This window comes from Macrotis lagotis, chromosome 7, assembly GCF_037893015.1.
Source record: "Macrotis lagotis isolate mMagLag1 chromosome 7, bilby.v1.9.chrom.fasta, whole genome shotgun sequence".
NCBI lineage: Eukaryota > Metazoa > Chordata > Mammalia > Peramelemorphia > Peramelidae > Macrotis > Macrotis lagotis.
The window spans coordinates 41,287,343-41,353,206 of NC_133664.1; the positions used below are offsets into that span (position 1 = coordinate 41,287,343).

Consider the following 65,864-nt stretch of genomic DNA (forward strand, 5'->3'; position numbering starts at 1 on the left):
TCTCAAAATTTATAAAGAAAAGAATATTAAAAAGAATGTCTTTTAAAATAGAAATAAAATACTGATAATAGGAAAATTAATTAGGAAGGAGACTGGATATTATGAGAAGATAGAATCAAAACATGTGAAACATGAATGAAATATGGGAGTATGTATATTTTGATGGATTCGTGATTTCATTGGTATGGGCATGCTTTCTACCTGTGCATATTACAATCCATTCATGTCTTCTTATCCTTTGTTAACTCCTTCAGAGAAGAGACTTCTCTGCCTCTGAAGAGACATTCATTGGAAGTCTTCCTCTTATTCTTTTGACTCTTTTGGGGATTCCAGAGCAACTCGACTGGATGACTCCCTCTCCAGTCTCCCTCTTGCCTAGCCACTATCTTTTCTGATGAGATTTATCCTTTATGATCTTTTACCCCACTTCTCATATCCAAGTCATGCTGTTAAATGCTACCCCAGAATTCCACTTATCCATTATACTTTGGATCATCTACAATTTTGACTCTTCTTAAATTGTGATCTGTGATTTATAGCCCTTGAGGATTACTAGAAGAATTTGATGTTAAAAAAATAAAAAGATTGATTTTTTACATCAAGAAGTCACTTTAGATCACTGAAAATATTGTTCACTTTCCCCAAAACAGCCCTACTCAGCTCCCCCCCTTCTTTTTCTGGAAGTTTTTTTAAAATTAGTCCTCTTAAAGGTCTATAACTTACTCTTTCAGATTGCTCCAAGTATTCTGATGAATGGTGAAGTTGAAAGTATGAAGTTATGAAATTAGTTGTAAAACTATGAAAGGTATACTGTTCCTTGTTAGGTATTAAGAGTTCAGATATAATGTAAAAAATGTAAAAAGTGAGGGGGCAGAGCCAAGATGGTGACAAGAAAGGATCCAGTCTTAGGAGCTCTCTGATAAAACTCATCAGCTAAGGAGTCTAAGTAAACTTTTGAGAGACAGAACCCACAAAGGGACCCAGTGAGGCAGTTCTCCTACTCAAGGTAACCTGGAAAAGAGCAGAAAGGCTCTGCTCCCTGGGGTCAGAGGGGTGGCCTGCCAGAGCGAAAGAACTTCAGCCTCCTGGAGGCAGCCCCAGGGCGCTGGGAGCTGCAGCTCACAGCAGCGGGGGAGTTGCCTGGGCTGCACCCTGAGGAGCACTGGGCACAAAGTGGGGGAACAGCGAGGGACCTCTGCCAGAGCGAGCACGTGGAGCCCAGCCGTCAGGGCAAACAGGGAGCAGCTTGGTCTTTCTGCAGCCCAGAGCTGGAAACAGAAGCAGGAGCCCCCAGGGCATGAGCCCATTGAGCTGAGGGAGGGGAGTGAAGAGAGAGAGACTGCAGAGCTCTGTCCTCTGCCCCTGGATGCCGGGTTTTTATTTACAACGCCGGCTTCTTTATGCTAGTCCGTCCTCTTACTCACCAGTCCAACACGTGATGAGTCTTCGGGGTACCTCCGGCCCCCACTCTTTGATGGGGGAAGAACCAGACAGAGCGCCTGAGGTGGATAATGAGTCTTTATTCTTCTGTGATCACATTCCCGCCCCCCCAACCTCTCAGCAGACACTTTTATCCCCTCTGTCCTCCCTCCCATGAACTCTTACTCAATGAGGGGCCGAGTTCTGTAACATTCCCTTATAAGGTGATTATGTTTCCCCCCTTAAGCGACCGCCAAGCCTCTTCCCCCCGCCCCCAACATCTCCCCCTTTCTGTTTTACAAGGTTATCACTTGGTGTGACCTTAAGCGGTGCTGAGGTTAGCCTTAAGCGGTGTCATTTCTACTGGCCTCTGATAGCCGGGGGCGAGGAACCCTGTCTTAGGTCATCTCCTTCAACCCAGGACCTTGCCCGTCCTAGGCGCCCGACACCCTCAGGGCCTGTCTTAGGTGGCTGGGTTAGGAGAGGTTGCCCGTCTTGGGGTTTACCTCGTCTTACCCCTAGGTGTCACATGTCATGCATGGCGGCTAGCCAGACTTGGGGATCCTCCCCCGTCTCCATGGCCATGAAGGCTTTCTGAGTAAGAAGCATATAGCCCCTCTGTCGCCTAGCTAGGCGGCAGAAACAGACAACAAGTAGGGTGATTCCCAGAATCAGCGTCCTTGTTCACCCTCAAGGGGGTATCCTCCCGCCATCTGGCAATCCCTCCATGGTATGGGATCCTCGATGTCTTCCCCTGTGGCCACACATGAGGGGCCCCACCGAGGAATCGTGAAGTCCCGTTGAGTTTGATTCACCAGGGGTCGCCAACCCAGAAGGCCTCGGAGCTGGGTCCCCTTTTTTGTCCCTTCTGGGCTGAGCCCCATCGATGTATTGGTCACTAGCAGGCGAGGGTAGATTGGGGAGTTCCGTGCTACCGGAAGGGGAGAGGGAATAACTCGGAGTATTCCCCATGTCGGATTTCCTTCAGATGGAGCACCTCCAAGGATCCCTACGATGATCAGAAGGCCTGAAAAAGGAAGAAATTCCTCTCACCCCGTAGGGTTGGGCATTAATCAAGGTCTCTTATCTTGTAAACAGGGAGCCATCTTTCTGGCTCTTCTATCTTATCCTCGGGATGAAATGACAGGTGGCCCTGTCTTCTGCTCTTTACCGTTACAGGGCCATGCCAACCTCCCTCTTCATCTCTCCACATGACTTTAGAGCCTGGTAGGGCCTTGGTGGGAGAGGGCAGGAGTGTTGGTTCTTTCTTAGCATGTCCTTTTGGGGAGAAAAATCTCTGGGCGGCTGTAGTGCCGTCATCCCTGACTTGTAGGAAATTCATGGTAAATAGTACCTGAGACAGGTCTGAATGGGTCAGTGACCTGCCAACTCCCCCTTTCTGTTTAAAGAGCGTAGTTTTGAGTGTGCGATTTGCTCTTTCTACCAAAGCTTGGCCAGTGGGATTGTAAGGGATCCCGGTGGAATGGGAAATGGAAAATTCTTTGCAAAAGGAAGCAAAGGCTCTCGAGGTGTAGGCGGGCCCATTATCGGTTTTGATAGCCGAGGGGACGCCTAAGACAGCCATCTGGGCATATAGATGTGAGAGAACGTGTTTAACCGCTTCTCCTGGCTGTAGAGAGGCGAAGGTGAAGGAGGAGAAGGTGTCCACCGAGACATGGATGTACTTACGACCCAGGTGAGTAATGTCCATCTGCCAAAGAGCATTGGGGCCGTCCCCACGTGGGTTAGACCCCTCTGCGGGGAGGGCTTGTCTAAAGGGAGCACAAGAAGTGCAGGAGCGCACAATTTGGCGAGCCTCCTTCCGGGGAATGCTGTATAGGCGCCGGAGCGACCTGGATGACAAGTGATACTTACCATGTGCCAGCTGGGCAGGTGTGGACAGGTTTAACAAGAGAGCCCTATCTGCCTCCGCATTGCCCTGGAATATGGGGCCGGTGGAAGAAACGTGAGAGCGCACGTGAAGAACAAACAGGGGGTGGTTTCTATCACGGAGGGAGGATTGTAGCTGTATAAGGAGTGGGCTAATGGAAGAAGTCGAGGAAATGAAGGCATCTTCTAAACGAGGGATTAGCATGGCACAATACATACTGTCAGTAATAAGATTAAAAGGGGTGTCTCTGTAGAGACGGAAAGCCTGAAGTATAGCATATAGTTCATTCTTCTGAGTGGAGTCAAAGTGGGTATCAAAAATCCAGGTGGCGGGTCTAGCAGGGTCATGGACCACAGCACGGCCCAACCTGGTAGCGTCAGTGAAGACATTAGGGCCGGTCACTGGTTCTGGGGACACTAGAGGGCGCGGGCGGGAAAGGTGCAGTTCAGCGAACACTCTAACCACGGGAGGTGGCGTGAGTCTGGTCTGAGAGAGGGTAGTCAGGACAGTGGCCCAAGCGATAGATCTATCAACTAGCGAGTGGGTCACCTCCTCTGGGAGGGTAAAGTTGAGGACAGGCAAGAGGCCAAAGAGACGCTGGCATCGCTCTGAGGCCTGAAGGCAAAATAAGGCCAGGGCCTCCCACCGGTCCCGGATGATGCTCTTAGTGGTCCGGGGGTATAGCCATTCAAGGCATCCATGTCTCTGGAATAAACATCCCCAGCCCAGGGAACTGTCCCCCAGTGTGTGGAAGAGGACAGGCGACTCCGGGTCGTATTGAACCAAGAAGGAAGAGGTTCTGCGGAAAATTTCCGAGAGCGCCTGTCTTGCCTGGGGGGTCCAACTTCTAGGGGATGACAGATGGGAGTCGCCTTTAAGGACATCATATAGAGGTTGCATTAAGGAGTCTGGGAGGGGCATAGCGGGACGCAGCCACTGTATGGCGCCAACAAGCCTCTGAAAATCATTAAGAGTAGTGTATCCCTCGACGTTGATCGGAGGAAGTGCCCTACTAATCTTTCCCGGAAAAATCCTATGCCCCAAGTAATCATAGGGGAAATCCATCTGTACCTTTTCCGGGGCTATGTGAAGCCCCTTCTTGCGGAGGACATGGGTGGTGCGTTGCAAGGAAGCCCGAGCCCCCGTCACAGAAGGTGCTGCAATCAAGATATCATCCATGTAATGTATGAGCATGCAATTCGGGAATTCTTTTCTGATAGGATGTAGCAGAGTATCCATGTAAAGCTGGCACAGGGTGGGGCTATTGGCCATTCCCTGCGGTAGGACGGTGAACTGATAACGTTTACTGGGGGCTTGGAAATTGATCGCGGGGAGGGAAAAGGCAAATTTTTCTTTGTCCTCCGGGTGGAGGGGAATGCTATAGAAGCAGTCTTTAACATCAATCACTATAATAGTCCACCCTTGCGGGACTGCAGTGGGCATAGGGAGACCAGGTTGGAGGGTCCCCATGGGTACCATGTTGGCATTTACTGCCCGAAGATCAATCAACATTCTCCAACTCCCCCCTTTCTTTTTTATGACAAAGACGGGGGAGTTATACGGGCTAAGGGACAGTTCCACTTTGTTCTCGCGCAGGAGGGTCATTACTATGTCTGTGAGGGCGATGAGCTTTTCTTTTGTCAGGGGCCACTGCTCAACCCAAATAGGTTTCTTATTAATCCATGTTATTCTGGGGGAAAAGCTCATCTCTAGAGTGGCCCCAATTAATTTCCCCGCAGGCTATCAGGGGTGGCAAGTGTCAGGTTAAGCTGGCTCAAGATATCTCTACCCCATAATGCATAAGGGAGGTCGGGTAGGCACAGTGGGGCGAAGAGTCCAGATTCTTCCAAAGCTGACCACCGTAAGGCGTGTGCTGCTTTCATGGCAGATCTATTGCCCCCCACCCCCGTCACTGCTTGAGGGCTCTGTAGGAGTGGCCACTCGCGCCTCCACTGTCCCCTATTTATGACAGAGCAATCGGCTCCAGTGTCAATTATCCCTTCGGGCTTCTGATTTTCCACCGTGACGGTTAACAGTGGTCGCCCAGAGCTGACCGGGTGGACCCAGTTCACATGAGCGGGAGGGGCCCGCAAGGGCAGCGCCTTTCCCACCTCTTGGCCCTGTTTTACCAAGGTGGGAAAGGGGTGGGGGTTTGTGACCCTTACGGATGTGGGACTTCTGGGACCAAAAATGACCTGGGTATGGGTGACTAAGTCCACACATCTCTCAGCCCCTGTGATGAGCGCTGGGAAAATATTTAGCTCGATGGGAATCATCGAGGTTTCCCAAGGCCCGATCTCTCTCTGCTGTGTCCCTTCTCTATAGTCAACCCTCACGGGGATAGTCACAGTAATGGGGCCGCTGTCTTCGAGCACGGGGGGGGGGGGGGGGGGGGGGCCCGCGGCCGGGCCCCTCCCTTTCCCTTTTCCCGACTTCCCTTTGGATCGGCAGAACCTGGCTATGTGACCTGGCTTTCCACAGGAATAACAGGTCGGAACTGAAGTGGAGGGGGGCCGCTGCCTGCACTGTGCTTTGAGGTGCCCTGGCTTTCCGCACCCAAAACAGGTGGGTCTCACCTGCATACCGTGAAGGGCGGTCAGGAGGCTATCCTCCCGGTTCTCCATGGCAGTCACTAAGGCTTGAATTGAATCCTCGCTGGGCATGTCCAGCAATTTGTCAACAATTTCTTCTAATGAAGCGTCGGGGGGAAGGCTGCTAATGGCTGCGATCCCTTTGGGGTGAAGACCCTCTTTAATCAATTGTCTCATAAGTAGATCAGATCCCGGGGTGTCTCCCATTATACGAGTCACTGTCTCTTTAACCTCATTCACAAATGAGAGGGGTGTCTGATCTGCTCTCTGCTTCAGCCCAACCAACTTCTGTGTGGCTCTCCCCCCTTTCATGGCTCCAATCTTATCCCAAGCTGCAACATGTGTTTCTTTAACAGTCTCTAGCTCAAACTGGCCATACCGGGCCTGAACAGCAGGGTCAGTATAGGCTCCAGTTCCACACAGGAGGTCAATGGCTAAATCCAGGGGAGTATAACCCCGGGATTTTGCCAGCTTAGAGGCCTCTCTGCGGGCCTGAGCCTTAAAAGCTAAATATGAGGAGGCATCCAGGCACGCGGCTGCAATTTCGTCAAAGTCAGCAGGGGTCCAAGGGTGCGTAGCAAAGAGGTTTTGCATCAGTCTTTTTACATAAGGGGAGCTTGGGCCGTATTTAGTCACGGCCTCCTTAAGTTCCTTAAGCATCTTAAAAGGGACAGGGCGGTAGTCTCGGGCTCCGGTAAGGGGGTCCGTAAATACCGGGTAGAGGCCCCAGTCATCCCAGTCCACCTCCTCCCCTTTCTCTATTGCTATGGAGGCACTGGTGGCAAGTAGGCCGGATGGGCGGAGCCCTTGAGGGGATCTCTGAAGGGCGGACAAGGAACACGGGGGATTTTTTGCCTCTGTTTCCTGGCTGGGCCGCCAAGTCTGGGGCGCGGCAGCTGTCCAATCAGCGCGGACTTCTCCCTCCTCGTCAGCAGCCTCCCGGTCCCACCTACTCACGCTCCTCTTCCTGCCACCCCTGAGGACTGTTTGCACCCCTCCCTTCCCGCGCTCGGAAACTTCCGGCCCTGAATCTCTAAGTGTGCCACATTCATCGCCCTCCCCCTTTTCTTTCTGTCTCGGTAAGGAGGGGCATGCGGCATTTTCTTCTCCCTGGGGGCCCCTTGTTCCCCCATTGTTTCTTCTAAGTTCCTCCCATGGATACAGGGGAGGGGGTGGCCTTCCCTCTTCCTCTGAGCTCTCTGAATCCGATCCCGCCAACGAGCTACCCACCTGAGTGCTGATTGGTCGTGCCAAAGTCACCTTCTGGGGATGCAGGGCTGCATCCACTATCTTATACACTGTAAAATCCTCAGGGGTTAGTTTTCCCGGGCAGGTGTCATCATAGGAGGCCATCTGCTGCCCTACCACCTTCCATTTACCTGGTTGGATTCCATTATGTTGCACCCAAGGGCAGATGTTCCAGATATTCTCAACAAAAGCACGGCACGTCTTGATAGGTAATTTACAGCCATGCTTAGCGCAGAGTTTATAAAGCTGCGCTGCAACGACCCCTTTCTCCTCCAGCTGAAAGGCGGGAATACTATTCCGGCCCCCCATGCTGTCTACTAGCCGAGGCTGCAATCCTAACAGGTGGCAGAACTGGAAAGTTCCCGTTCGGCAAAAGAGAAGGAGGCAGCAGGGCACAATCAGACAGGCCAGCACGGCAAGGAGCGTGATTAGAGCAGAAGGAGAAAGGGAAGAGAAAGGAAGCATAGTCAACACAATAGGGATATGTCCTTCAGGCAATATCTGAGAGTAAACGCCCTCTCCTTCCTCCCGGTCGGAAACAACCGAGGCTGTCTGGAGAATCCGACCAGCGGATTCAGACGTTCCCTAGCAAAATCAGGTCCCTGTTCCGGGTGCCACTTGCCGGGTTTTTATTTACAACGCCGGCTTCTTTATGCTAGTCCGTCCTCTTACTCACCAGTCCAACACGTGATGAGTCTTCGGGGTACCTCCGGCCCCCACTCTTTGATGGGGGAAGAACCAGACAGAGCGCCTGAGGTGGATAATGAGTCTTTATTCTTCTGTGATCACATTCCCGCCCCCCCAACCTCTCAGCAGACACTTTTATCCCCTCTGTCCTCCCTCCCATGAACTCTTACTCAATGAGGGGCCGAGTTCTGTAACATTCCCTTATAAGGTGATTATGTTTCCCCCCTTAAGCGACCGCCAAGCCTCTTCCCCCCGCCCCCAACACCTGGAGCAGGACTCTGGGGCTCTGACAACATTCAGATCCTGATTGCAGTCTAGGCACCCCCCCCCATAGAACAGCAGGGCCCCCCCACCTCAGCCTTGTGGCAGAGGGAGGTGCTTATGGTTATTCACAGACCAGGAGGGAGGACAGAGCCTCACACACTGAGACCCTTGTGGGAGTGTCCCAAAAGCTCAGGAAGCACCCCTAAACCAGGCCCAGGCTGGGAAAATGAGCAAACAGAGAAACAAAAGGAAGACTATTGAGAAATATTTTGCAAATGAGCCCAAGAAGGATCAAAATACTCAGTCTGAAGATGAGGAAGCACAAGCTCCTGCATCTAAAGACTCCAAGAAAAACAGAAATTGGGCTCAGGCTATGATAGAGCTCAAAAAAGACTTTGAAAATCAAATGAGGGAGTTAGAAGAAAAACTTGGAAAAGAAAGGAGAGAGATGCAGGGAAAAACATGAAAATGAAGTCAACAGCTTAGTCAAGGAAATCCAAAAAAATGCTGAAGAAAATAGCATGCTAAAAACCAGCTTGGGTCAAATGGATAAAACAGTTCAAAAAGTTACTGAGGAGAAGAATGCTTTAAAAAGCAAAATTGGTCAGATGGAAAAAGAGAGAAGAAAACTCTCTGAGGAGAACAAATCCTTCAGACAAAGAATAGAATTCAGGGAGATTGATGAATTTACAAGAAATCAGGAATCAATACTTCAAAACAAAAAAAATGAAAAATTAGAAGAAAATGTGAAATAACTCATTGAAAAAACAGCTGATATGGAAAACAGACTTAGGAAAAATAATTTAAAAATTATTGGAATACCTGAAAGTCATGATCAGGAAAAGAGCCTTGACATCATTTTCAAAGAATTACTACAGGAAAATTGCCCTGATATTCTAGAAGCAGAGGGCAAAATAGAAATAGAGAGAATCCACCAATCCCCCCGCCCAAGAAAGAGATCCCAAAAAACCAACCCTTAGGAATATTATAGCCAAGTTCCAGAACTCCCAAGTCAAAGAGAAAATATTACAAGCAGCCAGAAGGACACAGTTCAAATATCATGGAGCTGCAGTCAGGATCACACAGGACTTAGCAGCAACTACATTGGAAGCTCGTAGGGCTTGGAATACAATAATACCAGAAGGCAAAAGAGCTTAGAATGCAGCCAAAAATGAACTACCCAGCAAGGCTGAATGTCCTCTTCCAGGGAAAAAGATGGACTTTCAATGAACCAGGGGAATTTCAAATGTTCCTTTTGGAATGGCCAGAGCTGAACAGAAGGTTTGATCTTCAGATACAGGACTCAGGTGAAGCATGGAGATTGGAGGAGAGGGGGGAAATATGAAGGACTTAATGAGGATGAACTGCATGTATTCCTGCATAGAAAAATGACACTGATAATACTCATACGAACCTTCTCAGTTAATAGAGCAGGTAGAGAGAGCTTTTATAGTTGAAGCACAGGAGAAAGCTGAATTCGAAGATAAAACATGGTGTAAAAATGGAGTCAATAGAAAAAAAGGGAAATGGAATGGGAGAAAGAAAAAGGAGAGGGGGAATAGTCCAAGATATTTCACATAAGTTTTTTTTATTACAATGAGCTATTGCAATGATATGGAAGGGGGAGGCAAGGGGGAATGAGGGAACCTTTGCTCTCATCGGAGATGGCTAGGAGAGGAAACAGCATATATACTCAATGGGGTATAGACATCTGGAGTAAGAAGGAGGAGGGGGGAACAGGGGAAAGGGGTGGGGATGTGAATAAAGGAGGAGAGGATGGACCATGGGGGGAGAGTGGTCAGATATAACACATTTTCTTTCTTACTTCTTGCAAGGGGCTGGGATTGGAAGGCTTGTCCAGGACCATAGGGCCAGGTGGATTCTGGGCCTAAGGGGTAGTATGGGGGCTCAGGGCTTCTTGGCCCCAGGACCAAGGATCTGTCTGCTGATCCAGTCAACGACCCTACAGCAGAGTCAGAGTGAAAGGAGAGAGAAAATAGAGTACATGGTAGTGGAGAAATGAAAAAGGAGTGAGTTGCGATCAGCAATGGCAATGGTGGAAAAATATGGAAGTAACTTTTGTGATGTACTTATCATAAAGAATGAGATCCACCCATGACAGAGCTATTGGTGTTGGAACAAAGACTCAAGCACATTTTTTGTTATTATTATTTGGGGGAGGGTGCAGGGAAAGTGGGGCTGGATGGCCTGCCTGGGGCCACATAGCAGGGTGATCTTTGGGTGTCTGGGGCCAGATTTGGACCCAGGTGCACCTGGCTCAAGGGCCAATGTTCTATCTGCCACCCAGTCACCCTTACTATTATTACTATTTTATTTTATTTTGGGTCTTTTTTTTTTCCTTCTTTTTGGTTTTTGCAGGGCAGTGGGGATCAGGTGGCTTGCATGTCACACGGCTGGGTGATTGTTGGGTTTATGAGGCTGGATATGGGCTCTGGTGCTCGTGGCTCCAGGGCTGGTGCTTTGTCCATTGAGCCACCTGGCCATGCCTGCAATTATTACTATTATTTTTTTAATTTTAATTTTTTCTCTCCCCTTTACTTTTTTCGCCCAAGCAAGTCTATCTATATTCATGGGGGAGGAGGGGTATTTTGTTTACTTGTAAACAAGAATATTTTATTAATGTAAAAAAACATTTGTACAAAATGAGAATAAAAAAATAAATTAAAAAAATGTAAAAAGTAAAATATATAACACTGAATATTCACAGAAAAATAGATGATTAATCCAAATATTCTGTAAAAAAATCTTAAATTCCTCTTCCTATGTGGAAAGTTATATGCATATAAATTATTTTGTGCAATGGTTTTCCTTTAGTTCTTTCCTTTGGTCATTGAAAAATATTATCTTTGTTTTAAAAGATAGCCAAACCTTCAGCTTCTCTTGTTTCCAAGTCTTCAAAATGAAAAAAAAAGATTTCTGTTAACCAAAAGAGGAGAAAACAACCTCTTAACAAATCAGAAGTACTCTAGAATATATTCCCTAATAATTCCCCTTACCTTAAGTTCAAACAGATTTGCAAAAGGAAAGTAGTAAGAAAGGCCAATGCTGACTGCGTGTATGTGTGTGTTTGTGTGTGTGTGTGTGTGTGTGTGTGTGTGTGTGTGTTTGTGTTTGTGTATGTGTGATAGAGAGGCAGAGACAGAGAGACAAAGAATACCTCTTTTTTTCTAATGAAGAGGCTTTTATTTTTTCAATTTAAATATTTTTTATTTATTTGTTTTTTCCAAAACATGCAACAGTAGTTTTTACCAATCATTTTTTTGCAAGGTTTTGAGTTTACATTTTTCTCTCTGCCTTCCTACCCCTATAGAAAGAAATCTAATATAGGCATTACATGTGTAATTATGCTAAACATAGATCCATATTAATCATATTGTGAAAGAAGAATAAAATCTAAATGGAAGAAAAGAATATAAGAGAAAAATCGACTTAATACATAACACATCTTTGAAAAATTTAAGAGAGTAAGCTTTGGTCTGCATTTAAACCCCCATAATTCCATCTTGGATATGGATGGTAGTTTCCATCATGTCTTTTAGAATTGTCTTTGATTATTGTGCTGCTTAAGTGAACAAGTCCATCATAGTTGATCATCACCCATTGTTGTTGTTAGGGTGTACAATGTTTCTTCTGGTTCTGCTCATCTCGCTCTGCATCAGTTCATGTAAATCCCTCCAGGCTTCCCTGAATTCCTATCCCTCCTGGTTTCTAATAGAATAATAGTGTTCCATCACATACATATATCACAATTTGTTCAGCTATTTCCCCAATGGATGGGCACCCCCCCATTTCCAATTCTTTGCCACTATGAAAAGAACTGCTATGAATATTTTTGTACATGTGAGTTTTTCAATCACTTTTTAGTATTGGTATTCCTGCATTAAAAAGTAAGCACAGTTTTATTGACCTTTGGGCATAGTTCCATATTGTTCTCCAGAAAGCTTAGTTCAGTTCATAATTCCACCAACAATGCATCAGTGTCCCAGTTTTCCCACATTCCCTCCAACCTTGATCATTTTTCTTTTTAGTTATATTGATCAATCTGATAAGTGTGTAAAGTGGAACCTCAGCATTGTTTTAATTTGCATTTTCCTAATCAATAATGATTTAGAACAATTTTTCATATGATTATAGGTAGCTTTTATTTCTTCATCTAAGAATTGCCTTTCCATATCCTTTGACCATTTATAAATTAGGGAATGACTTATTCTCTTATAAATTTGAATCAATTCTTTATGTATTTTAGAAATGAGTCCTTTGTCAGAAATAATAGTTGTGAAAATTGTTTCCCAATTTACTGCATTCCCTTTTGATCTTGGTTGCATTACTTTTGTTTGTTCAAAAACTTTTAAATTTAATGTAATCAAATTTATCCATTTTTTCTTTTACAGTATTCTCTATCTTGTCTTTGGTCATAAACCACTGCTCTTTCCCTAGATCAGACAGGTACACTATTCCTTGAAGAACACCTCTTTTAAATTTCAAGTGTCAAGGTTTGATCTCATAGCATTGTCTTATATGTTCTCTATGTTCTTGTCATATGGACTGGACTGGATCAGGGTTTTTTCCCACTTGATCAAACTAGGAGTTTGACATTTTTCTTTCCCATCTTTTAACTAACACAGAACATAGTAATATTGATATAAACTATCTGTTAAGACTGTGACATACCCTGGACTTTGATAAATAAAATATAAGAATGCTCTAACCAACCAAAATTTAGATTTATCATTTTTGCCTTCTGATGTTAGGATAAAGATTATCTGATGACTAGTTTGCTAAGCTTTTCCCTTGTCTTTGTGTCATTAAAAAAATAAAGCAAGTTCAGCATTTCTTTGAAAGCTTAAAGTTCTTAACTATTTCTAAGTAAAAACTAAATGTTGCAAAATTTGAAAAGTAATAAATCAGTCCTTAATGCTTTAATCCTTCAACCCAAACTCCTATTGCCCAGAAATTTCCTAATAGCTCACATTTACAGTTTCCATGATTGCTATATAAAAGATCCTTATGAATTTCAAGGACCTTTATCCCTCCAATTAGCTTTTGAATCTTAATCTTCCCTAATATTCAAGACCTGAATAAGGGTCTTTAATCTAGGGTCTGTTAATATCCAAGTGCTTGGATAGATTTCACAGGTCCATGAAATTATTTTTAGATATTTTGATAACATTATTTTAGTATAATTGATCTCTTTTGTATTTCTATATATTTTGTTCTATCAACAAATCTTGCCAAAGGGATCAATGACATATTAAAAATAGTCCAGAACCTTCTTTAGGCAATCAGTTATTTTTTGCTTACCTTATTCTTTCTCTTGTATAGTTATACTGAAGAGTTATTTATTTCAATTGTTTTTTGATTGACTATGTCTTGTTTTCTCAATTAGATAGTAAAACCTTTGAAAGGTGGGACTATGTCTCATAATTCTTCATATCTTTTTTGGTACTAAGAGGAGAAGAGAGTCAATATTTTTGATAATCTGATTTTTAGGTGACAAACCCAAAACTCTAAGATTACCCTCCACCATTAGTTTTATTGTGCATTGTTAGAAATTTGATTTTATTGATTTGAAAATGTCTAGTTCAGAGCATAGAAGAGTTGCTTCTTAAAAGTTTATAGAAAATATGAGTAAATAGATCATTTCAATTACTGTGGTTTTAAACTTTTTAAAAGAATCTGATCATGAGGACTTATTTTTTATGACTTGTTTTAAATCCTCTATGTAAGTAATTCTTTAACTCTAAAAAAATACACACAGTGATAATTCTACTTCACAGACCAGTAGAAATGTCCTGCTCCCCTGTGGCTCTGCTATATGTTGAGTTCACTGGGTCAAGTGTCTCACCATGGAAAATGGAGCATTGTTTGCAGAGATGGGGGACAATATATTTGCAGAAAAAAGCAGAAAGATTTTGCCTAAACTTTTCCCCAACAAAGGCATAGATCACCGGGTTGATACAGCAATGAGTCATTGCAAGTGTCTCTGTTATTTGCATAGCTCGATCCAACCTTTTGGAGCTCTCACAATCGTTCGGACCGAATGTGTGCAAGAGAAGCACAATGTTATAGGGAGTCCAGAAGAGAAAATAAATGATCATAATCACAAAGATTAACCTCACTGCCTTATGTTTCTTCTTCTCATTCCGGCACCTCAGCAATATTTTTATGATTTCTGAGTAGCAGAAAAGCATAACAATGAGGGGTAACACCAAACCCAAAAGATGCATCTCTAAAGCTTGGAAATTCTTCCAGAGATAAAACTGATGCCAAGGGTATTGTGGACTGCAGGTGTGTTGATTAGCTTCCTTTTGAGATTTGGTGAAGATGATGGCTGGGAGAGAAGCAAAACCGGCCACCCCCCAGGTAGCAACACTCGTCAAAATCCCAGAGGTGACTGTCCTGGCTTTTAGAGAAATCACAGCATGGACTATGGCCAGATACCGATCAATGGTCAGAAGGATGATGAAGAAGACTCCTCCAAAGAAACCCAGGTGATAGAATCCTGTCAGCACCTTACACAGACCATTTCCAAAGACCCATTGGTCTGCAGCATGGTGAGCCCAAAATGGAAGGGTGATAACAAAAAGTAAATCAGAGATGGCCAGATTGAGAAGATAGATGTCAGTCATGCTTTTCAGCTTTTTACATTTTATCAGTACTAGAAAAACGAGAGCATTGCCTATAAAGCCAAAAATGAACACGAAGGAGTAGAGCGGGGGGAGTAACTGTGATGCTGTTTGCTTCACATCAAGTTTCTGGCAGGGTGGTTTATAGGGTGAAGAGGTTGTCTCATTATACATCTTATTTTGTCCTATGAATTAAAGAAGAGATGTTCCTTTTAGAAACAGAGTCTACTTCATGTGTCCCCTTAAATAACAACTACCCTCCATACTAAAGTTACAGTTAAATTATATACATAGACACATATTCATATTTGAAATCTTCTTTCTATGTGTTTTACATATAGGAATTCATATAGCTCTGTACAGAGTGCTTTCTCCAAATACAAATCCAGGTCCTTGAAAGAAGGGACTCTCTTTGCTCCATGGAGTGATTGATTATTACTTCCTAAATGTATGATTGAAAAAACAAGTGATAAATCCTTGAGCATTTACAGGGAAATAGACCCAGAGGATTCATATCTCACCACTTGCAAGCCATGAAGGCCATGACCAAGTTGTTTCACTGTTCTAGAACTTGCTGTCCTAATCTGAAAAATGATAAGGTTGGATTAATAGACTCTTAGACTCTTTTTCCAGTTTCTGACATTTCAAGATTTAGTCAGGGTTTAACCTGTCATTTTCACAAATGAAAGGAAAATTCTGCTCACTGGGAAGAGGGATGAGTAGAAATCTACTGGGGTTTCTACCCTGCTTGGGAGTGAAACTTCCAACAATTTCAGGGTGGGAGGAAAGTCCCCATGTCTTGTACATGTGTCATCTTAGAAGAACATTCATTTCAATAGCACCTTGTAAGTAGGAGGATTGGGGGACTCCATTTGGATTGGTTTGGGGTCTCTACAATTTCAAGAAGTGGAGAGAGGCACAGTCTTCCAGTTAGTTCTTTTAATTAATAGGTTAGATAATCAACAACATAACCCTTACTCTTCCTCAAGGGAATGACTAAAGTTCTCCCAAATATATCTGTTTTATTTGCTTCTCATTCTTTTCTACTTTGTTCAGTCATATTTAGGGATCTTCCCTTATGCATATGATGATGAAGCAAAAAGTATACTCCAGGCCATATAAAGTCTGTACACTTCTTAATTTTACAATAGACATTTCCTCTTTAGAAGCCTGACCTCAGCCTTCACACCATCAGGGAAGTAGCATGTTCCTAGAATCTGCCCCATCCCTATGAATAGTGTAAATCCCTCTCTTTATCCAGATGAGGACACTGGAAGGAATGTGTCTATCCCATGCAGAACAATTGTTCTTCGCAAAGTTGTGAGTCCTAGAATTAGGATCCTAGAAGGGACTTCAAGAGTCATGGAATTCAACTCCTCCTTCTATAGAGGAGGAAGAAAACAAGACCCATGGAGATTAAATGGTTTTTTGCAAGGTTGTCTGTGTCAGAGGTGGGCTTTTGGATCATAACAGATTCCAGAGCTGGAAAGGATATAAGGGCCATCTCATCTAAATACTTCACTTTTACATATAAAGGACTGAGTTTCAGAAAAATTAAATGACTTGTCCAAGATGAAACAAATAATAAGTGACTGAGCAGGGATTTTAATTCAAATCATTTAATAGCCATTGATTTTTTTTTTAGTTCTTTTTGCAAGCCAATAAGGTTAAGTGACTTGCCCAAGGTCACATAGCTAGGTAATTATTAAGTGTCTGAGGCGGGATTTATACTCAGGTCTTCCTGACTCCAGGACTGGTGCTCTATTGACTGCGCCACCTAGCTGCCCTAGCCATTGCTTTTCTACTGATATAGGCTCCTAAATTCATACATATTAAGCTGGAAGGGACCTTAGAGACTTTTTTGTCCAACCTTTTCATTCTACAGGTGAGGAAACTGAGAACTAGGAGGACTACATGACTTGTTGAAAGTCATCCCAGCAATGAGTATCTAAAGCAGTATTTGAACCAGGTCAAACAGCCAGTGCTGTTTCTGATGGATCCCACTCCCCTCCACTCACAACTGACCCTACCCTATATTTGACAATAAGACTAAAGCTTGTGGTCAGTTTTCCCCCTTGTTTTGTTTTTCCTTCCTTTGGAGAAACAGGACCCACTTGCTAAGACAGATCTGCAGCAATCAGGGAGGTCAGTTTAAATTCCCCCTTACACAAGAGAATCTCTAAATTAGGTTTTAGTAAAATCTCTTCTCTCTGATTAGAGATTAAATTTGAAATTTGTCATCTGACTGATTTTATTTTTCCTAGTTAAACTAGAGTTCTATAATATCTCATTCATCTCAATTTTCCTTGCATGCTAATACCGGGGAGAGAAACATTTGTCAGAATCCTTATAATCATTTGGTCCTGCACTGCCATGGCAACCACAGACTAGGAGCTTTTTAGGGGTAAATTACTTGTTTGACCAAATATAGGAGGCTAATTTTTAAGTTGATAATTTTGTATGACCCTCGAGTGATAAATAACTAAATGGACCTTGGCAGAAAAAGAGTTTCCCACTCTTGCTCTAATGGAATCATAAGCTGGAATAGTCCTAAATTCTATGTTGTCCTTACCTTGATGATTATTTTTCTTTTAAAAAGAAAATCTTTCCACCATCTTGGCATATTGCCATTTGTAATTCTGTATTATTCCCTTGGAATTTCTCTTGGTTCATCTGAGCAGCATTGATAATTAAGAGCTTAAAGGTGACTTACCCTTAGATTTTTCTATGAGAGGAACTTCTTTTCTTCTGACCAAAGGAATAATTGAAGTTCTTCCAATTTTGCCAATTTTATTGACCTCTCCTTCTTTTTTACTTTGTTCAGCCCTCTTTTAGGATCCTCCCTCCTATATATTTTGATGAAGTAGAAAGTATTCCCCAGACCATCCATAGTCAGCACACTTCTTAGAATTCCAATAGATTCTCTTTAACACATTCTCTTTAACCAGAATCCTGACCTCAGCCTTCTTACAATCTAGGAAGTAGAATATTCCTAGACTCTGTCCAGTCCTTTCTGAAGAGTATAAACCCCTCTCATTAGCCAGATGAAGACACTAGAAGGAATGTGTGTCATCTAGAACAATTGTTCTTCACAGAGTTGGGAGTTGTGGAATTAGGATCATGGAGCTAGAAGGGACTTCAGAGACCAACAAGTTTAACTCCTCTTCCTACAGAGGAGGAGGAAATCAAGATCCAAGGGGATTAAATGAGTTCAAGATAGATTTTAGAAATGAGGCAAAAAAAACCTCAAGGAATGAACATAGAAGTAAATACAAGGCAGACAACAAAATGATTTCTGGGGAGAGGGCTTTGCCAGCTGCAATGAGCAAAAGAGGCTGCCTGTGAGAGAGGCCCTGGAGCTGAGCTAGGAAGTGAATTGGAGGTGAAAGAAAAGCATTCCAGGCATGGGGGACAACTTGTGTGAAGCCCTGGAGATGGGAGATGAGGGTATTTATGGTCTTCTCTGACATAAAAATTCTGTGTTTCTACCATAATCCACATTTGAAGAATAACAAAAAAAGCCTCTCATGAGCAAAGGGACTGTCCCAGTACATACTTTATTAAGACCCTCCACTCTTATTGTACATAAAATTCTCAGGTCAATTATCTGCATTCAGAGATCTGCAGCATATTACAAATGCTAGGTCAGAAATGTCTTAGCATTGGTACCAGCAGTAACAATCTCAGTGAGAAGGGACCCCAGTGTCCATCTAGTCCGATCTGTACCAGTTCAAGAATACCTGTTGCAAGTGTCCCTCTTACTTAGAACTGGAGCAATTCTTTCCTTTCCCAAATCATCAATTCACTTTGAATTGGCTAAAATTGTCAAGAAGTCCTCATTTTCTCTTATGTGGTAAAATAATAAACTTATTCTTCCAGAGTGAGTCTTAGTACATGTCCCCTTTAGGCTTCTGGGGTACCTCTGAGGGGTTAGGGGTATCATTTCCCAATGCTGTTAGATCACACTCCCATTTTAGTGTGTTTGCCTCACTGTTAACCATCTAGTGCCCAGATCTATTTTTTACCAGTTCATGCCTACTAGCTTTTACAAAAGAATGTTTATTGCTTAGATATGGCTGGAACTGAAATTACAAGCATTTTCTTCCAGTCTCTGGGGGCATACTCTTCTTTGTCTCTTCTGTCTCTGGGAAGAGTGGTTCTAGTCTTAATTCAGTTCACTTCCAGATGTGGTATAACCACTAGCATGAGTGTACCATATCCAACTGGGACTCAGACTGAGTCAAAACAGGTTGCTTAATACTTAATACTTAATACTTTTTGGCTTTGGGCAAATCTCCCCAACTTCTAGTGGCTCATTCTCCTGACCTTCAGAACTCACATGGTGATAGGCATCTTCAGTGTCTTTAAGTAGGAAAAAATGGACACAAAAGAGAGAGAGAAGCAATAGCAGGAGATGTGCCCATGGGCCACATGGCTCTTCCCCATTTAGTCCTTGCCTCTTCACTTGGACATGGCAGGTCAGCATGAGGACCTTCTCTCTTGAACTAGTAGTGCCCTTTGAATGTCCCCCCATTCTGGCTACCCAGCCAGTCAACAATCCATCTCTTCCTCACATGGCTAGCAGATGGGAATGAATTACAGAATGTCAGCAGAGTCCAGACTGGGGCTTGGGTCTCCAGTCTATGTCTTGATGCATCTCAAGAAGCAGACTCCATAGCCTCTTTCACAGGGGGATTGTGTCAGCTGAGCTGTTGTACATGTTCACCAAGGACCTGTCACACTCAGGTCTTGTGAAATCTCCCTCTTAGAGACTTCTACTCATTAACTTTAGTTCTCCCTTCTGCAGTCAGTCAAAAACACCTGTGCAGGCTCAGTAACTCCAGGGCTTATGAAGAAAGGCAAAAAACCAGACCCTGCTTTCAAGGAGTTGAGTCCAATGTGAGAGTCAGCAAGAAAACAGCTGCATTGAAACAAACTATGTATTTGATGAACTGGAAATAACCAACAGAGAGGAGACCTAGAATGAAAGTGAATCACCAGGAAAGCCTTCCTGTAGAAGGTGGAATGTTTTCTGGGACTTGAAAGAAGCCCAGGAAGGCATGGGGCAGAGATGAAGGAGAGCATTCCAAGCCTTGGGAAGAACTGGGGATAATGTTAGGAGTCAGAAGGGTCAGATGAAGTTTGGTCCCTCCTCCGCATGCCATCATCTCAGATGCTTGAAGATGGCAGTTATGTGTCCCCTATGTTATCTTTTCTGCATTATCTCTTTATAGTTATTCCCCCTTCCTTCAGTCAGTCCTCATGTGGCATTATCTCAGGTCCTTCACCTTCACGGTTGGAAGCTTCTTCTGGATCCTGTGCAAGTGATCAACATCCTTCTTAAATCTGGGGCCCCAAACTGAGAACAAAATGGGAAGAGACTAGGGAAGACCCAGTGGGATGATTGTCTCCATAGTTCTGGAAGTTCTGCATCTTCTAATTCATCTTAGGTCAGGTTAGCTTTCTTTGGCTGCTGTATTCTGATGTTGATTTGGCACCAAAGATCCCAGGTTATTGTGGTGGCAATTGAGGGGATGGCCATCAACTGGGATTTGGCTAAGTATGCTGTGGTATGTGGATGATGGAATATTACAATGCTATAAGAACTGATGAGCTGCTTAATTTTAGAAGAACATATAAAGACTTGCTTGAAATAATGAAAATGAAATAAGCAGAACAAGAGAAGGTTGTACAGTAATAGTAGTAATGTTTGATAAACAACTGAAAATGACCAAGTTATTCTGCATATTATAAATACTCAGATCAATTATAAAGAACCCATTAAGAAAGATGCTATCCCTCTCCAGAGAAAGAATTGATAAACAGAAGTATGCATAGCATGGTTTTTAGATCTATTTGTAAATCTGTGTCAAATGGTTGGTTGCCTTCTCTAGTATCTGGTGGGAAGGGTGAATGCAAAATGGTATAAAATTTCAAATGTAACTACAACAAAGTCAATTTAAAAGAATTTGTAAAAAGTAAATTACATTTGATGCAGCACAACATTTTCAATCCCTTGAGATCTTTTAAAACCCTAATTTTGTTGTCTTAATTTGTGTCCCTTTTAGTTTTATATACTCTTTGCTTGAACTTTGTAAAAATACATGACTAATCCTGGAAATGCCTGGAGCATTTCACTGGTTACTTTCTTCTAAATAGATGAGGAACTATTAGTCTTTGACTTTGATTGTTCTGAGATACTTTCCATCTTGTCCTACCAATCTAGCTGCTAAATGTATCAAAAAAGAAAATGAGGCTAATCTGACCTGATCTATTCTTGATGAAATCATGTTGGTCCTTTATGATCACTCCTTTGTTTTGTTTTGTTTTGTTTTTTTGCAAGGCAAATAGGGGTTAAGTGGCTTGCCCAAGGCCACACAGCTAGGTAATTATTAAGTGTCTGAGTTCAGATTTGAACTCAGGTACTCCTGACTCCAGGGCTGGTGCTTTATCTACTGCATCACCTAGCCACCCCTATATTCTAGTATTTCTAATTATCTCATTTATTCTGAGCAAAAGTCCCATCTCTGCTTTGATCTTTTTTTTTTTCCTCCAAGTGACAGGTGAAAATTTGAGAAGAAAGGCATGGAACTGAAAAATGAAGTAGTAAGGGGCTACTTAGCATAAGGACAAATAATCTTACATACCTCAGAGGTTGCTGAAAGTATCATGAAGCTATAAAGTAAATAACTCTCCATAAGTATGACTGAGCTGAGCATCATCAAGAATTTTTTTTTTGTTCATTTGAGAAGCTACAACAACATAAGTACAGAACCAACAAAAAGCCAAAACAAAATTATTAGAAAAGGAAAAAATATAAACAAAACAAATAACAAAACTCCCAAATCTAAACCATAAAGTAAACAACATAAAAATTAATTGAGGCTGATTGTCTGTACAGCCTTACTCTCCCAAAATTTTTTTCATTTGTAGAAAGAAGACCAAATGGATCAGCTTTAACTGGGAAGCATCAACATTGTCCATCGTATTAATCACGAGTTTTCTTGCTATTTAATGTCTTTTTCCTTTCCATACTTGATGTCTGTGTGTACATTATTGTTTTGATTCTACTTATCTTGATCCTGAATTGCTACTTCTGTATTTTTGTGCTTAGTTCTGTTACTTCATATTTATTACTCTTTTATTGCATAATTCTACAAAATGATTAAATCACTTTAGCTTGCCAACATTCCCAAACTGATGCCCCTTGTTGATATGATTGTTTGAATAGAGGAATGGTTTCTGGAAGAATGACAGGAATAGTCTCCTTGTACTCTGTACTCATCAGGAAGTATCTGTAACAGCTCATTGGAGGCCTTCATTCAGAATACTCTATTTTTTAAAAAATAAATTTTTATTGATTCCTTTTGTTTGACCACCTTAAATTTCTTATAGAAACATTGGAATGGCCTCCCAGAGTGAGCCATGGAGGCTTGGGAGGGCATGGACAGATTCTTTTAAGTTACAATGAAAGGATTTGTTCTTTAGTGATAGAAAAGTGGTTCTTTAGTGTAGAAAAGAGATTGAAGGGAGGAGTAATAACTTTCTTCTAATATTTGAAGAGATAGATTAGGAAAGAGTGAGTGGTTTCTCTGCTTTGAAAAGAACTGGGAGAAAGTGGCTAGAAGATAGAAGGAAGCAGACTTCAATTCAATAGAAGAAATAACTTTCTAACAATGAAAAGTGTCCAAGTGAAATGGGCTGCCTTGTGAAGAAGTAAGCTGTATGTCTAAAGACTGAGTGGGCTACCTTGTAATGTAATGAGTTCCTTGTCACTGACAGTATTTAAGTAGTGACTGGATGAGCAGAAATACTACAAAATGGCTGTAGGCATATAGAAAGAAGTTGAACAAGTTGAGACTCTTTACTAATGTTAAAAATCTGCGATTCCAAGAAATCAAGAACAGGGAATAAAATTCAAGAAGTATCTATTAAGCAAATATATGCCAGCACATATTTTTGCTGTTACATAACATTTCCTAACAACTGTTGAATGAAGCAGGAAGTATAAGCATAATTTTTTCAGATATTTTTTTTCTAATTATAGGTAAATTTTTTAAGATTTGTTTTTATTTAAATTGTGAGTCAGGACTGGAACAAAATCTCAAGTTTCAACTGAATAAAAAGGTAGGGAAAAGAATCAAAATTTCAAACAAAGTAAAAGCAAAAATAAACCTAATTAAAAGAAATCATCAGGGAAACTACATTTTGCTAAAAGTAACTACAGACAACAAAGTAATATAAAAATTTATCCAGTAAGTTTCTCTGATAATGATCTATTTCTTAAATATAGATGGAATTTAGTCAACTTATAAAATAAGTTCTATTCTACCACTGATAAATGGTCAAAAAATATGAAAAGGCAGTTTTCAGAAGAAGTCAGAGCTATTTATAGTCATATTAAAAGTGCTCTAAAAATCACTATGCATATTAAAACAGTTCTAAAGTGCCACCTCATACCTATCAGAAATGACAAAAACCATAGGAAATGAAGAATAGGTAAACTAATAAACTATTGATGGAATTGTGAACTGGTTCAATTATTGTGTAGAATATTTTTAACTATGCTCAAAGGACTATAAAGCTCAACATAGCTTTTGACCCAGCAATACTACCTCTAAGTCTGTATACCAAAGAGATCAAGGAAAATGAAAAGGGTCAAAATGTACAAATTAGTCATAGTCACTTTTTGTGATGGCAAAGAATTGGAAATAAAAGGGATGCCCTTCAGCTGGGGAATGACTGAACATGCTGTGACATATTGTGGTGGAGTACTGTTGTGCTATAAGTAATGAGGGGAGTGGTTTCAGAAAAAAAATCATATCTAGACCTATATGAACTGATGAAAAGTGCACTGAGAACTGGGAGATCATTGTGCATAATTATATATTACTACATTGGTATAATCATGGTCAACTGTGAAATTTGTGACTACTCTGATCAGTGCAATGATCCAAGACCAATCCAAAGGACTTATGATAGAAAAATGCCACTCACATCCAGAGACAGAACTGATGAATTCTTGAGTGCAAATTGAAGAATATTTTTCTTGCTTTTTTGTGATACGGCTAATAATGGAAATGTTTTATATAATTTTATATGTTTAGTTGATAATCATTTTAATTGCCTTCTTAGTAGATAAGGAAGGGGTGGGAAGAAGAGAGGATTTAGAACTCAAATTTAAAAAAAAGAAAATTAAAAAGAATAAAATTTTAAAATAGAAATAAAACACTGATAACAGGAAGACTAAGAAGAAGGCTAGAAATTATGAGAATATGGGTAGTGAGACATGTGAAACATAATTGAATTGTGGAAGTCTATTTGGATAGGTTGATGGAGTTTGATTTCATTGGTATAGGCATGGCCTCTGCCTGTGCATATTGCAGTCCATTCATGCCTTCTTATCCTATTGATCCCTAACCCAAGGCCTTTGATAAACTTTTAGAGAGGGGACTCTTCTGCCCTTGGAGAGGCATTCATTGGAGGCCTTCACCTTATTCTTTGACTCTTTGGGTATTCCAGAGCAACTTGGTTGGATGGCTCTTACTCCTTAGTCTCCCTTTAAGCCTAGTCACTAACTTTTCTTTTCTTTTTTTAAATTTTCTTTAATTTATTTACACATTACTAAAATATTCTTGTTGTAAGAGTAAATATAATCCCCCCTCCCCCCACAAAAATATAAAACCTCATAAGAAATAAAGTGAAAAAAAGAGAAAAAAATATGTTTCATTCAGTCTGTGTTCTAATACCATTAGCTCTGTCTTGAGTGGATCACATTCTTTATCCTAAGTCCATCACAGAAGTTACTTCCATAGTTTTCCACAGTTGCTATTGCTGATTGTAATTTCCTCCATCCATTCTTTCCCATTACCATCTATTATATTTTCTCTCTCCTTTCCCCCATCCCTCTTCAAAAATGTGCTGTGGGGCAGCTGAGTGGCACAGCGGACAGAGCACCAGCCCCAAGCCTACGGTCCCACCCCAGAGACCCAGCAACCACCCAGCCCTGTGGTCCTGGACAGGTCACCCAATCCCACCACCTTGCAAAAAGTAAAAAAGAATATATGTTATATCTGACTATCCTCTCCTATGATCTACCCTCTCATTATCTCCTACCTCCCTCCATCCCCCTTCTCTTCTTTTTCTTCTAGATGTCTAGACCCTATTGAGTGTATATACTTTTTCCTCTCTGAGCCATTTCCAATAAGAAAAAAGGCTCCCTCATTCCCCCCTCACCTTCCCCGCTTTTATATCATTGCAAAAGCTACTCTTTTACGTGAAATGACTTGGCCTATTCCACCTTTCCTTTCTTTTACTCCTAGTATATTTCCCTCTCACTCATTGACTCCATTTTTACAATATATTATTTCTTCAAATTCGGCTCCCTCCTGTGCCTCATCTATAAAAGCTCCTTATACCTGCTCTATTAAATGAGAAGGTTCATATGAGTATTATCAGTATCATCTTCCCATGCAGGAATACACGCAGTTCATCATCAGTCCAACCCAGAGTCTTCATCCTTTTTTTTGAAAAAAATATATACATGTGTATGTATTTTTTTTTGCCTGTGTAGGATTTTTTTTTTTTTTAATACATAGGCAGCTGGAATAGCCAGGACACATCTAGCAACCTATGGGGAGACCAGTGGTGAGTCTAGGGGGCCAGAGGCAGATAGATGGTCAATGGTATCCTTAAGAGAATTCTGGGCACCAACAGGGCCCTTGGTCAAGGCTGATAGAACCTAGATGGCAGAGGTCCCTCCCCACGACTATGTCCAGAGACCTCTCTAATGCCCTAAAGTCCAAGAAGGTGGAGTTGATTGGGAGATACAGCTGGGAGGGATCAACTGCTTAAGACATGGGCCAGCATTGGGGCCCATGGCCCCTGGTGAAGGGTGTCCAGTTACTTGAAGCCTCTGGCTCAGAGATGATCTTGTCCCTTATTCTTCAGTGGATGAATCATTCCTGCATTGGTTGCTTCCTGGGTCAAATTGGCTGCAGTGTCCAGGGCTCATCCAGGTCATTCACCAGGCTGTCCGTGGAAGCTTGATGTCTTAGATACAAGATCTGGGAGCCATTACAGGCCACTGGAAGTGTGCGCCACAGCAAGAAGATACCTTCCCTACATAGTAGAATGGGAACCAGAAAAGGAAGAGGTCAGAGAAAAACTCAGCCAGGCCAAATATGCTGTGCACCACCCAGGAGGTTAGCCAAGTGGTGGCATCATCTTTGTTGGGGTTTTCAATGGCTTTGATGGAAGCATATGCTGGGTAGATGAATCTGAAGAGATTGCAGATCAGGGAGGCACCATGGCCAAAGATGCGATAAAGGCCCAGGAAGGCAATGAAACCTGTAGCCAGGTAATACTTTCTGATGCCGGAGAGCCTCCAGCTTCCCCAGGAAGTCGGTGATGATGCTTTTCTGCTCCAGGAACCTCTGGAAGCGCTGCTTCAGGCTGGCCATGGCTGCTGGGATCCGGAGGGGGGGAAGGGACAGAGGCCGGCCAGACCCGGGTCCGAGGGGCCAGCTCCACAGTGGTCCGGCCCAGTCTCCCTCTCCGGGCACCCAGTACCTCGGCCCAAGATCTCTCCCCTCCCCTTCCCTCCCTCCCTCCCACCTTGTGGTCCAGCAACTCCATGTATGTATATTTTTAAGATTAGTCTTCTTAATGAACTTTAGCTTAGTCTTTCAGATTGCTCCAAGTATTGTGATGAATAGTGAATAGTGTTAAACACAAAAGATATATTGTTCCTTGTTAGGTATTAAGAGTTAAGATATAAAGTAACATGTGCCAAAGGTAAAACATATGCAGGTGAATATTCAAGGAAAAATAGATGATCAATCCAAACAGTCTATAAAAACGTCTTAAATTCATCCGCCCATGCCTACAAATTATATAGGAGAGTGGGTATCTTCCTTTGGCCATTTTTGAAAAATATTATCTTTATTTTTATTTTTTTAAATTGTTATTTATTTTTTTTTAGGTTTTTGCAAGGCAGTGGGGTTAAGTGACTTGCCCAAGGCCACACAGCTAGGTAATTACTGTCTGAGGTCAAATTTGAACTCCGATACTCCTGCCTCCAGGGCCGGTGCAATATCCATTGCGCCACCTAGCTGCCCCTCTTTATTTTTAAAATAGCTAAACTTCCAACAGAATGTAATTTAAAAAAGATTCCTGTTAACAAAAATAGGAGAAAATATCCTCTTTTCAAATCAGAAGTACCTTAGAAGTACCCTAATAATTCCCCTTACATTAAATCTAAACAGATTTGTAAAAGGATAGTGGTAAGAAAAGCCAATTCTGTGTGTGTGTGTGTGTGTGTGTGTGAAACAAAGAATACTTCTTTTAAATTTCAAGTGGCAAGGGATTTTAAGAGTCAAGATAAGATCTCACAGTATTGTCTTCTTTTTCTTCCTATATGTTCCTGTCATATGGGGATTAGATTGGATCAAGGTTATTTCCACTTGATCAGACTAGGAGTCCTACATTTTACTTTCCAATTTTTAACACAGTATATATATAGTAACAATGATAGGAGCTGCTGATTGTTGAAGTTGTGATATACTTCTGATCTTCAATAAATTAAAAAATATGATAGTGTTCTAGTCCAAGTCAAAGTTTGGATTATCATATTTTGCCTTTGGTAGTTAGAATCAAGACTCTCTGATGACTAATTTGTTTTTGTGTCTGAATTAGATTTGAACTCAGGTCCTCCTGACTCTAGGACTGCTGTTCTATCCATTGCGCGTGCACATACACACACACACACACACACACACACACACACATACCCTTGTGCTAGGATGTTAGTAGAGATGGGAATCAAAAGAAATAGTGCAGGGGGCATTAATATTAGAGGTGCAAGAAAAGGTATGAGAGAATCAACATGCGTGAAGCTGGCATATTGAAGACATAGCAGTATAGGTGAGATCATGCCTTTATGCTTTTTGTTTATAGAATTTTTTCCTATTTAAAATACCCCTCTCCTTCACTTACCCATTTCTTTTTCAAGGCGAAGCTTGAATCCCTTCTCTGTGAACCCTTCCTTGATCTCTCCAATCAACTCTCAAATATTAGTTTTTCCTTGTAGATCAAGGCCTAGATTAGAGTTGTTAACCTAGGAACTATCAGTCCCCAAAGGATCCATGGATAGATTTCTAGGGCCTATGAACTTATTTTTTAAATATTTTGATAATATTATTTTAATATAACTGATTAAATTATATGACAAGTATAAGCACAAAAGATATGCTGTTCCTTCTTGGGTATTAAGCATTCAGATATAAAGTAAAAAGTGCAAAAGGTAAAACATATGTAACTGAATATTCATGGAAAAAATAGATGATAAATCCAAACATTCTATAAAAACACCTTAATGTGTACTGCAGGTGTGTTGGTTATCTTCTTCCTTTTGAGATTTGGTGAAGATGATTGCTGGGAGAGAGGCAAAGGTACCTCCCTGTCCCCGCCCCCCCCAGGTGATGATACTCATCAAAATCCCAAAGGTGACTGCCCTAGCTTTCAGAGAAAACACAGCATGGACTATGGCCAGATACTGATCAGTGGTCAGGAGGATGACGAAGACTCCTCCAAAGAAACCCAGGTGATAGAATCCTGTCAGTACCTTACACAGGCCATTTCCAAAGACCCATTGGTCTGCAGTTTAGTGAGCCCAAAATGGGAGGGTGATAACAAAAAGTTGTCAAACAAAATGTAATTATAATTCTATACATTTTATCCTATGCATTTAAAAACTTATGAGAAGGAGGTCTCTTAATCTCAACAAATATTGCCAAATGGAACCATGATGTACAATAAATCATCCAGAACCTCCAGCCTGGCTCCTTCTTTGGTCAATAAGGTCAATACCTTATTCTTTCTTATATAATTATACTGAAGTTATTTATTTCTATTGTATCTTGATTGCTTGTCTTATTTATTCAACTAGATAGAAAACCATTGAGGGTGAGACTGTGTTTCATAATTCTTCATTTCCTTTGTGGTAGTAAGAGAGAGATAGTATTTTTGATAATTTGATTTTTAGGTGGCATAACATGAAACTTAGAGAATACTCTCCACCAATAGTTTCATTGAGCTTTGTTAGAAATTTGATTTTATTGATTTGAAAATGTCTAGTGCAGAGCACATAATGGGCTACTTAATAAATGATTGTAGAAATAATGTGAATGAAGCATTCAATTACTGTTTCTATAAATTATTTAAAAGAATCTGATCATGAGTACTTATTTTAAACCTTTATGTAATTAATCCATTAATTTAAAAAATAGACACACAGTAAGAACCCCACTTTACAGCTGAAATGTCCTGCTCCCCACTAGATCTGGTATATTTTAAGTTCATTCAGTTAAGTCTCTCCCCTTGGAAAGTGGAGCATTGTTTGTGGAAATGTGGGCCAATATATTTGCAGAAGAAAGCAGAAAGGTTTTGCCTAAACTTTTCCCCAACAAAGGCATAGATCACTGGGTGGATACAGCAATGAATCATTGCAAGTGACTTTGTTATTTGGATGGCTAGAATCAACCTCCTGGCACTATCATAATTGTTTAGACCAAAGAAGCACGATGATATATGGGACCCAGAAGAGAAAGTAAATGATCATAATCACAAAGATTCACTTCACTGTTCTAGGTTTCTTTTCAATCTGACTCCTCATCAATGTTTTTATGATTTCTGAGTAGCAGAAGAGCATAGCAATGTGGGGTAACACCAACTCCAAAAGAAGCATCTCTAAAGCTTGGAAGTTCTTCCAGAGAGAAATCTGATGCCACAGGTATTGTGGACTGCAGGTGTGTTGGATACCTTCCTTTTGACATTTGGTGAAGATGATTGCTGGGAAAGAGACAAATCCAGCCTGATGGCATTTGTCAAAATCACAAAGGTGACTGTTCTAGCTTTTAGAGAAAACAGAGCATGGTTTATGGCCAGATACCGATCAATGGTCAGGAGGATGATGAAGAAGACTCCTCCGAAGAAACCCAGATGTTAGAATCCTGTCAACACCTTACACAGCTCGTTTCCAAAGACCCATTGGTCTGCAGTATAGTGAACCCAAAATGGAAGAGTGATGATGAAAAGTGAATCAGAGATGGCCAGATTGAGCAGATAACTGTTAGTCATACTCTTCGGCTTTTTACATCTTATCAAGGCCAGAAAAACAAGAGCATTGCCTGCAAAGCCAAAACAGAACACCAAAGAGTAGAGTAAATGAAGGAGCTGGGATGCTGTGAACCTCCAGATTCTTCATGGTAGTAATGTATGTCATAGAGTCTTGGTGGTATCTCATTATCCATCTTGCTTTGTTCTATGAATAAAGAGATATTCCTTTTAGAAATATAATTTACTTCATGTGTCCCCTTAAACACAAACTACCCTGCATACTAAAACTGCAGTACAGTTATACACACAGATACATATCCATACACATCTTTTTGTTTTATATGTAGGTCTTTGCATAGTTCTGTTCTAGATTGCTTCCCAGATCCCTGAGGAGAAGGGACCACCATTTAGCACCTAGTAAATGCTTAATAACTATTTGATGAATGAATGAATGAATAAACGAGGTAAATCATTGAGTATTTATAGGGAAACAGACCCGGAGGACTCCCATTTGCTTGCCATGAAGGCCATGGTCAAGTTGTTCCATTTTTCTTGGCCTTGGTGTCCTAATCTGCAAAATGAAAGGATTGGACTAATTGCCTCCTGGACTCTTCTCCAGTTTCTGACTTTTCAAGATTTGGTCAGGGTTTGTCTATCATTTGCAGAAAGCAAAGAAGAATCTGCTCTCTTGGGAAGAGGGAGGAGCATAATGTTCCACCAGTATTGGATTTAAATCTTGATTGTGAGTGAAAATTTAAGAGTTTCAGGATTGGAAAAAGACCCCATGTTCCCTGTTCATGTCCTCTTAGGAGAACTATCATTTCAGTAGCACCTTGTAAGATGGATTGGTTTGGAGTCTTTACAATTTATTTATTTTCTTTCTTTTTTTTATTAAAGATATTATTTGAGTTTTACAATTTTCCCCCAATCTTGCTTCCCTCCCCCACTCCCACCCCACAGATAGCACTCCGTCAGTCTTTACTTTGTTTCCATGTTTTACCTTGATCCAATTTGGGTGTGATGAGAGAGAAATCATATCTTTAAAGAGAATAGAATTCTCAGGGGTAACAAGATCAGACAATAAGATATCTGTTTTTTTCCAAATTAAAGGGAATAGTCCTTGTACTTTGTTCAAACTCCACAGCTCCTTATCTGGATACAGATGGCACTCTCCTTTGCAGACAGCCCAAAATTGTTCCCAATTGTTGCACTGATGGAATGAGCGAGTCCTTCAAGGTTGAGCATCACTCCCATGTTGCTGTTAGGGTGTACAGTGTTTTTCTGGTTCTGCTCATCTCACTCAGCATCAGTTCATGCAAATCCCTCCAGTTTTCCCGGAAATCCCGTCCCTCCTGGTTTCTAATAGAACAAGTGTTCCATGACATACATATACCACAGTTTGCTAAGCCATTCCCCAGTTGAAGGACATTTACTAGATTTCCAATTCTTTGCCACCACAAACGGGGCTGCTATAAATATTTTTGTACAAGTAATGTTTTTACCCTTTTTTCCTCATCTCTTCAGGGTATAGACCCAGTAGTGGTATTGCTGGGTCAATGGGTATGCACATTTTTGTTGCCCTTTGGGCATAGTTCCAAATAGCTCTCCAGAAGGGTTGGATGAGTTCACAGCTCCACCAACAGTGTAATAGTGTCCCAGATTTCCCACAACCCTTCCAACAATGATCATTATCCTTCCTGGTCATACTGGCCAATCTGAGAGGTGTGAGGTGGTACTTCAGAGAAGCTTTAATTTGCATTTCTCTAATAATTAATGATTTAGAGCATTTTTTCATATGGCTATGGATTACTTTGATTTCCTCATCTGTAAATTGCCTTTGCATATCCTTTGACCATTTGTCAATTGGGGAATGGTTTTTTGTTTTAAAAATATGACTCAGTTCTCTATATATTTTAGAAATGAGTCCTTTGTCAGAATCATTAGTTGTAAAGATTGTTTCCCAATTTACTGCTTTTCTTTTGATCTTGATTACATTGGTTTTATCTGTGCAAAAGCTTTTTAATTTAATGTAATCGAAATCATCTAATTGGTTTTTAGTGATGTTCTCCAACTCTTCCCTAGTCATAAATTGTTCCCCTTTCCATAGATCTGACAGGTAAGTCTCTACAATTTAAATGAAATGGAGAGATGATGCAGTCTTCCAGTGAGTTTTTTTAAATAGGTTAGATAATCAACAACATAACCCCCCACATACCCAAACTCTCCTCAAGGGAATGACTAAAGTTCTCCCAAATATATGTTTTATTGACTTCTCATTCTTTTCCACTTTGTTCAACCATATTTAGGGATCTTCCTTATGCATATGATGATGAAGCAAAAAAGTATACTCCAGGCCATACACAGTCAGCATTCTTCCTTTCAACAGACATTTCACATCCTCTTTAGAAGCCTGAGCTCAGCCTTCACACCACCCGGGGAGTAGCATATTCCTAGAATCTGCCCCGTCCTTAAGAGAAGTGTAAATCCCTCTCCTTATCCAGATGAAGACACAGGAAGGAATGTGTGTGTGCCATCCAGAACAATGGTTCTTCACAAAGTTGTGAATCCTGGAATTAGGATCATGGGCCAAGAAGGGACTTCAGAAGTCATGGAGTTGAACTCCTTCTGCAGATGAGGAAGAAACCAAGACCCATGGAGATTAGATGGTTTTTCCCAAGGTTGTCTGTCAGAGGCAGGCTTTGAATCACAGCAGATTCTAGATCTAGAAAGAACATTAGGGCCATTTCATCCAAATTCCTCTCTTTACATATAAAGGACCATGGCTCAGAAAAATTAAATGACTTGTCCAAGATGAAACATGTAATAAGTGACTGAGCAGGGATTTGAATTCAGATCTTTTAATAGCCATTGCTTTTCTACTGATATAGCCTCCTAAATTCATACATTTTGAGCTGGAAGGGACCCTAGAGACTTCTTTGTCCAACCTTTCCATTCTACAGGTGAGGAAACTGGGAACTAGGAAGACTATATGACTTGTTGAAAGTCATCCCAGCAATAAATATCCAAAGCAGGATTTGAGCCAGGTCCTCCAATTTCAGAGCCAGTGCTCTTTCTGTTGGATCATATCACCTTCCACTCACAGTTGACTCTACCCTACATTTGACAGAGGCTCTATCAAGAAGACTATAGCTTGTGGTAAGTTTTCCTTTTTTATGGTTTTCCCTCCTTTAGAGAAACAGGGCCCACTTGTTAAGAAGAGATCTGCAGCAACCAGGGAGGTCAGTTTAAATTCCCCCTTACACAAGAGAATCTCTTAAATCCCTTCTCTCTAATTAGAAATTATAATTTGAAATTTGTCATCTGACTGATTTTATTTTTCCTAGTTAACATAGAGTTCTATAGCATCTGTCATTCATCTCTGTTTTCCTCAGACTCTAATGCAGGGGAAGGGAACATCCTTATAATCATTTGTTCTGGCACCACCATGGGAACTGCAGGCTAGGTGCTTTTTTAAAGGTAAATAAATGGCTTGACCAAATATAGTAGGCTAATTTTTAAGTTGATAATTTTATATGCCCTTGAATGATGTTATATTTGAATGACCCTTGGCAGAAAAAATGTTCCCCACCCTTGCTGTAATAGGATCACAAGCTGGAATAGATCCCAATTCTCCTTTTCCCCTATATTGATGATTATTTTTTCTTCTTTCTTTTCTTTTCTTTTTTTTTTTAGCAAGGCAATGGGGTGAAGTGGCTTGCCCAAGGCCACACAGCTAGGTAATTATTAAGTGTCTGAGGCTAGATTTGAACTCAGGTCCTCCTGACTCCAGGGCTGGTGCTCTTTCCACTGTACCACCTAGCCGCCCCTGTTTTTCTTTTAAAAATTGCTACTATTTTGGCATATTGCCAAACACACATAAACCCCCTTCTCCCCAATTTGTAATTCTATATTATTCCTTTGGAATTTCACTTGGTTCATCTGAGCAGCACTGATAAATAGTAAGTAGAAGAGCTTAAAGGTGACTTACCTTTAGATTTTCCTGTAATGGGAACTTTTTTCTGCCTGAAATTCTTCCAAATTTACTAATTTTATCGACCTCTCATTCTTTTCTATTTTGTTCAACCCTATTTAGGGATCCTTCCTCATACTTATAATGATGAAGTGGAAGATATACTCCAGACTCTCTATAATCAAACTACTTTTTAGATTTCTATTAGATATTTCACATCCTCTTTAACCAGAATTCTGATGTTAGCCTTCATACAATATAGGGAATAGAAATACTCCTAGACTCTGACCAGTCCTTACTGAGGAATATAACCTCTCCCTCTCGCTCTTTTTAAAAATATTTATTTATTTTCCAATTTTATGCAGCAGTAGTTTGTGGAAAATTTTTCGAAAGATTTTGAGTTTTATTTTTCTCCCTCCCTGCCTTCCTTTCCCATATTCCCAACAGAAAGCAATCTAATATAGACTCCACATAAATATTCATGCTAAACATAGATCCATTTTAATCTATTTGTGAAATAAAAATCAAATTTAATAGGAAAAAACATTACAGGGAGGAAAATGACATATATAAGACATTTTTTAAAAATTGGAGATAGAAACTTTGGTCTTCATTTAAACTCCACAGTTCCTTCTCTGGATATGGATGCTATTCTCCATCATAAATCTTTTACAATGATCTTTGATTATTGTATTGCTAAAATGAACAAGTCTATCACAGTTGATCATCACTCTATATTGTTGTGAGTGTGTATAATGTTCTTCTGATTCTACTCATCTCACTCAGCAGCAGTTTATGTTAGCCTTTCCAGGCTTTTCTGAAATCCCATCCCTCATGATTTCTTATAAAACAAGTGTTCCATCACATTCATATATGCCATAATTTGTTTAGCCATTCCCCAATTGATGGGAATCCCCTCAATTTCCAATTCTTGGGGAAGCTAGGCTCAAATCCGACCTCAGCTACGTAATAATTGCCTATCTGTGTGACCTTGGGCAAGTCCTTCTTAACCCCATTGCCTTAAACAAATAAAATTTAAAAAAAAATTTCTAATTCTTTGCCACTATGGAAAGAACTGCTATGAATATTTTTTATACATGCGTGTAAACCCTTCTCTTTATCCTGATGAAGACACTGGAAGGAATGTTGTGTCATCTAGAAAAATAGGTCTTCATCGAATTCAGAGGCATGAAATTAGTATGAAACTAGAAGGGACTTCAGAAATCAATTCAATTCTTCCTACAGAGGAGGAGGAAACCAAGGCCCATGGGATTAAATGAGTTCTATATTTTTAAGAAATGAAGGGAAAGAAAAACCTGTCCTTAAGGAGCTTACAATTTATGCAGAAGACAAACTGTGAACATATAAGTAAATACAAAGCAGATAACAAAATGATTTCTGGGGATATGGCAACTGGAATGATCACAAGAGGCTCCTTGTGAGAGGCCCTGGAGCTGAACTAGGAAGTGAGTTGGAAAGAAAAACATTCCAGGCATGGGGGACAACTTGTGTGAAGCCTTAGATGAGGGGTATTTATGGTCTTCTCTAACATTAAAATTCTGTGTTTCCACAACAATCCACATTTGAATAATAACAAAAAAGGCCTCTTCCCAGTCAAAAAGTCTATTCCAGAGTCCTGTATTAATAGCATATATTTTATTGAGACCCTCTACTCTTATATAACATAAAATTCTTGGAAGGTCAGTTATCTGTTTTCACAGACCATAGCAGATTTCAAATGTCAGATCAGAGTTATCTTAGCATGGATACCAGCAGCAACAATCTCAGTAAGAAGGGATCCTTGTGTCCATCTAGTCCAATCTGCACCAGTCCAAGAATGCCTGTTGCAAGTGGCCCTCTTGTTTAGGGCTGAAGCAATTCTTTCCCTTCCCAGATCACCAATTTCATTTTGAATTGGCTGTAATTGTTAAGAAGTCTTATTTTTCCCCCTTATGTGGTGAAGCAATGAATTTATTCTTCTAGAGTGAGCCTTGCTACATCTCCCCTTTTTGCTACATCTTCCTTTTTGGTTTCTAGGGGATACCTCTGAGGGGTTAGGGGAATATTTTTCTAATGCTTTCAGCTTACATTTTCATTCTGGTGTGTTTTCCTGTTAACCATCAGTGACCAGTACTCATTCATGCCTTTTAACTTTTACAAAAAAGATGTTAATTGCTAAGATAAAGCCAGAACAGAAGTTACGAGCATTTTCCTCCCAATCTTGGGGACCCACTCCTCTATACCTTTTCTATCTCTGGGAAGAGTGGTCCCAATATTAATTCATTTTTTACATAGCTGTGATCCTCATGTTCCCTTCCAAATGTGGTATAAGAACTAGGATACGTGAGTCAAAACAGTTGCTCAGTACTTTGTGTGGTTTTGGGCAAATCTCCCCAATTTCAAGTGGCTCACTCTGCTGACCTTCAGAGCTCACAAGGTAATAGGCATCTTCAGTGTCTTTAAATAGGAAAAATGGACACAAAAGAGGAGGAGATATGCAGGAGATAAGCCATGGGCCACATAGCCCTTCCCTATGGAGGCCTAATCCTTGCCTCTTCACTTGGACGTGGCCAGGTCAGCATGAGGACCTCCTCCCTCCTGGCTACCCAGCCAGTCAACAATCCATCTCTTCCTCACATGGCTAGCAGATGGGAATGAATTACAGAATGTCAGCAGAGTCCAGACTGGGGCTTGGGTCTCTCCATTCTGTGCTGTATACATCTCAAGAAGCAGACTCCGTAGTCTCTTTCACAGGGGGATTGTGTCAGCTGAGCTGTTGTACATGTTCACCAAGGACCTATTATATTTAGGTCACGTGAAATCTCCCTCTTAGTAACTTCTACTCATTTAGTTCTCCCTTCTGCAGTCAGTCAAAAACACCTGTGCAGACTCAGTAACTCCTGGGCTTATGAAGAAAGGCAAAAAACAGTCCCTGCTCTCAAGGAGTTTAGGGTCTAATATGAGTCAGCAAGAAAACAGCTACATCGAAACAAGTTATGTATGGTGAAATGTTTTCTGGGACTTGAAAGAAGTCCAGGAATGCAAGAGGCAGAGAAGAAGAGGGAGAGCATTCCAAGCCTGGGAGAGAACCAGGGATAAGTTCAGCGGTTAGGAGGGTCATGTGGAATTTGGGCTCTTCTCCATATGGTATCATTTCAGATGCTTGAAGATGGCAGTTATGTGCCCCCTAAGCTATCTCTTTTGCAATATTTCTTTAGGGTTATTCCCCCTTCCATCAGTCATTCCTCATGTAGCATGAGCTCAGGTCCTTCACCATCATTGTTGGGAGCTTCCTCTGTATCCTGTGCAAGTGATCAACATCCTTCTTAAATCTGGTGCCCAGACCTGAAAAGAGCCCACCAAATGGGAAGAGACTAGAGCAGACCCAGTGGGATGATTGTCTCCATATTTCTGGAAGCTCTGCATCTTCTAATGCATCTTAGGTCAGATTGGCTTTCTTTGGATGTTCATTTGGCACCAAAGATCCCAGATCATTTTGGTGCAAAGAACTGGAAATTGAGGGAATGCCCATCAACCAGGGAATGACCAAGTATGCTGTGGCATATGATTGTGATGGAATGTTTCTATGCTATGGGAACTGATGAGCTGCTTAATTTTAGAAAAACATGTAAAGACTTGCTTGAAATAATAAAAAGTGAAATGAGAAGAGGTTGTACAGTAATAGTAATATTGTTTGAAGAACAACTGAAAATGTGAAAAGTTGTTCTGTATATTATAAATAGATCTATTATAAAGAACCTATGAAGACAGATCCTATCTCTCTCTGGAGAAAGAGATGAGAAGTAGAAGTATGAATAGAATGACTTTTAGATATATTTGTAAATCTGTGTCAGATGGTTGCCTTCTATAGTGCCCAATCCAGAGGGTGAAAGGGAGATATAATAGAAATTAAAATTTAACTAAAAAGAAAGTAATTTTTTAAAAAAATTAAAAAGTAGATTACATTTGATGCAGCACAATATTTTCAATCCCTTAAGATCTCTTAAAACCTTAATTTTGCTTTCTCCATTAGATATCCCTTCTAGCTTTATATAATCTTAAAATTTGATAAGCATGTCCTCTGTGTTTTATCCAATCCATTATTTAAAATTTGTAAAAACACATAACTAACCCCAGAAATGCCTGGAGTATTTCACTGGTTACTTCCTTCTAAGTAGATGAAGAACTATTAACAAATCTTTGACTTTTATATATGATTAGTTCTGAAACCATTGAATCATAACATTCCATCTTGTTCACAAAGATGAATGACTGCTTTGCTAAAATCATACTCCTGTTGCATCATTCTAACTGCTAAGTTAGCCCCACCAAAAAAAGAAAATAAGATTAGTCTCACCTGATCTTTTCTTGATGAAACCATGCTAGTGCTTTATGATTACAACTTTCTTTTCAAGATGTTTACACACAATTCTTTTAATAACATTGAAGAATTTATATAATTTATATATTTTATATTATATGACATATATTTGTTAATTGTACCAATACTTGACTTTCTTTAGATACTTAACTCCTGTCCTTTTTCATAATCTTTCTTTTCTTTAGAAAAATTTTATTTTGAGTTTTACAATTTTCCCCCATTTTTGCTTCCCTCCCCCCCACCCCCATTCTATTAGTCTTTACATTGTTTCCATGGTATACATTGATCTCAGTTGAGTGTGATGACAAAGAAATCATATCCTTAAGGAAGAAAAATAAAGTATGAGATAGTAAAATTACATAACAAGAAAATGGGTTTTTTTCCCCCTAATTTGAAGGTAATAGTCTTTGGTCTTTGTTCAAAGTCCATAATTTTTTCTTTGGATACAGATGGTATTCTCCATTGCAGATAGCCCAAACATGTCCCTAATTGTTGCACTGATGGAATGAGCGAGTCCATAAAAGCTGATCATCACCCCCATGTTGATGTTAGGGTGTACAATGTTTTTCTGGTTCTGCTCATCTAGCTCAGCATCAGTTAATGCAAATCCTTCCAGGGTTCCCTGAATTCCCATTCCTCCTAGTTTCTAATAGAACAATAGCGTTTCATGACATACATATACCACAGTTTGTTAAGCCATTCCTCAATTGAAGGACATTCACTTAATTTCCAATTCTTTGCCACCACAAACAGGGCTGCTATGAATATTTTTGTACAAGTGATGTTTTTGCTCCTTTACATAATCTCTTCTGTGTATCAACCCAGTAGTGGTGTTGCTGGATCAAAGGGTTTTTTCATAATCTTTCAAAGATTACTGACAAAGGCTCAATCAATCACACAACCATTTATTGCAATATGTTGTTTGGTGGTTGGTGTGACTTTGATTTTTTAAACTCAACAAGGAAAGTTAAATTGTCTTTTATTATCTACCTGCTTACCTGAGGTTTCAATTCACTATGAGACATTTCCTTCTGTCCATCCCAATGCAGAAATCATTCCCCTTATTAGAAAAAATAAAGGGAAAGTACTAGTTATATAGCTCTGCTTTCTAGTATTTCTAATTATTATTCCATCTCACCTGAACAAGAATCCTATCTCTTCTTTGATTTTCTTATTTTTCCCAAGAGCAGGTGAAAATTTGATAAGAAAGACATGGAATTAAAAAAATGAAGTAGTAAGGACTACTTAGGATAACGACAAAGAACCTTACATACCTCAGTCTGTGACTGCTGAAAGTATCATGATGCTATGAAAAAAGTAAATAATTAATCTCCATAAGTATGACTAAGCATTATCAAGAATATTTTTTTTGGTTTGTTTATTTGAGAAGCCACAAACAACATGAGAATAAATTCAGAAACAACTCCAAAACAAAATAATAAAAAAAGGAAAATTTAGACAAAACAAACAACCAAAACTCCATACTCCAAATATGTAAACAACAAAGCAAACAGCATACAAATTGTTTGAGGTTGATTATACATGGAACCTTACCCTCCCGTTTTTTTCATTCATAGAATGAAGATCAAATGAGTTTTAAGTGGGTAACATCAACATTGTCCATTGTATTTACCATGAGTTCTCTTGCTATTTGATGTCATCTTCCTTTACATAGTTGAAGTTGTTTGTATACATTGTTGCTTTGATCAGTATTGTTTTTCTTATTTATTTTCCAATTACATGCAAAGATAATTTTCAGCATTCATCCTTTTGCTAGCTTTTGAGCTCCATATTTTTCTACCACTCCCCCTTCTCAATCCTGCCCCACAGCAGCAAAAAATCTGATATAGTTTATAATCATGATTAACATATTTCCATATTAGTCAAGCTGTGAAAGAAGAACTAGATCTGAGGGGAAAGAAAAGTATTAGAAAGACATAAAAACTATAAAAGAAGCTGTAAAAAGTGAACATAGTATGTTTTGCTCTGAATTCAGAATCCATGGTTTTTCCTCTGGACACAGAGAGCATTGTCCATAGCGGGTCTCTCAGGATTGTCCTGGATTACTGAACTGTTGAGAGGAGCTGCATCTATCATAGCTGAACGTCTCACATTGCTGCTGGCAGTGACTACAATGTTCTCCTGGTCCTTCTCACTTCACTTAGCAACAATTCATACAAGTCTTTCTGAGCTTTTCTAAAGACCGTCTGTTAATGATTTCTTACAGAGCAGTAGTACTCCATCACATTCATATACCAAAACTTGTTTAAGCCATTACCCAATCTGCCCAATTGATGGGCATCCCCTCAGTGTCCAATTCTTTTCCACTACAAACAGAACTGCTGTATATTTTTGTACATATAGGTCCTTTCCTTTTTTATATGCTCTCTTTAAGGGTATTGCTGGATCAAAGGGTTTGAGTTTTATTGACCTTTGGGCATAATTCCAAATTGTCCTCCAGAAAGGTTGGATCATTTCTGGCCACTGCCCAGTTTTCCCACAACTTTGCCAACATTGATCATTTTCCATTTTTGTCATTTTAGCTAATCTGAGAGGGGTTTGAAGTGGTATTTAAGGATTGTTTTAATTTGCATTTTTCTAATCAATAACTCTAATCAATAATAACAATAATAAGCATTTTTCATATCACTATCAATGATTTTAATTTATTCATCCGGAAACTTCCTGTTCATATCATTTATCAATTAGAGAATGATTTATATTGTAAACGACTCAGTTCTCTATATATTTTAGAAATGAGTACTTTATCAGAAACACTAGCTGTGAAAATTGTTTCCCTTTTTTTGCATTCCTTCTAATCTTGGTCGCACTGGCTTTATTTGTGCAAAACCTTTTTAATTTAATGTAATCAAAATGATCTATTTTGCATTTTGTTATGTTCTGTATTTCTTCTTTGGTCATAAAGTCTCCCCATATCATAGATCGGACTGGTAGTAATTAGCTTATGGTATCACATTTTATGTCTAAATCCTGTACCCATTTTGACCTTATCTTGGTATAGATTGTGAGGTGTTGGTCTAGGCCTAGTTTTTGTCATACTATTTTCCAGTTTTCCCAGCAGCATTATTATTATTATTATTTTTTTGTCAAGTAGTGAGTTCTTATCCTAGAAGGTAAAGTCTTTGGATTTATCAAAGAATATTGCCAGATTCATTAGCTACTGTTTCTTTTGTATCTAATCTATTCTACTGGTCCATTTCTCTATTTCTTAGCCACTACTAGACAGTTTTGTTGACTGCTGCTTTATAATATAGTTTTATATCTGGTAGAAAAGGCCACTTTCCTTTAATTTTTTTTCATTAATTCCCTTAATATTCTTGACTTTTTTTCCTCCAGATGAATTGTTATTTTTTCTAGCTCAATAAAATAATTTGTTGGCAGTTTGGTATGGTACTGAATAAGTAATTTAATTTAGGTAGAATTGTCATTTTTATTATGTTAACTTGGCCTAATCAGGAATAATTGACATTTTTCCAATTATTTAGGTCCGACATTGTACGAAAAATATTTTGTAATTGTGTTCATAGAGTTTCTGGATTTGCCTTGGGAGGCAGATTTCCAATTATTTTATGCTGTCTACAGTATAAATGGAATTTCTCTTTCTGTCTCTTGCTGTTGGACCTTGTTGGTAGTATTGAGAAATGCTGATATTTATGAGTTTATTTTATATCCTGCAACCTTGCTAAAGTTGTTGTTTCAAGTAGTTTTTAAGTTGGTTTTCTAGGGTTCTCTAAGCATACCACCATATCGTTTGCAAAGCCATTTCCTCATTACCTTTTCTAATTCCTTCAGTTTCTTTTTCTTCTCTTATTGCTGAAGCTAACATTTCTAATACAGTATTTTTTTTGGACTAATACAATATTGAATAATACCAGTGATAATGGGCATCCTTGTCTCACCCCTGATCTTACTGAGAATTCCTCTAGTTTATACACATTATATATAATGCTTGTGGATTTTAGATAGTTTATCATTTTATCTGTCATATTTCCCATGAGTTTTCTTGCTACTTTGTCAAATTCTTTTACACAAAGTTGGTGTGTATGTTGTTTTGATTCTTATTTTGAACCTGAATTATTACATATGTATTTTTATAGTTGTATTCTTTGATATTTATTACTCCTTTATTGCATAATTCCACATTATTTTCCAAAATGGCTAAATTACTTGAGAGAACTGAAAATAGTGAGCTGGTGCTTGTTTCTCAGAAAACTTGCCAACATTCTCAAGCTGATGTCAGTCAAAACGATAGTTTTAATAGAGGGAGTGTCTGGAATAATGAAAGGAATAGTCTTCCTGCATTCTGTACTCATCAGGAAGCACCTGAACATCTCATACAAATATTTTTTAAAAATAATTTTTATTGTTGTCTTTTGTTTTGACAGCATGTAAATTTCCCACAGAAACATTGGCAAATTGGAATGATCCCCAAAGCGAGGCATGGAGACTCGGGAGGGCATGGAAAGTCTCCTATAAGAAATAAAGAATTTGTATTCTTTGGTTTAGAAAAGAGATTGAAGGGGGGCATAATAGCTGTCTTCAAATATTTGAAGAGCTAGAATAGGAAACAGATTTCTCTGCTTTGAAAAGAACTGGGAAAAAGTGTAGAAGATAGAAGGAAGCAGACTTCAGCTCAATAGAAAAAAATTACATTCTAACAATGTTAGAAATGTTAGAGAGATGTCAAAATGAAATGGGCTGCCTTGTGAAGAAGTGAGCAGTATGACTAAGGACTGAGTGGGCTGCCTTGTAATGTAATGAGTTCCCTGTCACTGGCAGTATTTAAGTAGTGACTGGATGAGCAGAAAAACTATAAAATGAATCCCTACATTCAGAGGCAAGTTGAACGAGAAGACCTTTGAGAGTCTCTACTAATGTTAAGAATCTGTGATTCTATGAAGACCATGAGAAAGTATTAATCAAGACATATTTAGGGGGCAGCTAGGTGGCGCAGTACATACAGCACTGGCCCTGGAGTTAGGAGTACCTGAGTTCAAATTTGACCTCAGACACTTAATAATTACCTAGCTGTGTGGCCTTGGGGAAACCACTTGACCCCATTTGTATTTACTAAGCAAATATGTGCCAACATATATTTTTGCTATTACAAAGCATTTTCTTACAATTATTGGATGAAGCAGGAAGTATGAGCATAATTTTTTCAAATGTTTTATTTTCCAACTACATGTAAAATATTTTTTAACATTTATTTTTTTTTTAATTGTGAGTCATAGCTGGAACAGAATCTCTTTAGCTTCAACCAAATAAAAAGGAAGGGAAATCAATCATGAATTCACAAAAAACAAAAGCAAAAATAGATGTAATTAAATGAAATAATCAGGGAAACTACATTTTACTAAAAGGAACTATAGACAATGAAGTAATATAAAACATTTATACAACAAGTTTCTCTGATAAAGACCTCATTTCTTCTTGTTTTTGTTTTTGCAAGGCAATGGGGTTATTTGACTTGCCCAATTATTAAGTGTCTGTGACTGGATTTGAACTCAGGTCGTCCTGAATCCAGGGCTGGTGCTCTATCTCCTGGGCCACCAGTAGATATGCCCCCCATTTCTTAAATATAAAGGGAATTTAGTCAAACTTTAAAAATAAACTATTCTCCCATTGATAAATGATCAAAAATATGAACAGACAATTTTCAGAAGAAGAAATTGAAGTTATTTTGTCAGTCATATGAAAAGTGCTCTAAATCATTCTGCAAATTAATACAGCTTTAAAGTGCCACCTCATACCTATCAGAAAAGACAAAGGCTGTAGGGAATGAGGGATAAATAGGTAGACTAATAAATTATTTGTGGAATTGTAAACTGGTTCAGTTATTCTGTAGAACAATTTTGAACTTTGCTCGAAGAACTATAAAACTGAGCATAGCTTTTGACCCAGCAAGACCACTACTAAGTCTATATCCCAAAGAGAGAAAGGAAAATTAAAAGAGCCAAAATGTACACATTTTTCATAGTAACTTTTTTGTAATGGCAAAGAATTGGAAATTAAAGAGATATTCTTCAGTTGGGGAATGACTGAACATGTTGTGGAAGATTGTGGTGAAGTACTGTTGTGCTATAAGTAATGAAAGGAGTGGTTTCAGAAAAAAAAAACCATACCAAGACCTGTATGAATTGATGAAAAGTGAACTGAGAACTGGGAGATCATTGTGCATAGTTATGTGTTACTGTAATGATGGTCAACTGTGAAATAGATGGCTATTCTGATCAATACAATGATCCAAGACCAATCCAAAGAACTCATGATGAAAAAAATACCATCCACATACAGGGAAAGAAGTGATGAACTCTGAAGAATATTTTTTTTTGCTTTTTTGTGATATGGCTAATAATGGAAATATGTGTGGTGTGACTTTACATGTATAATTGATCATCATGTTGTTTTCCTTTTCTGGTAGGTGAGGAGTGGGGGTAAGAAGGGAGAGAATTTAGAACTCAAAAATTTAAAAGAAATGAATATTAAAAATAATGAAATTTAATAAAATGCTGCTAACAGTTAATTAGGAAGGAGTTCGGAAATGATGAGAAAACAGGCCGAATCAAAACATGTGAAACATGAATGAATCGATGAAGTATAAGAGTTGATGGATTTGTGATTTCATTGGTATGGGCATGCCCTCTGCCTGTGTATATTACAGTCCATTCATGTCTTTATCTTATTTTTCCTTTACCTGTAGCTTTTGTTAATCCTTTAAAGAGGGGACTTCTCTGCCCCTGGAGAGACATTCATTGGTGGCCTTCCTCTTATTCTTTGACACTTGGGGATTTCAGAGCAACTTGGCTGGGATGGCTCTTACTCTACAGTCTTTCTCTATGCCTGGCCACTAACTTTTCTAATGAGATATGTTCTTTATGATCTCTTTCACTCCACTTCTCATACCTAAGACATTCCATTGCTCTCTGGATCACCTACAATTTTGATTCTTCTTAAATTGTGGTGATCTGTGATTTATAGCCATAGAGAATTACTAGAAGAATTTGGGGTAAAAAGATCAATATTTACACCAAGGAGACACTTTAGATCACTGAAAAGATTATGTGTTTTACCAAAAGTAGTCCAACTCAGCTTCCTTCTCTTTTTCTGGAAAATATTTTATTTTTTAAAAATTAGTCCTCTTAAAGATTTTTAGTTTACTTTCAGATTGCTCTAAGCATTCTGATGAATAACAAAATAGAAAATAAAGTTTTTATGATATTGGATGTAAAAACACAAAAGCCTATAATACCTTATAGGTAATTAAGAGTTCAGATATAAAGTAAAAAAATTCAAAAAGCAAAATATCTAGAACTGAATATTCATGGCAAAATAGGTGATTAATCCAAACATTCTATAGACATTTCTTAAATTCATCTTCTTACGTAGAAAGTTTCATGCATACAAATTATGTTGTATGTTTTCCTTTAGTGATTGGTCATTATTGAAAAATAATGTTTTAAAAGATATCTAGAAATTTCTAACTTCTGTTGCTTCTAAGAGCCTTCAAAATGTAAAAAAAATCCTGTGAACCAAAATAGAACATAATTTCTTTTTTTCCCCTTTCTTAAAGATTTTGAGTTTTACAATTTTTCCTCTAATCTTACTTCCCTCCCCACACCCCCCACAGAAGGCAATTTTGCCAATCTTTACATTGTTTCCATGGTATATATTGATCCAAATTGAGTGTGATGAGAAATCATATCCTTAAGGAAGAAACATAAAGTATAAGAGATATCAGGATCAGATAATAAGATATTGTGTTTTTTTTTTTAAAGTTAATAGTCCTTGGTGTTTGTGCAACTCCACAATTCTTTCTCTGGATACAGATGGCATTCTCCATCACAGACAGACCCAAGTTGTCCCTGATTGCTGCACGGATGGAATGAGCAAGTCCATCAAGGCTGATCATCACCCCCATGTTGCTGTTAGGCTGTACAGCGTTTTTCTGGTTCTGCTCATCTCCCTCAGCATCAAGAAAACAATTTCTTATCAAATCAGAAGTACCCTAGAATTTATGACCTCATCATTCCCCTTACCTTAAATCCAAACAGATTTGCCAAAGGGAAGTAGTAAGAAAGGCAAACTCTTTCTTTGAATGTTTATATTTGTGTGTAACAGAGACAGAGAGAAAGAGAGAGACAGAGAAAGCCTTTCTTTTAAATTTGAAGTGTTAAGGAATTTTAAGTCAAGATCATTGACTTACATGTTCTCTCTTCCTAAATTTTCCTATCATGTGGACCTCCTATAAACACCGAACATAGTAATACTGATACCACCTGCTGTCTGTTAAGGCAGTGAAAGGGGCAGCGAGGTGGCACGGCGGGTAAAGCACAGGCCCCAGGAGTCAGGGTGATCTGAGTTCCAATCCGACCTCAGATACTTAATAATTATCTAGTTACGTGACCTTGGGCAAGTCACTTAACCCCACCTGCCTTGCAAAAACAAAGGGAAAAAAAAGCTGTGACACGTTCTAAGCCCAAGTCTGGGGCATCAGGGCCCAGGTTACCTGCTGACCAGCTTAGCGAGCTTTTTTCCTTGCTTCGACTCAAAAAATTAAAGATTAAAGTCCCGCACTGCTTGTGCAACCTGAGGCTCCCACGCATGCCCGCGTGGAGGGTGGGTGATGCCCGGCGCTGAGAACAGCGCCCGCCCAGCCCCGGCGCCGCCACCTGCGCCACAAAGCCCCGCCCCGCCCGCGGCTGGGCTGTGGGGGAGGGGTGGCCTCTGGGCCGAGGTCCCCCCCGCGGAATGCTGGACCCCGGTTCGCGGGCTTGGGGAGGGTCACGTGGTCAGAGAAGTTAGGAGCACGTGGGAGGCGGGGGGGCGCAGCGCGCGTGCGCAGGAGGGCCGCGTTTCCATGGCGATCAGCGACTGCGCAGCCGCGAGCGCTCCCGGCCTCCTCCGGTGCCGCCTCCGGTTGGGTGCCGCGTCCTGGCGAAGCGCGCGTGCGCAGCTCCTCCCTCCCGCTCCGATAGCGGGGCGCGGCCGGCGCCCCCGTGCGGTCGCTGTGCGTCACTGCGGGACACGGAGGGCGGCCCCAGCTGCCGGGGAGCGAAAAGGCCCCTTGGCCCCGGAGACTCCTCCCCCACGTGCACTTTCCTGCGTGGAGCCGCAGCTCGGCCCTTCCGAGAGGCCGGCGTGTCATTAAAGAAGGGAGAAGAGGCTTCCACGTGTGCCCACACAGAGCGAGGGGAGGCTCCGGGTTCAAGGCCTCGACCGGCCACTCCCAGGGCCGTCTCCGTGGCCCTGAGCCCTGTGGGGCCGCGGGACCCGGATGGTCGTGGAGGAGGAAGTGAGGCCGGGGCCTCACGTGCCGCGCTCGTCCCGCCATCCCGGCCTGACGTCACGGCCCCGGCGCTCCCGGCCTGACGTCACGGCCCCGGCGCTCCCTGCCTGACGTCACGCCTGACGTCACGGCCCCGGCCCGGGAGCGCCGCCCCACGCGGGGCAGAGAGGAGAGGCCCGAGGGAGCCCGGCCTGAGCACAGCCCGGTCCCTGTCCATCTCTCCGTGTGTCTGCCCGTCCGTCCGTCCGTCTGTCTGACCGCTCATTCTTTCCCATTCGCCCCCGGGCCGAACCCTGGACACTCCCGTCAGCACGCTCCCTCCTCCCCGACCTGGCGGCACCCCCGCAGCATCCACCCAGACTCCGAACCCCTGGGCCTCCTCTTGGTGGTCTCCAGTGGAAGGCGACTCTCCTCTATCTGCCAAAGCCGATGTTGCGTTTTAAATCCCCATAGAAAGCCCAGCAAGTTTCCTTTGATGAGACCAGATGCTGGGAATTGCTTCGTTGTTTCCTTTTCATCACAGCCCACAATGAGAGAATGATTTATAGATAGATTCAGGAGCAAAAGTCTATCTCTGAGCCCCGAGTCTTTCTCTTAAGAGTCGCCTGATATGTATTGAATCTTGACTCACAGTTTTCCCCTCTTGTGTCAGAGGACTAGATGGACAGATTTCTAGGGTCCTTTACAGCTTTCTAGGGTCTGAAGCTCACCCTTATCATTTTTTTAAAAATATATTCCTCTTTATGTTTTGTTTCTTCTGTCTGTAGGGAAGTATTACAGTCAGAAATGTTATGGGGTTCATTCCTATTATATTAGCGGTGACATGAACACCATTTTACTTGTACTAGGAGGTTAAACAGAGATGGAAATCAAAAGAAATGGTTCAGTTAGCGTGGTTTTAGGGGACCAAGAGAAGGTAGGAGAGAATCAGCATGCATGATGTAGACACAGGAACAAAACAGGTGAGATCATGTCTTTGCATTTTTTGTTCATAAATTTTTTTCCTATTAAAAATAACTTTCTCCACATACCCAATTCTTTTTATTTTTTTTGTTGTTTTTTTTTAGTTTTTTTTTGTTTTTTGCAAGGCAATGGGGTTAAGTGGCTTGCCCAAGGCCACACAGCTAGGTAATTATTAAGTGTCTGAGACCGGATTTGAACCCAGGTACTCCTGACTCCAGGGCCGGTGCTCTATCCACTGTGCCACCCCCCCAATTCTTTTTCAAGACAAAACTTGAATCTCTTCTCTGTGAACCTTTCCTTAATCCCTCTTGAATCTTAGTCTTCTTGAGTATTCAAGGCCCAGATCAGGGTTGTTTATCTAAGTGTCTGTCAATCCCAAGGAGTCCTTGGATAGATTTCACAGATCCACGAACTTACTTTTAAATATTTTGATAACATTGATATTTTTTGTAATTGTAATTGATTTTTTTGTAATCCTATGCATTTTTATTCTATGCATTTAAAAACTATTACAAGAAAGGGTTTCTGAAGTTCAAAAGATATTGCCAAAAGGATCAATGACATACAAAAAGTAGTTCTGAACCTCCGGTTTGGATCCTCCTTTGGGCAATCAATTATGTTCTGCCTACCACATTCTTACTCTTCTATAGTAATTCTGAAGAGTTATTTATCTCTATTATTTCTTGACTGGTTATGTCTTGTTTTCTCAACTAGATAGTAACATATTTGAGAGGAGAGATTATGTCTCATAATTCTTTATATCCTGTGTGTAACTAAGAGCAGAAGAGACAGTATTTTTGATGATTTGATTTTTAGATGATACAACACAAAATCAAAGATTACCCTCCATTATTAGCTTCATTGAGCTTTGTTAGAAAATTGATTTTATGGATTTTAATATAATGGCTGCCTAATAAAAATTGTAGAAAATATGAGTGAATGAATCATTTCAATTATTATGACTGTAAATTTTGTAAAAAAGCTGATCATGAGGCCTTTTTTATGAGGACTTATTTTTAAAACCTTTATGTAAGTGAGCCATTAATTAAAAAAAATATGTACACACAATAATAAGACCATTTTACAAACCAGTAGAAATGTCCTGCTCCCCTGTGGATCTGGTATATGTTGAGTTCATTCGGTCGAGTGTCTCCCCATAGAAAATGGAACATTGCTTGCAGAGATGTGGGATAATATTTTTGCGGAAGAAAGCAGAAAGGTATCGCCTAAACTTTTCCCCAACAAAGGCATAGATCACAGGGTTGATGCAGCAATGAGTCATTGCAAGTGTCTCTGTTATTTGCATGGCTCGATCCAGCGTCTTGGAGCTCTCACAATTGTTCAGACCAAAGGAAGGTTGGAATGTGTTCAAGAGAAGCACAATGTTATAGGGAGTCCAGAAGAGAAAATAAATGATCATAATCACAAAGATTAACCTCACTGCCTTATGTTTCTTCTTCTCATTCCGACACTTCAGCAATGTTTTTATGATTCCTGAGTAGCAGAAGATCATAGCAATGAGGGGTAACACCAATCCCAAAAGAAGCATCTCTAAAGCCTGGAAGTTCTTCCAGAGAGAAAACTGATGTAATGGGTAATGTGGACTGCAGGTGTGTTGGTTACCTTCCTTTTGAGATTTGGTGAAGATGATTGCTGGGAGAGAAGCAAAGCCAGCCACTCCCCATGTGGTGACACTCGTCAAAATCCCAGAGGTGACTGTCCTGGCTTTTAGAGAAAACACAGCATGGACTATGGCCAGATACCGATCAATGGTCAGGAGGATGATGAAGAAGACTCCTCCAAAGAAACCCAGGTGATACAATCCTGTCAGCGCCTTACACAGGCCATTTCCAAAGACCCATTGGTCTGCAGCATAGTGAGCCCAAAATGGGAGGGTGATGATGAAAAGTAAATCAGAGATGGCCAGATTGAGAAGATAGATGTCAGTCATGCTTTTCAGCCTTTTACATCTTATCAAGACCAGAAAAACGAGAGCATTGCCCACAAAGCCAAAAATGAATACCAGGGAGTAGAGCGGGGGGAGTAGCTGTGATGCTGCAAGCTTCACATCAAGTTTCTGGCAGGGTTCTTCATAGACATACATATAATAGGATGGAGAGGTTGTCTCAGAGGACATCTTGCTTTGTCCTATGAATAAGAGATACTCCATTTAGAGACATAAAGTCTACTTCATGTGTCCCCTCAAATACCAATTACCCTTCATACTAAAATTACACTCCAGTTAGATACAGGAGCATATATTCATACACAAACTCTTTGTGTTGCTGTGTGGCATTTACATGTAGGTATTTACATTGTATTGTTGTGTGGCATTTGCATGTAGGTATTCACATAGTTATGACTAGCTTGCTCCCCCCCAAATAGAAAACCAGGTCTTTGAGGGAAAAGACATTCATTGTATTCCCAACTCCACACTGTTTTAACACAGTAAGTGATAGATGACTACTTTCTAAATGAATGAATGAATAAATGAATGGCAAATCATTGAGTATTTACAGGAAAATAGACCCAGAGGACTCATATCTCACCACTTGCTAGCCATGAAAGCCATGACCAAGTTAGGACTTGGTGTTCTAATTTGAAAAAGGAAGGATTGAACTAAATGACTCCTAGATTCTCTTTCAGTTTCAAGATTTATTCAGGGTTGCCTATCATTTGCACAAAGGAAAGAAAAATTCTGCTCACTGGGAAGAGGGATGACCCCAGTGTCCCACCAATAGATACCTACTGGGTTTCTACCCCGGTTGGGAGTGAAACTCCACAGTTTCAGGGTGAGAGAAAGTCCCCATGTCTTGTGTACATGTCATCTTAGAAGTACATTCATTTTAATAGTAGCTTGTAAGTGGGAGGACTGGGGACTGAGATTGGATTGGTTTGGGGTTTCTGCAATTTAAATGAAGTGGAGAGATGTACAGTCTTTCAGTGAGTTTTCTTAATGCAGTCAGTTCAGGTAATAATAGGACAGGGTACTCACCTGGCCCTAATCTTCTTCAGGGGAATGACTAAAGTTCTTCCAAATTTGCCAGTTTTATTGGCCTGTTCTTCTTCACTTTGGTCAACCATATTTAGAGATCCTCCCTTATGCATATGGTTATGAAGTGGAAAGTATATTCCAGACTATACATAGTTAGCATGCCTCTTAGGTATCCATAGATATTTCACATCCTCTTTAAACAGAAGCCTGAGCTCAACTACATATACTCTAGGGAGTGGTATATTCCTAGACTTTCTTTTCTCCTTACTGGGTAGTGAAACTCTATCCTGATGAAGACACTGAGAGTGTGCCCCAAGGCATGGCTATTCACAAAATTGTGAGTCATGGAATTAGGATTAGGGATTTGTTTTTTTTTTTTGTAAGGCAAACGGGGTTAAGTATATCATCTAAAAGGCCACACAGCTAGGTAATTATTAAGTGTCTGAGACTGGATTTGAACCCAGGTACTCCTGACTCCAAGGCTGGTGCTCTATCCACTATGCCACCTAGCCATCCAGGATTAGGGATTTAGAAGAGACTTTAGAAGTCTTGAAGTACAACTCCTTTTCCTAAGAAGGAAGAAACCAAGACCCATGGAGGTGATTTTTGTCCCATGAAGATGATTTTCCCCCCAAGGTTGTCTGGTGTTGGAGATAAATTTGGATCAGAGGAGATACCAGTGCTAGAAAGCATATTAGGGTCATGCCCATCTCATCTAAACCCCTCATGAGTCTCAGAAAAATGAAATGATTTGTTCAAGGTGACACTAATAGTAAGTGACTAAGGTGGAATTTGAATACAGGTCTTTTAATTGTCATTGCTTTTTCTAGTGTCATCCGCTTCTAAGTTCATAATATGGTGCTGGAAGGGACCCTAGAGACCAATTTGTGCAACCTTTTCATCCTATATGTAAGGAAAGTGAAAACTAGGAGGACTAAATGATTTGTCCAAAACCATCCGAGCAGTAAGTATCCAAAGCAGGTTTTGAACCCAAGTCACCTATTTCCAGAGTCAGTACTCTTTCTGATGGACTACACCATCTCCCACTTGCAGTTGACCTTACATTTGACAGAGGCTCTATCAAAAAGACTAAAGCTTGTCATCAGTTTTGTTTTTGTTATGTTTTCTCATCCTTTGGAGAAATAGGACCCAGTTGCTAAGAGAGATCTGCAGAAACCAGGGAGGTCAATTTAAATCCCCCTAACACAAGAGAATCTCTTAACAAGACCTCTCTGGCTGTAGATTAAATTTAACATTTGTCATCTGACTATATTTTTTTTCCAATTTACATAGAGTTCTACAGCACTTGTCATTTATCCCTATTTTCCTCAGATTCTAATGTGATCACAGGCTGGAATAGATCCCAAATTCTCTATTTTCCTTTTTTGTGATGATGATTATTTTTCTTTAAAAAATATAATCTTGGCACCCTCTTGGTATATTGCTAAATACACATTCCCTTAGAATTTTACTTGATTCATTTGAGCAGCACTGATAATTAGTAAGTAGAAGAAATTAAAGGTGACTTACCCTTAGAGTTTCCTGTGAGGGGAGCTTCTGCTCTTCTGACAAAGTGAACTGTGAAAATAAATTATGTATTGACAGTATAGCTACAAGTAGGAAATACTGTTTCCTCCTTAAAGGGAGGCGTGTGTTATTTTTTTTTAATGTGTGTGGGGGGGTAGATAGATGGCAAAAGAAGTTCTTCTTTTTATAAATAATCTAGTTGATAGGAAACATGAGCTTTCTTGTGAAACAATTAGCTGGTTCTTCTGCACAAATACTAAAAGTTTTAGATTCATTCTTACAAACACAAAGGGAAGTCGTGTCTCTGTGGTCCTTTCTTAAACTTTGTCTTCCACAAGATGGCAGAATAAACATTTGATTTAAGCAACTTGGACCCCACATCAATTGGGATTTTTGTTTTGTAGTTTTTTGGTTGTTTGTTGTTGTTTTTTTTTTTTATGAATGTGCTGAGTGATGAGGTGAAAAAGGACTGCATTTCAGGCATGGAGGCAACCTGTGCAAAGGCCTGGAGATGGGAGATGAAAAGGAGTTTTTAACCTTAAAATCTGTGTTTCCACAGTAATCCAGATATGAAGAACAATAACAAAAAAAGACCTTTGGTAAGTCAAAAGAGCTACCACAAGGTCCCTGAATGAAGAGCCCTACACTTAAGATCCTCTACTCTAATTGATCATAAAATTCTCAGAAGGTCTCATGCCACAGCAGGTTAGGAATATCAAATGAAAGGTGTCTTAGTATTGATACCAGCGGTGAAAATCTCAGTGAGAAGGGACCCCAGTGTCCATCTAGTTCAATTTGTAGCAGTCAAAGAATGCTTATTACAAGTGTCTCTCTACCCTAAGACTGGAGCAACTCATTCCTTCCCTTAATTGTTAAGAAGTCTTATTTATACCTCATAAGATGACACAACAAACTTATTCTTCTAGAGTGAGCCTGACTATATCTACCCTTTAAGCATCTAAGGGTACCTCTGAGGGATTAGGGGAATATTTTTCTAATGTTATCAGCTTGCATTCCCATTCCAGTTTGTTTTCCTCACTGTTAACCACCAGTGAGTGAATAGTGCCCAGTTTTATTTTTATGAATTCATCTATTAGCTTCTTTTTTTAAAAAAAAATTTTGGCAGGGCAATAGGTCAAGTGACTTGCCCAAGGTCACACAGCTAAGTATTTAGTGTCTGAGGCTGGATTTAAACTCAGGTCCTCCTGACTCCAGTGTCACTACTCTATATACTGTGCCACCTTGCTGCCCCCCATGCCTATTAGCTTTTACAAAAAGATGTTTATTGCTAAGATAAAACCAGAACAGAAGTTACAAGCATTTTCTTCCAATCTCTGGGGAGTATACTCTTCTACGCCTTTTCTGTCTCTGGGAAGAGTGGTTCCAGTCAATTCAGTTTTTACATAATTTTTATCCTCATGTTCATTTTCAAATGTGGTATAAACACTAGGGTGAGTATACCATATCCAACAGGGACTCAGACTGAGTCATAGCAGATTGCTTAATACTTTGTCTGTCTGGCTTTGGACAAATCTCAGCATAAATTCTCGCTCCCCAATTTCTAGTGGCTCATTCTCCTGACCTTCAGAACTCACATGGTGATAGGCATCTTCAGTGTCTTTAAGTAGGAAAAAATGGACACAAAAGAGAGAGAAACAACAACAGGAGATGTGCCATGGGCCACATGGCCCTTCTCCATGGAGGTTTAGTCCTTGCCTCTTCACTTGGACATGGCAGGTCAGCATGAGGACCTTCTCTCTTGGACTAGTAGTGCCCTTTGAATGTCCTCCCATTCTGGCTACCCAGCCAGTCAACAATCCATCTCTTCCTCACATGGCTAGCAGGTGGGAATGAATTACAGAATGTCAGTAGAGTCCAGACTGGGGCTTGGGTCTCCAGTCTATGTCTTGATGCATCTCAAGAAGCAGACTCCAAAGCCTCTTTCACAGGGGGATTGTGTCAGCTGAGCTGTTGTACATGTTCACCAAGGATCTGTCACACTCAGGTCTTGTGAAATCTCCCTCTTAGAGACTTCTACTCATTAACTTTAGTTCTCCCTTCTGCAGTCAGTCAAAAACACCTGTGCAGGCTCAGTAACTCCAGGGCTTATGAAGAAAGGCAAAAAACCAGACCCTGCTTTCAAGGAGTTTAGTCCAATGTGAGAGTCAGCAAGAAAACAGCTGCATTGAAACAAACTATGTATTTGATGAACTGGAAATAACCAACAGAGAGGAGACCTAGAATGAAAGTGAATCACCAGGAAAGCCTTCCTGTAGAAGGTGGAATGTTTTCTGGGACTTGAAAGAAGCCCAGGAAGGCATGGGGCAGAGATGAAGGAGAGCATGCCAAGCCTTGGGAAGAACTGGGGATAATGTCAGGAGTCAAAAGGCTCAAGTGAAGTTTGGTCCCTCCTCTGCGTGCCATCATCTCAGATGCTTGAAGATGACAGCTATATGTCCCCTAAGTTATCTCTTCTGCATTATCTCTCTCTCTCTCCCTCTTTTTTTAGGTTTTTGCAAGGCAAATGGGGTTAAATGACTTGCCCAAGGCCACACAGCTAGGTAATTATTAAGTGTCTGAGGCCAGATTTGAACTCAGGTACTCCTGACTCCAAGGCCGGTGCTTTATCCACTACACCACCTGGCTGCCCCTGCATTATCTCTTTATGGTTATTCCCCCTTCCTTCAGTCAGTCCTCATGTGGCATGAGCTCAGGTCCTTCACCATCGTGGTTGGAAGCTTCCTCTGGATCCTGTGCAAGTGACCAACATCCTTCTTACATCTGGTACCAAGAACTAAAAACAGTCCTCCAAATGGGAAGAGACTAGGGTAGACCCAGTGGGATGATTGTCTCCAAAATTCTGGAAGCTCTGTATCTTTTAATGCATCTTAGGTTGTTAGCTTTCTTTGGCTGCCGTATTCTGATGTTGATTTGGTACCAAAGATCCCAGGTTATTGTGGTGGCAATCGAAGGGATGGCCATCAACTGGAATTTGGCTAAGTATGCTGTGACATATGGATGATGGAATATTACTAGGCTATAAGAAATGACGAGTTGCTTATTTTTTTATTTATTTTATATTATTACAATAATCTTATTGTAATAAGAAATCCCTCTCCCCCCCAAAATGATGTGAAACCTCAAGAATAGTGAGAGAGAAAAATGTATGCTTCAGTCTGTTTTCAGATTCCAGTGGCTCTGCAGTCTCCCCTGACCCCCTTACCATCTGTGGGTGGAGTGCTATGGAAGTGCTGGGTGGCTACCCCTATTCCCACTACATGTTCTCACCACAGGGCTGCTCTGAGGCCCGGTGCTCTGCTCTGTGCTCACTCTGATGTGGCAGAATTCTCTCACCACCCCTTCTGTCTGTCTCCAGTGATCACTGGGCCAAGAGGTCAGGAAACTGCCCCCCTCTGCCATGGATCCAGGTGTCCCCAGGGGACTTAGGTGCCCAGTCCAGCTGTGCTGTGTTGCAGCTGCGCTTAGGCTCTTTCTGACCCCTGGTCCTGGTGAAAAAGGCTTTTCTTGTGGAACTTATAAATTGTCTTGGATTGGGAAATTGTATCACTCAGTCTTTCTGTGTGGTCTGCCTCTCTAAATTTTGGCTAGAGTCATAATTTTACAGCTTTTGGAGTTTTGGGGGCAATGAGTTTCTGGGAATTACTGCCTTTACACCCTGAGCTGCTTAATTTTTGAAAAATATGTAAGACTTCCTTGAAATAATGAAAAGTTAAATGAGTAGAACAAGAGAAGGTTGTAAAGTAATAGTAATATTTTTGAAGAACAACTGTAAACAAATTATTCTGCATATAATAAATACTCCAATCAATTTTAAAGAACGTGTGAAGGAAGATGCTATCCCCCTTCAGAGAAAGAGATGACAAATAGAAGTATGTATAGAATGCTTTTACATATATTTATAAATTTCTGTCAAATGGTGGGCTTCTCTGGGGTCAGATGGAGAGGAAGAAAAGAAGATAATTTAGAATTTATAATCTAACTAAAAAATTAAGTTTAAAAAATTTTAAAGGAAAGAAAAAATAAATTTCATCTAATGTAGGACAATATTTCCAACACCCTACAATTTCTTTTGGACACTAATTTTGATTTCTTTGTTTTCTTTCTAGTTTTATATAATCTTAAAATTTGATAAATATGTCCTCTTGATTATTTATCTAAACTCTTGCTTAAAATTTTGTTGTCCACAGTTATTTTATTTTATTTGTTTTTTGTTCTTTGGAAGACATTGGGTTTAAGTGACCTGCCTATGATCACATAGCTAGGTAATTATTAAGTATCTGAAACCGGATTTGAACTCCTGTCCTCCCTGACTTCAGGACCGGTACTCTATCCACTGTGCAACCTAGCTGCCCCCTACACTTATTTTATTTTGTTTGTTTGTTTGTTTGTTTTTTGTTTAATATTTATTCTCATTTTGTACAAATAATGTTTTTTATACATTAATAAAATATTCTTGTTTAAGAGTAAATGAAATATCTCCTCCCCCCCCCATAAATATAGACTTGCTTGAGCGATAAAGTAAAGAGGAGAGAAAAAAAATTAAAATTAAAAAAAAATAATAATAATTGTTGGTATGGCCAGGTGATGCAACGGATGGAGCACCAGCCCTGGAGCCACGAGTACCCGAGGAGCCCAAATCCTGCCCCATACACCGAACAATCACCCAGCCATGTGACATGCAAGCCACCCAAACCCCACTGCCCTGCAAAAACCAAAAAAAAGAAAAAAAAGGCCAAAAATAAAAATAAATAGTAATAATAGTAGGGGTGGCTGGATGGTGGACAGAGCACTGGCCCTTGAGCCAGGAGCACCCGGGTCCAAATCCAGCCCCAGACACCCAATGATCACCCTGCTACGTGGCCCCATGCAGGCCACCCAGCCCCACCTGCCCTGCACCCCCCTCAAATAATAATAATAATAATAATAATAATAATAATAATAATAATAATAATAATAATAAAAAATGTGCTTGAGTCTTTGTTCCAACACCAACAACTCTGTCGTGGGTGGATCGCATTCTTTATGGTAAGTCCATGGCAAAAGTTACTTCCATATTTTTCCACTGTTGCCATTGCTGATCGCATCTCCCTCCTTTCGTATTTCTCCACTACCATGTACTATATTTTCTCTCTCCTTTCACTCTGGCCCTATGGTCCCAGACAGGCCTTCCAATCCCAGCCCCTTGCAAGAAGTAAAAAAGAAAATCTGTTATATCTGACCACTCTCCCCCCATGGTCCATCCTCTCCTCCTTTATTCACATCCCCACCCCTTCCCCCTGCTCCCCCCTCCTTCTTACTCCAGATGTCTATACCCCATTGAGTATATACTCTGTTTCCTCTCCTAACCACCTCTGATGAGAGCGAAGATTCCCTCGTTCCCCCTTGCCTTCCCCCCTTCCAAATCATTGCAATAGCTCATTCTAATAGAGAAAAATCTTATATGAAATATCTTGGCCTATTCCCCCTCTCCTTTTTCTTTCTCCCATTCCATTTCCCTTTTTTTCTATTGACTCCATTTTTACACCATATTTTATCTTCAAATTCAGCTTTCTCCTGTGCTTCAACTATAAAAGCTCCCTCTACCTGCTCTATTAACTGAGAAGGTTCATATGAGTATTATCAGTGTCATTTTTCTATGCAGGAATACGTGCAGTTCATCCTCATTAAGTCCCTCATATTTTCCCCTTCTCCTCCACTCTCTATGCTTCACCTGAGTCCTGTATCTGAATATCAAACCTTCTGTTCATCTCTGGCCATTCCAACAGGAACATTTGAAATTCCCCTGGTTCATTGAAAGTCCATCTTTTTCCCTAGAAGAGGACATTCAACCTTGCTGGGTAGTTGATTCTCGGCTACATTCTAAGCTCTTTTGCCTTCTGGTATATTATATTCCAAGCCCTATGAGCTTTTAATGTAGTTGCTGCTAAGTCCTGTGTGATCCTGACTGCAGCTCCACGGTATTTGAATTGTGTCCTTCTGGCTGCTTGTAATATTTTCTCTTTGACTTGGGAGTTCTGGAACTTGGCTATAATATTCCTAGGGGTTGGTTTTTTGGGATCTCTTTCTCAGGGGGATCGGTGGATTCTCTCCATTTCTATTTTGACCTCTGCTTCTAGGATATCAGGGCAATTTTCCTTGCTTAAAATTTTGGAAAAACACACATCACTAACTCCAGATATGCCTGGGGAATTTCACTGGATACTTCTAAGTAGAGGATGAATCTTTACAGATCTTTGGCTATTGACATAGATTCGTTCTGAAACCATTGATTTATATCATTCTTTCTTGTCCACAAAGATAGTATGAATGATGGCTTTGCTAAAATCATGTTCCTATTCTACCAATCTAGTTATTAATCTTATCAAAAAAGAAAATGAGGTTAATCTGACCTGATCCATTCTTGATGAAATCCTACTGGCCCTTTATCGTCACTACTTCCATTTTAAGAAGTTCACAAGCCATCCCTTTAATCACATGCTGAAGAAACATATATATATATATATATATATATATATATATATGTATATATATATACATATATATATATATATCTGAAGAAAACCACATGGTGTGTATATGTATGTATATATATATGTATATGTATACAATTTGAATCAACTTCTAGTTTTTTTTCAGATATATAACTCCTGTCACTTTCTCCCATAATCTTTCAGAGATCACTAATAAAGGCTTATTCTGCTACCCTGACACTTATTGCAATATGTTTTAAGTATTTTTTCATGGCTCTTATTTCTTACAATCAACAATGAAAGTTAAATTGTCTTTTATTATCTATTCTTCTTTCCTCAGGTTTCAAATGTTCTAAGATAATTTTCTTTCTGTCCTTTCCAGTTCAAAAATCATTCCACTTGGTAGAGAAAATAGAGAGAAATTAATAGATATACAGCTCTGCTTTCTAGCATTTCCATTTTTAAACAGTCCATTCTGAACAGGGGTCCCATCTCTGCTTTGATCTTCCTATTTTACCCAAGTGACAGATGAAAATTTGACAAGAAAGGTATAAAATTCAAAAAGTGAAGTGGTAAGGGGCCACTTAGGACAAGGGCAATTAACCTTACACACCTGAAAGGTTGCTGAAAGTATCATGCTGCTACAAAACAAAGTAAATAACTAATCTCCATAATTATGACTTAGCACAATCAACAACATTTTTTTTGAGTTTATTTATTTGTATGCTCTGTTTAGGAGATCAAGGAATAACAGTTTATTTCTGAAGATTTTCAATAAAAATAAAATTTTAACTTACACTGGTAAATTTTATTATTTCAAAAAGTCACACATGTAAAATAACTTGGACAATCTTTGATAAATTTGGTCTAGTGTATCCTTGTATTTGATTCCATATTGTGCAAAGAATTGATTTATCATTTTCATTGTGTTTATCAATGACTTGGAAAGAACCAAATATAGAAATTTTTTTAAAAATGTATTTAAGGTAATGAGGTTAAGTGGCTTGCCCAAGGTCACACAGCTAGGCAATTATTAAGTGTCTGGGGTTATATTTGAACTCAGGTACTCCTGACTTCAGGGCTGGTGCTCTACCCATGCACCACCTAACTGCCCCCAGAAATTTTTTTTAATTTATTTTTTATTCTCATTTTGTACAAATTTTTTTTAACATTAATAAAATGTTCTTGTTTACAAGTAAACAAAATACCCCTCCCCCCATGAATATAGATAGACTTACTTGGACAAAAAAAGTAAAGGGGAGGGAAAAAAATTAAAATAAAAAAAATAATAGTAATAATTATAGGTATGGCCAGGTGGTGCAATGGACGAAGGATCCAGCCCTGGAGCCACCAGCACCTGAGTCCATATCCAGCCTCGTAAACCCAACAATCACCCAGCCGTGTGACATGCAAGCCACCTGATCCCCACTGCCCTGCAAAAACCAAAAAGAAGAAAAGAAAAAAAAAGACCCAAAATAAAATAAAATAGTAATAATAGTAGGGGTGGCTGGGTGGCAGACAGAGCATTGGCCCTTGAGCCAGGAGCACTCGGTCCAAATCTGGCCCCAGACACCCAAAGATCACCCTGCTATGTGGCCCCAGGCAGGCCATCCAGCCCCACTTGCCCTGCACCCTCCCCCCAAATAATAATAACAAAAAATGTGCTTCAGTCTTTGTTCCAACACCAACAACTCTGTCATGGGTGGATCACATTCTTTATGATAAGTCCATCACAAAAGTTACTTTCATATTTTTCCACCGTTGCCATTGCTGATTGCAACTCCCTCCTTTCTTATTTCTCCACTACCATGTACTCTATTTTCTCTCTCCTTTCACTCTGACTCTGCTGTAGGGTCACTGAGTGGCGCAGCAGACAGATCCCTGGTCCTGGTGCCAAGAAGCCCTGAGCCCCCATACCACTCCTTAGGCCCAGAATCCACCTGGCCCTATGGTCCTGGGCAGGCCTTCCAATCCCAGCCCCTTGCAAGAAGTAAAAAGGAAAATGTGTTATATCTGGCCACTCCCCCCCCCCATGGTCCATCCTCTCCTCCTTTTTTCACATCCCCACCCCTTCTCCCTGCTCCCCCCCTCCTTCTTACTCAGATGTCTATACCCCATTGAGTATATATGCTGTTTCCTCTCCTAACCACTTCTGATGAGAGCGAAGATTCCCTCATTCCCCTTGCCTTCCCGTCCTTCCAAATCATTGCAATAGCTCATTGTAATAGAGAAAAATCTTATATGAAATATCTTGGCCTATTCCCCTCTCTTTTTTCTTTCTCCCATTCCATTTCCCTTTTTTCTATTGACTCCATTTTTACACCATATTTTATCTTCAAATTCAGCTTTCTCCTGTGCTTCAACTATAAAAGCTCCCTCTACCTGTTCTATTAACTGAGAAGGTTCATATGAGTATTACCAGTGTCATTTTTCTATGCAGGAATACGTGCAGTTCATCCTCATTAAGTCCCTCATATTTTCCCCCTCTCCTCCAATCTCCATGCTTCACCTGAGTCCTGTATCTGAAGATCAAACCTTCTGTTCAGCTCTGGCCATTCCAAAAGGAACATTTGAAATTCCCCTGGTTCATTGAAAGTCCATCTTTTTCCCTGGAAGAGGACATTCAGCCTTTGCTGGGTAGTTCATTCTTGGCTGCATTCTAAGTTCTTTTGCCTTCTGGTATATTGTATTCCAAGCCCTATGAGCTTCCAATGTAGTTGCTGCTAAGTCCTGTGTGATCCTGACTGCAGCTCCACGATATTTGAACTGTGTCCTTCTGGCTGTTCGTAATATTTTCTCTTTGACTTGGGAGTTCTGGAACTTGGCTATAATATTCCTAGGGGTTGGTTTTTTGGGATCTCTTTCTCAGGGGGATTGGTGGATTCTCTCCATTTCTATTTTGCCCTCTGCTTCTAGAATATCAGGGCAATTTTTCTGTAGTAATTTTTTGAAAATGATATCAAGGCTCTTTTCCTGATCATGACTTTCAGGTATTCCAATAATTTTTAAATTATCTTTCCTAAGTCTGTTTTCCATATCAGTTGTTTTTTCAATGAGTTATTTCACATTTTCTTTTAATTTTTCATTTTTTTGGTTTTGAAGTATTGATTCCTGATTTCTGGTAAATTCATCAATCTCCCTGAATTCTATTCTTTGTCTGAAGGATTTGTTCTCCTCAGAGAGTTTTCTTATCTCTTTTTCCATCTGGCCAATTTGCTTTTTAAAACATTCTTCTCCTCAATAACTTTTTGAACTGTTTTATCCATTTGACCTAGGCTGGTTTTTAGCATGCTATTTTCTTCAGCATTTTTTTGGATTTCCTTGACTAAGCTGCTGACTTCATTTTCATGTTTTTCCTGCATCTCTCTCCTTTCTTTTCCCAGTTTTTCTTCCATCTCCCTCATTTGATTTTCAAAGTCTTTTTTGAACTCTGTCATAACCTGAGCCCAATTTCTGTTTTTCTTGGAGTCTTTAGATGCAGGAGGTTGTGCTTCCTCATCTTCAGACTGAGTATTTTGATCCTTCTTGGGCTCATTTGCAAAATATTTCTCAATAGTTTTCCTCTTATTTCTCTGCTTGCTCATTTTCCCAGCCTGGGCCTGGTTTTGGGGTGCTTCCTGAGCTTTTGGGACACTCCCACAAGGGTCTCAGTGTGTGAGGCTCTGTCTTCCCTCCTAGTCTGTGAATGACCATATGTGCCCCCCTCTGCCACGGGGCTGAGGTGGGGGGTCCTGTTGTTCTATGGAGGGGCATAGACTACAATCAGGATCTGAATGTGGTCAGAGCCCCAGAGTCCTGTTCCAGGGGCAGAGGACAGAGCTGGGTAGTCTCTCTCTCTTCACTCCCCTCCCTCAGCTCAATGGGCTCATGCCCTGGGGGCTCCTGCTTACTGGCTCTGCCTGCTTCTGTTTCCAGGTCTGGGCTGCTGAAAGACCAAGCTGCTTGCTGTGTGCCCTGAGGGCTGGGCTTCAGGAGCTTGCTCTGGCAGAGGTTCCCGCTGTTCCCCCACTTTGTGCCTAGTGCTCCCCGGGGTGCAGCTCAGGAGACTCCCCCACTGCTGTAAGCCACGGCTCCCAGCGTCCTGGGGCTGCCTCCGGGAGGCTGAAGTTCTTTGGCTCTTGCAGGCCACCCCTCTGGCGGACCACCCCTCCGACCCCGGGGAGCAGAGCCTTTCTGCTCTTTTCCAGGTTACCTTGAGTAGGGGAACTGCCTCGCTGGGTCCCTTTGTGGGTTCTGTCTCTCAAAAGTTTAGTTAGAGTCCTTAGCTGATGAGTTTTAGCAGAGAGCTCCTAAAACTTGATCCCTTCATGTCGCCATCTTGGCCAAGAGTCCCAGAAATTTATTAATCAGGTTTTTTTTGACCAGCATTATTGCTTGTTTTTTTTTTTAGTTTTTTTTGCAAGGCAATGAGGGTAAGTGATTTTCCCAAGGTCACACAGCTAGATAATTAGTGTCTGAGGCTGGATTTGAACTCAGGACCTCCTGACTCCAGGGCTTGTGCTCTATTTCACTGTGTCATCTAGCTGCCCCCCCCAATTTTTTAATTTTAAAAATTTTCTAAGTTTATAAAATTTATTTTCCATTGATAGATGTACTCATTAAAATATATGAACAATTGTTACTATTATTTTTTAAATTTTAATTTTTTTCTCTCCCCTTTACTTTATCACTCAAGCAAGTCTGTATTTTGTGGGGGGAGGGCATATTCTGTTTACTCTTAAACAAGAATATTTTATTAATGCAAAAATTATTTGTACAAAAAAGAGAATAAATAAATATTAAAAATATGTGAATAAGAAACAAATGGAAAACCTTCAGACAAAATAAGAATAACTATAGAACTAACAAAAAACCCTCCCAATATATAAATAAAATATAAATATATTTATATAAATTCAGATATAAATTTATATATATAAATAAATAAATATAAATAAAACAACAGAAATTCTACAACCCAAATCCATAAGTAACAAAGGAAAAACATAAAACTGGTTGAGGATAATTGTGTTTTTTCATTTATAAAAAAAATCCAAATGGATAAGCTTTAACTAGACAGTATCAACAATGTCCATTGTAATTCCTATGAGCTTTCTTGCTATTTGATGTCATCTTCTTTTTACATAGTTTAAGTCAGTGTCTATAATAGTGTTTTGATTCTCCTTTCCTTTCCTTTCCTTTCTTCCTTTTCCTTTCCTTTCCTTTCCTTTCCTTTCCTTTCCTTTCCTCTTCCTTTCCTTTCCTTTCCTTTCCTCTTCCTTTCCTTTCCTTTCCTTCTCTTTCCTTCTCCTTTCCTTTCCTTTCCTTTTCCTTTCCTTTCCTTTCCTTTCCTTTCCTTTCCTTTCCTTTCCTTTCCTTCTTTCCTTTTCCTTTCCTTTCCTTTCCTTTCCTTTCCTTTCCTTTCCTTTCCTTTCCTTTCCTTTTCCTTTCCTTTCCTTTCCTTTCCTTTCCTTTCCCTTTCCTTTCCTTTCCTTTCCTTTCCTTTTCTTCTTTCTTTTTTTTTAGGTTTTTGCTAGACAATGGGCCTTAAGTGACTCACCCAAGGCCACACAGCTAGGTAATTTTTAAGTGTCTGAGGTCGGATTTGAACTCAGGTACTCCTGACTCCAGGGCTGACGCTCTATCAACTGCACCACCTAGCCACCCTTGATTCTACTTGTTTTCACTATGAATGACTATATATATATATATATATATATATATATATATATATATACATACTTACACATTTTATGCTTAGTTGTGTATTTGTGAAATTTGTTACTCCCTTATTGCTTAATTTCACACCTTTTTCGAAATGGTTGAATCACTTCAAACATCTGCAAACTGAGCTTGTGTTCCTGTTTCTCAGAACACTGAATTTCATGATTTTGAACAATTTTTTAAAAATATGCTTTCATTGATGGGCTTTTTTTTTATTCACCAAAATTTTCTTCAATATGATTTCTTTTTGTTCTCTTCAGCAGCCATCCTTTTTAACAAATTACATACACACATACACACATGTATGTATATAGATGTATTTGCTTTTTGCAAAGCAATGGAATTAGGTGACTTGCCCAAGATCACATAGTTAATTAATTATTAAGTGTCTGAAGTCACATTTGAACTCAGATCCTCTTGACTCCAGGGCTGGTGCTCTATCCACTGTGACACTTAGCTGCTTCCAAATATTATTTTCAAAACCACCCACCATAAGAAAGAAAAAGAAATGAGAAAAAAAATTAGTCAATGCATTAGAAAAGTCTGGGAGTATCACAGATGTAGTACATTGAAAAGGGTTGGGCTGGGGATGTCTTCTCATATTTTTTTGAGTTTAAGCTTATTCTTTGTAATTTTGCAATATTCACTATTGATATTTGT

At 40.1% G+C, this 65,864-nt stretch overlaps 2 protein-coding genes and 2 pseudogenes across 2 annotated transcripts; all 4 read right to left on the reverse strand.

Annotated features, from left to right (window-relative positions):
* Positions 1–13,892: 13,892 nt before the first annotated feature.
* LOC141493650 (C-C chemokine receptor type 5-like) lies at positions 13,893–14,921 on the reverse strand. The gene has a single exon (XM_074195059.1). It carries the CDS (start codon positions 14,919–14,921, stop codon positions 13,893–13,895), a length of 1,029 nt encoding a protein of 342 aa, XP_074051160.1.
* Positions 14,922–25,649: 10,728 nt separating this feature from the next.
* LOC141493651 (receptor expression-enhancing protein 6 pseudogene) lies at positions 25,650–26,209 on the reverse strand (annotated as a pseudogene).
* A 2,815-nt stretch (positions 26,210–29,024) lies between these two features.
* LOC141494028 (C-C chemokine receptor type 5-like) lies at positions 29,025–46,842 on the reverse strand (annotated as a pseudogene).
* A 2,129-nt stretch (positions 46,843–48,971) lies between these two features.
* LOC141494535 (C-C chemokine receptor type 5-like) lies at positions 48,972–53,086 on the reverse strand. Its single transcript, XM_074195845.1, has 2 exons — positions 53,014–53,086; positions 48,972–50,636 (listed from the first exon to the last, which is right to left on the reverse strand). Exon 2 carries the CDS (start codon positions 50,623–50,625, stop codon positions 49,570–49,572), a length of 1,056 nt encoding a protein of 351 aa, XP_074051946.1. The 5' UTR covers positions 50,626–50,636; positions 53,014–53,086; the 3' UTR covers positions 48,972–49,569.
* Between the last annotated feature and the right edge of the window lie 12,778 nt (positions 53,087–65,864).

Bases quoted from the DNA above. Each gene is read 5' to 3' on its own strand.
- LOC141493650 (XM_074195059.1), bottom strand. From the start codon at position 14,921: ATGTATAATGAGACAACCTCTTCACCCTATAAACCACCCTGCCAGAAA.
- LOC141494535 (XM_074195845.1), bottom strand. From the start codon at position 50,625: ATGTCCTCTGAGACAACCTCTCCATCCTATTATATGTATGTCTATGAA.